Source organism: Aegilops tauschii, chromosome 2 (genome assembly GCF_002575655.3).
Source record: "Aegilops tauschii subsp. strangulata cultivar AL8/78 chromosome 2, Aet v6.0, whole genome shotgun sequence".
In the NCBI taxonomy this organism is placed as follows: domain Eukaryota; kingdom Viridiplantae; phylum Streptophyta; class Magnoliopsida; order Poales; family Poaceae; genus Aegilops; species Aegilops tauschii.
In genome coordinates, this window is record NC_053036.3 from 426246457 (window position 1) to 426316842 (window position 70386).

Here is a 70386-nt window from a genome sequence, read left to right on the forward strand (position 1 = left end):
GGTTCTACCGACGTGCTTCGCACACAGGTGGTTGGCGGGTGTCTGTTTCTCCAACTTTAGTTGAATCGAGTTTGACTACGCCAGATCCTTGTTGAAGGTTAAAACAGCACACTTGACGAAAAATCGTTGTGGTTTCGATGCGTAATTAAGAATGGTTCTTGCTAGAAGCCCGTAGCAGCCACATAAAACTTGCAATAACATAGTAGAGGACGTCTAACTTGTTTTTGCAGGGCTGTGATGTGATATGGTCAAGACGTGATGAGATATAAATTGTTGTATGAGATGATCATGTTTTGTAGAAGTTATCGGCAACTGGCAGGAGCCTTATGGTTGTCGCTTTATTGTATGCAATGCAATCGCCATGTAATTGCTTTACTTTATCACTAAGCGATAGCGATAGTCATAGAAGCAATAGTTGACGAGACGACAACGATGATTCGATGGAGATCAAGGTGTCAAGCCGGTGACGATGGTGATCATGACGGTGCTTTGGAGATGGAGATCAAAGGCACAAGATGATGACGGCCATATCATATCACTTATTTTGATTGCATGTGATGTTTATCCTTTATGCATCTTATTTTGCTTAGTACGGCGGTAACATTATAAGATGATCTCTCACTAAATTTCAAGGTACAAGTGTTCTCCCTGAGTATGCACCGTTGCTACAGTTCGTCGTTCCGAGACACCACGTGATGATCGGGTGTGATAAGCTCTACGTTCACATACAACGGGTGCAAGCCAGTTTTGCACAAGAAGATTACTCAGGTTAAACTTGACGAGCCTAGCATATGCAGATATGGCCTCGGAACATTGAGACCGAAAGGTCGAGCGTGAATCATATAGTAGATATGATCAACATAGTGATGTTCACCATTGAAAACTACTCCATCTCACGTGATGATCGGACATGGTTTAGTTGATTTGGATCACGTGATCATTTAGATGACTAGAGGGATGTCTATCTAAGTGGGAGTTCTTAAGTAATATGATTAATTGAACTTTAATTTATCATGAACTTAGTATCTGATAGTATTTTGCATGTCTATGTTGTTGTAGATCAATGGCCCGTGCTACCGTTCCTTTGAATTTTAATGCATTCCTAGAGAAAGCTAAGTTGAAAGATGATGGTAGCAACTACACGGACTAGGTCTGTAACTTGAGGATTATCCTCATTGCTGCACAGAAGAATTACGTCCTGGAAGCACCGCTAGGTGCAAGACCCGCTGCAGGACAAACTCCAGATGTTATGAACGTTTGGCAGAGCAAAGCTGATGACTACTCGATAGTTCAGTGTGCCATGCTTTACGGCTTAGAACCGGGACTTCAACGACATTTTGAACGTCATGGAGCATATGAGATGTTCCAGGAGTTGAAGGTAATATTTCAAGCAAATGCCCGGATTGAGAGATATGAAGTCTCCAATAAGTTCTACAGCTGCAAAATGGAGGAGTATAGTTCTGTCAGTGAACACATACTCAGAATGTCTGGGTACCACAACCACTTGACTCAACTGGGAGTTAATCTTCCTGTTGATAGTGTCATTGACAGAGTTCTTCAATCACTGCCACCAAGCTACAAAAGCTTTATGATGAACTATAATATGCAAGGGATGGATAAGACAATTCCCGATCTCTTCGCAATGCTAAAGGCTGAGGAGGTAGAAACCAAGAAGGAGCATCAAGTGTTGATGGTTAACAAGACCACTAGTTTCAAGAAAATGGGCAAAGGGAAGAAGGGGAACTTCAAAAGAAAGGCAAGCAAGTTACTGCTCAAGTGAAGAAGCCCAAGTCTGGACCTAAACCTGAGACTGAGTGCTTCTACTGCAAAGGGACTGGTCATTGGAAGCGGAACTGCCCCAAGTATTTGGCAGATAAGAAGGATGGCAAAGTGAAAGGTATATTTGATATACATGTTATTGATGTGTACCTTACTAATGCTCGCAGTAGCGCCTGGGTATTTGATGCTGGTTCTGTTGCTCATATTTGCAACTCGAAACAGGGGCTACGGATTAAGCGAAGATTGGCTAAGGACGAGGTGACGATGCGCGTGGGAAATGGTTCCAAAGTCGATGTGATCGCCGTCGGCATGCTACCTCTACATCTACCTTCGGATTAGTTTTAGACCTGAATGATTTTTATTTGGTGCCAGCGTTAAGCATGAACATTATATCTGGATTTTGTTTGATGCGAGACGGTTATTCATTTAAATCAGAGAATAATGGTCGTTCTATTTATATGAGTAATATCTTTTATGGTCATGCACCCTTGATGAGTGGTCTATTTTTGTTGAATCTCGATAGTAGTGATACACATATTCATAGTATTGAAGCCAAAAGATATAAGTTTAATAATGATAGTGCAACTTATTTGTGGCACTGTCGTTTAGGTCATATTGGTGTAAAGCGCATGGAGAAACTCCATGCCGATGGGCTTTTGGAATCACTTGATTATGAATCACTTGATGCTTGCGAACCATGCCTCATGGGCAAGATGACTAAGACTCCATTCTCCGGAACAATGGAGCGAGCAACAGACTTGTTGGAAATAATACATACTGATGTATGCGGTCCGACGAGTGTTGAGGACCGCGGTGGGTATCGTTATTTTCTGACCTTCACAGATGATTTGAGCAGATATGGGTATATCTACTTGATGAAACATAAGTCTGAAACATTTGAAAAGTTCAAAGAATATCAGAGTAGAGTGGAAAATCATCGTAACAAGAAAATAAAGTTTCTACGATCTGATCGTGGAGGTGAATATTTGAGTTATGAGTTTGGTCTTCATTTGAAACAGTGTGGAATAGTTTCACAGCTCACGCCACCTGGAACAGCACAGCGAAATGGTGTGTCCGAACGTCGTAACCGTACTTTATTAGATATGGTGCGATCTATGATGTCTCTTACTGATTTACTGCTATCGTTTTGGAGTTATGCTTTAGAGATGGCTGCATTCACGTTAAATAGGGCACCATCTAAATCCGTTGAGACAACACCATATGAATTGTGGTTTGGCAAGAAACCGAAGTTGCCATCTCTTAAAGTTTGGGGTTGCGATACTTATGTGAAAAAGCTTCAACCTGATAAGCTCGAACCCAAATTGGAGAAATGTGTCTTCATAGGATACCCAAAGGAGACTGTTGGGTACACCTTCTATCACAGATCCGAAGGCAAGATATTCATTGCTAAGAATGGATCCTTTTTAGAGAAGGAGTTTCTCTCGAAAGAAGTGAGTGGGAGGAAAGTAGAACTTGATGAGGTAATTGTACCTGCTCCCTTATTGGAAAGTAGTTCATCACAGAAATCAGTTCCAGTGATTCCTACACCAATTAGTGAAGAAGCTAATGATAATGATCATGAAGCTTCTGATCAAGTTACTACTGAACCTCGTAGGTCAACCAGAGCAAGATCTGCACCAGAGTGGTACGGTAATCCTGTTCTGGAGGTCATGTTATTTGACCATGACGAACCTACGAACTATGAGGAAGCGATGATGAGCCCAAATTCCGTGAAATGGCTTGAGGCCATGAAATCTGAGATGGGATCCATGTATGAGAACAAAGTGTGCACTTTGGTTGACTTGCCTGATGATTGGCAAGCAATAGAGAATAAATGGATCTTCAAGAAGAAGACTGACGCTGACGGTAATATTAATGTCTACAAAGCTCGACTTGTTGCAAAAGGTTTTCGACAAGTTCAAGGAGTTGACTACGATGAGACCTTCTCACCCGTAGCGATGCTTAAGTCTGTCCGAATCATGTTAGCAATTGCTGCATTTTATAATTATGAGATTTGGCAAATGGATGTCAAAACTGCATTCCTTAATGGATGTCTTAAAGAAGAGTTGTATATGATGCAACCAAAAGGTTTTGTTGATCCAAAAGGTGCTAACAAAGTGTGCAAGTGATAACCCCCAAGTATAGGGGATCAATTGTAGCCTCTTTCGATTAGTAAGAGTGTCGAACCCAATGAGGAGCTAAAGGTAAAACAAATATTCCCTCAAGTTCTATCGACCACCGATACAACTCTACGCACGCTTAACGGTCGCTTTACCTAAAACAAGTATGAAACTAGAAGTACTTTGTAGGTGTTTTCGGATAGGCTTGCAAGAAAATGAAGAGCACGTAAATAAAAACTAGGGGCTGTTTAGATAAAGACACAATAAAGTAAATATAGCGAGTGTGGAAAAGTGGTGGTAGGAGTTGTGAAATTGTCCTTAAGCAATTGACTACTTTACTAGACCGATAGCAAGTATTATGTGGGAGAGGCCACTGCTAGCATGTCATCCCTTACTTGGAATTCTATGCACTTATGATTGGAACTATTAGCAAGCATCCGCAACTACTAACGTTCATTAAGGTAAAACCCAACCATAGCATTAAGATATATTGGTCTCCCTTCAATCCCGTATGCATCAATTTCTATGCTAGGTTGAAGCTTCTGTCACTCTTGCCCTCCAATACATAGTCCTATCAACATACAACTAACCCTATGGTGTGATCCACGCGTGCGCTCATATGATGGGCACCAAAGGACGGCAACATAACCACAAGCAAATTAAATCAAGCATAGCAATTCATCAACCACCGATAGGACAACGAAAATCTACTCAGACATCATAGGATGGCAACACATCATTGGATAATAATATGAAGCATAAAGCACCATGTTCAAGTAGAGGGTACAGCGGGTTGCGGGAGAGTGGACCGTTGTAGATAGAAGGGGGAAGGTGATGGAGATGTTGGTGAAGATGGCGGAGGTGTTGGTGAAGATCACGGTGATGATGATGGTGGCCACGGCAGCGTTCCGGCGCCACCGGAGGAGAGGGGGAGAGGGGCCCCCTTCTTCCTCTTCTTCCTTGACCTCCTCCCTAGATGGGAGAAGGGTTTCCCCTCTGGTCCTTGGCCTCCATGGCACGGGAGGGGCGAGAGCCCCTCCGAGATTGGATCTGTCTCTCTGTCTCTCTCTGTTTCTGTGTTCTGTTCTGCTGCCCTTTCACCGTTTCTTTTATATCCGAAGATCCGTAACTCCGATTGGGTTGGATCTTTCGCCAAGATTTTTCTCATAAAATTAGCTTTCTTGCGGCAAAAGAAGAGCGTCAACCGCCTTACGGGTGGCCCACAAGGGTCAGGGGCGCCCCCCTGCCTCGTGGCCACCTCGGGCACCGTCTCGCGTTGATTCTTCTTCCAGAATTTTCCAAATATTCCAAAAATATTCTCCGTCCGTTTTTATCCTGTTTGGATTCCGTTTGATATGGATATTCTGTGAAACATAAAACATGCAACAAACAGGAACTCGCACTGGGCACTGGATCAATATGTTAGTCCCAAAAATAATATAAAAAGTTGCCAAAAATATATGAAAATTGAATAATATTGGCATGGAACAATCAAAAATTATAGATACGACGGAGACGTATCAGCAAGCTCCAGCGATCCATTTATGGACTGGTGCAAGCCTCTCGGAGTTGGAATATACGCTTTGATAGTGTGATCAAAGCATATGGTTTTATACAGACTTTTGGAGAAGCCTGTGTTTACAAGAAAGTAAGTGGGAGCTCTGTAGCATTTCTGATATTATATGTGGATGACATATTGTTGATCGGAAATGATACTGAATTTCTGAATAGCATAAAAGGATACTTGAATAAGAATTTTTCAATGAAAGACCTCGGTGAATCTGCTTATATATTTGGCATCAAGATCTATAGAGATAGATCAAGATGCTTAATTGGACTTTCACAAAGCACATACCTTGATAAAGTTTTGAAGAATTTCAAAATGGATCAGTCAAAGAAATGGTTCTTGCCTGTGTTACAAGGTGTGAAGTTGAGTCAGACTCAATGCCCGACCACTTCAGAAGATAGAGAGAAAATGAAAGTCATTCCCTATGCCTCAGCCATAGGTTCTATCATGTATGCAATGTTGTGTACCAGACCTGATGTGTGCCTTGCTATTAGTTTAGCAGGGAGGTACCAAAGTAATCCAGGAGTGGACCAACGGACAGCGGTCAAGAACATCCTGAAATACCTGAAAAGGACTAAGGATATGTTTCTCGTTTATGGAGGTGACAAAGAGCTCGTCGTAAATGGTTGCGTCGATGCAAGCTTTGACTCTGATCCGGATGACTCTAAGTCACAAACCGGAGACGTATTTATATTGAATGGTGGAGCTATCAGTTGGTGTAGTTCCAAACAGAGCGTCGTGGCGGGATCTACATGTGAAGCGGAATACATAGCTGCTTCGGAAGCAGCAAATGAAGGAGTCTGGATGAAGGAGTTCATATCCGATCTAGGTTAATACCTAGTGCATCGGGTCCAATGAAAATCTTTTGTGACAATACTGGAGCAATAGCCTTGGCGAAAGAATCCAGATTTCACAAGAGAACCAAGCACATCAAGAGATGCTTCAATTCCATCCGCGATCTAGTCAAGGAGGGAGACATAGAAGTTTGCAAAATACACACGGATCTGAATGTTTCAGACCCGTTGACTAAGCCTCTTCCACGAGCAAAACATGATCAGCACCAAGACTCCATGGGTGTTAGAATCATTACTATGTAATCTAGATTATTGACTCTAGTGCAAGTGGGAGACTCAACGAAATATGCCCTAGAGGCAATAATAAAGTTGTTATTTATATTTCCTTATATCATGATAAATGTTTATTATTCATGCTAGAATTGTATTAACCAAAAACTTAGTACATGTGTGAATACATAGACAAACAGAGTGTCCCTAGTATGCCTCTACTTGACTAGCTCGTTAATCAAAGATGGTTAAGTTTCCTAGCCATGGACATGCGTTGTCATTTGATGAACGGGATCACATCATTAGAGAATGATGTGATGGACAAGACCCATACGTTAGCTTAGCATATCTATCATTTAGTTTTATTGCTATTGCTTTCTTCATGACTTATACATGTTCCTCTGACTATGAGATTATGCAACTCCCGAATACCGGAGTAACACCTTGTGTGCTATCAAACGTCACAACGTAAATGGGTGATTACAAAGATGCTCTACATGTGTCTCCTATGGTGCTTTTTGAGTTGGCATAGATCGAGATTAGGATTTGTCATTCCGTGTTTCGGAGAGGTATCTCTGGGCCCTCTCGGTAATGCTCATCACTATAATCCTTGCAAGCAATGTGACTAATGAGTTAGTTGCGGGATGATGCATTATGGAACGAGTAAAGAGACTTGCTGGCAACGAGATTGAACTAGGTATGATGATACCGACGATCGAATCTCGGGCAAGTAACATACCAATGACAAAGGGAACAACATATGTTGTTATGCAGTTTGACCGATAAAGATCTTCGTAGAATATGTAGGAGCCAATATGAGCATCCAGGTTCCGCTATTGGTTATTGACCGGAGATGTGTCTCGGTCATGTCTACATAGTTCTCGAACCCGTAGGGTCCGCACGCTTAACATTCGATGACGATTTGTATTATGAGTTATGTGATTTGATGACCGAAGATTGTTCGGAGTCCCGGATGAGATCACGTACATGACGAGGAGTCTCGAAATGGTCAAGACATAAAGATTCATATATTGGAAGGTTACATTCGGACACCGGAATGGTTCGGGTTGTTTTAGATGAGTTTCTGAGTACCGGGGGTTACCGGAACCCCCCCCCCCCTCCCCCCGGGAAGTTCATGGGCCTTAGTGGAAAGGAGAGGAGGGCCACATGGGAGGGGCCCCCCATGGCTAGTCCGAATTGGACTAGGGAGGGGGCGGCTCCCCCTCTTTCCTTCTCCCCTCTTCCTCCTTCCCTCTCTCTCCCTCTTGGAAAAGGAAGGGGACTCCAACTAGGATTGGGAATCCTAGTTGGACTCCCCTATGGCGCGCCTCCTCCCTGGCTGTCGGCCTCCTCCTCCCTCCTTTATATATGGGGGCAGGGGGCACCCCAAAGACACACAAGTTTCTCTTAACCGTGTGCAGTGCCCCCCTCCACAGTTACACACCTCGGTCATACCGTCGTAGTGCTTAGGCGAAGCCCTGTGCCGGTAACTTCATCATCACCGTCACCACGCCGTCGTGCTAATGGAACTCTCCCTCGTCCTCAACTGGATCAAGAGATTGAGGGACGTCATCGAGCTGAACGTGTGCTGAACGCGGAGGTACCGTACGTTCGGTACTTGGATCGGTTGGATCGCGAAGACGTTCGACTACATCAACCGCGTTACTAAACGCTTCCGCTTTCGGTCTACGAGGGTACGTGGACACACTCTCCCCGCTCGTTGCTATGCTTCTCCTAGATAGATCTTGCGTGATCGTAGGAATTTTTTTGAAATACTACGTTCCCCAACAGAAATAAACTGCAGTTGCCTTATGGAAACAATCAATACAAAAAAATGTGAAAAAAATGCTTTCTTTGCCATCGTTGATTTTAATACGTTTGCTATGTTGTGCCCTACCTCAAAAAAAGTTGCTAAAAAATAATACGAGAATTTAACGAGCACAAAACATGCAGATTCCAGGAAGAAATAAAGCTGTCCAGCATGTACGCAGCTTACCAGGTTGACGAACGTACCTTCAAGGTGTGTACTCTCAGGGGCATGTCCGATTCAGAACCTGAAGACCCGGACAAGGGAAGAAACTACTTTGTGAGGGCCTCGATAAACGAAGGTGAATACTACTGCGAATGCTGCAAATACGAACGAGACCGGATTGTGTGTTGCCACATACTCAAAATAATGGAGATGCATGTGGTCACGCGATTGCCCCGACATTTCATATGACGGCGATGGACTTGGGACGCTGATGATGCACTGGGGCCACAAACATCAAATGCAGTTTTGGCTGTACATGATGACAGACCAAAGGAAACCATGGACTCCGGGGGTGGATTAATGAGTAGCTCGGCTCGTTAAGCTCGTACTCGTTAAGCTCGTGCTCGTTAAGGCTCGGCTCGTTAAGCTCGTTAAGATTAACGAGCAGAAAACCCTGCTCAGCTCGGCTCGTATGAAACTCGTTAAGCTCGTGAGCGCTCGTTAACATATTATAATGTGTTACAATATACAAGATGAATGTGTGGGTATGGTTTTCAAGATGAAATATGGTGACTACAAAAAGAAATGCAGTAGTTTGTTGCCTCATATGTCGATTAGATTGAATAGATGGGCTGAGGTGCTACAAAAAGTTTGTCATGTCAGATGAAAATATGTGTCGTGAAACTCGTTAGCTCGCTCGTTAAGCTCGTTAGGCTTAACGAGCTGAAATCTATGATTGGCTTTGTTCATTAAGAAGCAAGCTATGAGCTTAATGAGCCGAACTATCGAGCACTCGTTAAGCTCGCGAGCTACGAGCTTTTGGTCCAGCCCTAGACTCCGTGAGGAACATTGTGTTGACCCAGAACTATGCTGAACTAATAGATGAAGCATGCAAGAGTGATAAGACAACATGGGTGCAGAAAAGCACAGGAAGGCCCTAAAAAGAGAGCTTGATGAGATCAAGAAGAGGAAGGCTGAAGAATCCTTACACAGATTCCCTGTAACGCCCCGGATTCGATGCGCCAGGTGTCTTCCAGTTATTCGCCTTCGTTGCCATGTCATTTGCTTGCGTGTTGCATTTTGCCATGTCATCATCTGCATTGCATCCTCATATTTACAAAACTTGCATCCGTCCCAGTCTTCCCGCTCCTTCCGTTGTCCGTTCCGAGCCTAGACACACTCGCACGCGCCCGCGGCACCTCCGAAATATTATTTTATAAGTGGCCCAAAAATGTTCTCAGAATGGGTCGAAACATGGCGTGCGATCTTATTATAGTGTAGACAGAGTGCCTGTCAAGTTTCGTCGCATTCGGAGCCCGTTTGATAGCCCAATCGTTAAACTTATAGCGGTGTCGTTGCCGGTCAAACGTCGGACGTTTTCGGTCTCCGAAAACCGTTGTCGGGCTGCACTTCTCTTCTCTCTTCTCAGCCCACACCCCCTCTACACAGCCCACTAACACCCCCTAGGCCCAGCCTACCCCCCCCCCCCTCGACTGGAGCCGTCCGATGACGATCGGAGGGCCCGAAAACCCCTAACCCTAGACCCCTGCCAATTTAAGAAGCCCCCCTTGCCATTTTTGGGCACCCCTAGCCCTCCACCTACCTCTAGCCGCCGCCCCTCATCGTTTTCCGTGCCAGCCCGCTCATCCGCCGCCACTTGGCGAGCCACCAACGGTCGCGCCGCCACCTGAGCCCCCCTGCGCCGCCGCTCCTGGCCACCCGCGCTGCGCCACGTCGCCCCGCAGCCCTCCTCTCCACCGCGGCCCGCGAAGCCCACGGGAGGCCCGCCCGAGCCCATCTGCTGCCCGTACGCCGCCGCTCCCGCAGGAGCATCCCCGACCTCCCGCAGCGCTCGATCCCCCTGGATCGAGGCAACTGCCTCCACCCGAGGGCCTTGCTCGACCTGCCTCGCGACCTCCCCGGCTCAGCCCCGCCACCGATGACCGGACCTCGCCGGAGATGAGTGCCTTGCCTTCTCGTGCCTCTCCTCCTCCCGTCTGTTCTTGCTCTCCCTCACGCATTTCTTTCTCTCTCTGTCTCCCTCACAGGAGCACCATGGCTGCCTCGATCTCCGCATCCGCGCCTCCCCAGGCCACCTCGTCGCCGGGAATGGACTTTCCACGTTCGGATCCGCGCCTCCCCGCCATCTCCCCGCATCGCCGGAGCCCGAGCATCGCTGTACGCCATGGTCTTCTTCAACCTTCGACCTGGATCCCTCCATCCACTCCCGTCCCAGATCCCGCAAGGCAAACAACATCAGGAACAGTGCTGTCCCGTTTTCGCGCGGGGTAATTTTCACACCGTCCCTGAGATTTCACATCATTCATGCATCTTGTGGAGTGTGTAAATTTGTGCATGTTTGTCCTATGATGTTGTATGATATATCAGAATGTTCATTGTGAGATTCTCTACATTTTGTTCCATTGTGACATGCTTGTTTGAGTTCATCTTGATTCCCTAATCATCGTTGCAAGAGTGCTATATGATGTTAACCTGCTCAGACTGTTATAACTTGTTGTGTTTGTCTTTTTCGTTGCATTTTGTGTGTGCATCCGTTGAGCATTATGTCTACATGTTTTACGAGCATATTCCTGACATCTTTACAGTGGTGCAACCCATGTATTTTTGTATGCCTTGTGGTGAGTGCATCAAGCTCATGAAGTGGGCTACTTGCTGTTAATGTTCTGTCAATGCTAAAACTGTTATATCATGTTGCTATCTTTGCTTGATGCTACCAATTAATCCATGCATTTTATGGAGATGTTCTCTAAGGATGTTTTCTTATACATGTGATGCTCTATCAATCCATTCCTTTGGTTGCATTTATAGCCGGCTGTAGCTTGTTGTAATCTTGCTCTTAAATTGCTAAATAATGTTGCTGTCAGCCTGTTAACATTAAGTTCAGTTTTGCCATGTGTTTTTCTAGTGATCCATGCACCCTATGATTAGCTATTGCCATGCTTAGCTTCATGAACATGTCTTATTACTGTGAGTTACCTTCACATGCAATGAGATACTTTGTGATGAGTGATTTGAGCTCGCAAAGATGCCTTCATAATTCTTTTTATACCATGCTCAGTTTTTCTGCTGTCTGAATCTGTTTATGAAACTTGCTATGTTTACATGGGTGCCATCATATCTTCTGTGCCTTTTTGGCTCGTGATCATTAAGGGACTTTTGTTTTCTGCAATTAGTAGATTCCTGCCATGCCTTTGTTTGCTATGATCTGTTCCTGTAGCATGTTGTTTGATAGCTCTAAACTTTGCAACCTGATGTTATCTCTGCCATGTCCAGTGATTTCTGCTGTCTGTGAAACTGTTATTATTTGCAATCTTGCCATGTCCTTTGGAGCATGTTCTAGTGATTTCTGGAGATAGCTCAATGTTCATGTTTTGTTATGCTTTACCTTTACTTCATGTCCATGCATTTTTTTTCATGTTGACGTGCTGTAGCATGTTGTTTTGATGCTTGCTAGATGCCTATTTGCTGTTTTGGACAGCTTGTCCTTTAAACTTGTTTCATGTGTATGTGTTGAACCGTTGCTCCGTTTTGAGTGTGCTCTATATAAAACTTGCTTAGTTTTGCATGTAGTTTCATATTACCTTGTTGGATCCATGTTTTGCATGTGTTTTCTTGATGTTTGAATGCATTATGCATCAATGCCATGTTTAACTTGTTTTGCTCATATCTTCTAGGCCGTAGCTCCAAATTAAATGAACTTTATATGTAACTTGACTAGAATTTCGTGTAGATCATCTTGGTGCATCTTAACTTGCTGTTTAACAACTTGAACATAAAGTTTATTCAGATCTGGGCTAATTTCGAAATTTGCATATGAGGACTTACCGGAATTGTTATATGTTGTTTCCGGCCTCATTTAAACTTGCTTTGATGTGTGTTCTTGTATGCATCATCTCTTACCATGAGTAGCTTCATGTAGCCTTGTCATGCATCATACTTGGTTGAGCATCATGTCTTGTTTATGTGTTGCGTGTTTACCATGTTGTTTGCTTCTTTCCGGTTGTGCTTCTTCTCGATAGTTCCTGTTTCGTTGCGATCGTGAGGATTCACTACGCTTGGTTCGTCTTCATGGCTTCATCTTCTTCATGGAATTCGTTCTTCTTCCTAGCAGGATTTCAGGCAAGATGACCGTCACCTTGGATCTCATTACTATCATTGCTATGCTAGTTGCCTCGATGCTATCGTTATGCCGCGTTACCTACCACTTGCTTATCAAGCCTCCCAAATTGCCATGAACCTCTAACCTCTGTCATCCTTCCTAGCAAACCGTTGTTTGGCTATGTTACCGCTTTTGCTCAACCCCTCTTATAGCGTTGCTAGTTGCAGGTGAAGATGAAGATTGCTCCTTGTTGGATTATGTTTATGTTGGGATATCACAATATCTCTTATATTATTAATGCATCTATATACTTGGTAAATGGTGGAAGGCTCGGCCTTATGCCTGGTGTTTTGTTCCACTCTTGCCGCCCTAATTTCCGTCATATCGGTATTATGTTCCCGGATTTTGCGTCCCTAACGCGGTTGGAGTTATGGGAACCCCTTGACAGTTCGCTTTGAATAAAACTCTTCCAGCAAGGCCCAACATCGGTTTTACATTTGCCTAACAACCTAAGCCTTTTTCCCTTGGGTTTCCGGAGCCCGAGGGTCATCTTTATTTTAGCCCCCCCTGGCCAGTGCTCCTCTGAGTGCTGGTCCAAACCGAGTGATGTCCGGCGCCCCCTGGGCAACCAGGGTCTATGCCAACCCGACGTCTTGCTCATCCGATGTGCCCTGAGAACGAGATATGTGCAGCTCCTATCGGGATTTGTCGGCACATCGGGCGGCTTTGCTGGTCTTGTTTTACCATTGTCGAAATGTCTTGTAACCGGGATTCCGAGACTGATCGGGTCTTCCCGGGAGAAGGAATATCCTTCGTTGATCATGAGAGCTTATCATGGGCTAAGTTGGGACACCCCTGCAGGGTATAAACTTTCGAGAGCCGTGCCCGCGGTTATGTGGCAGATGGGAATTTGTTAATATCCGGTTGTAGTAAACTTGAAGTAAACTCTTCTAAAATACACCAACCGCGTGTGTAACCGTGATTGTCTCTTTTAGGGGTTGTTCGAGAGGAGAACACGGTTTTTGGGTTATGTTTGACATAAGTAGGAGTTCTGGATCACTTCTTGATCATTACTAGTTGACGACCGCTTGTTAGGCTCCTCTTCTCGCTCTTGTTTCGTAAGTTAGCCACCATACTTTGCTTAGCCGCTGCTGCAACCTCACCACTTTACCCCTTCCTTACCCATTAAGCTTTGCTAGTCTTGATACCCATGGTAATGGGATTGCTGAGTCCTCGTGGCTCACAGATTACTACAACAACAGTTACAAGTACAGGTTATGCGATGATCATGACGCGAGAGCGATGTTTACTTGTGTTGGAGTTCTCCTTCTTCTTCTTCGTCGATCTTGGGTTAGGTTCCTGGTCGGCAGCCTGGGCTAGCAGGGTGGATGTCATTTGAGTTTCTGTTTGTGTTCATCCGTAGTCGGATGTTGATCTTATGTATGATGTGTTGATGTATTCTAGCGGCATTTGTATGCCTTGTATGTATCCCCATCTATTATGTAATGTTGATGTAATGATATCCACCTTGCAAAAGCGTCTTCAAAATGCGATTCTATCCTTGGTGGGACCTTCGAGTTCCTTTAGGATAGGGTCGCATCTTGGGTGTGACATTCTCCGGCACTTCAAGTGTGCCTTCATCCACGGGCCCGTCCTCTAAAAACTCGGAGGTAGGGTCTGGAACAGCAAGCACACAAACTCAGGTCAGGAACCCGCCCCGTTCCATCACAAAAGGGCGTCCAAAAGAGGTGAGATACAAATCAGGGTTGGAAATTCAAGCAAAGCAGAAGAAACGAAAGAAAGGAACTAGCAATCCATAAGCATCTATGGAGGATTCTAACTTTGATGTTGGTGAAAATTTTGTAACGTAGATGATGAAGGTTTAAAAATGCGAGAATGACTATTGGTGGACAACAGAAACTGAAGAAAATGCCATGTATGCAGTACTAAATATGCCATGTAGTTGCTACTGAAAAATGCCATGCAGCTGCTACTGAATCTGCCATGTACTAGCTACTAAATCTGCCATTGCGTAGCTTTCTGTTTTCAGTCCACGCATTTTTGGAGATAGTAAAAAATAGTTGCCACACATATTGTATTGTATACACACTATGCGGAAACTAATTGAATTGATCACGTGTGAATCACGAGAAAGAACAGCTGCCATCTAAGTTGTATTGAAATTGACGTGTGATAGGTGCCACATATGCGAACCTATGAACTACTATGCTAACCAATACAGTTCGCACTACAAAATCCCAAAGAAATGAAATGATTAGTTGCACTAACCGTGCGTGATCAACTATATTTTCCGTGTATCAGGCATCATAAACGCCATGTCAGGGAAACTAAGGTTGCCACAAGGGAAAAATAGCAAAAGTATCAAACTATATATTCCCCGGTAGAAAATAACTACACATACTGGGCTATCCGCAGTTTTACACATTCTGAATGTAGTTAAGATGACAAATGAAAACACAAAATTATTTTAAAAAAAAAGAGTTTCAAACCATCTGCCACGTCCCCTCAGAAAGAAAAAAAGAAAAAAACATAAGACAAGAATCAAGCATATGACAGGAGAATTTCAAAACCACATTTCAGACAAGCGCACAAACTCCCATTCAAACTGTCAATTCGTTCACAAACACATAATAATAGTGAACATAAAAGTAGTTCTTGTCACACCTAAACAAATTCAGGTCCACACTTATATTACAAAGCTTAGGCGGCACATACACGCCACCACTATATACTACAGCTACGGGGAGTGAAGTCATAACCTAGCACACGAACATAGTTTCAAAGAGCGAGGTGATACCTTACATTCATCAGCCACACAATGCAAGGTAGGCATGTGTATGAAGCACCACGTGATCACTTGTACTTCTTGTTCGCGGTTTTGACAGCTCCCTCTATGAATTCTCGTGCTGAAGCCCGCGTGTTGAAATCTTCATTCATCAACCAGTTCCATGTATAGATTTTATAGAGCTCGACGACCATTGTAGCTGTGATCACAGGGACGACCTTCCCACTTTGCAAGGCATTCCAACATGTAAAACCCGCAGTCATGCCTAGAACAAAACAAATAGGTGAACTCATGCTAACAGAAACATGATAAACTTTGAGGAAGAGATGAAAAATGTCAAAATTGAGGTAGAAAACACATGAAAAGATGGTAATTACCCGTTTTCTTGCTTCTCAGTCATGACATACTCGATTGGAAAGTGACTGATCTGGACCTTCGAGTTTTCGTAATGACGGTTCCAGATCTCTTTCAGGTTGTTGATAAAGAACTCAGCATGAGTAGTAAGGTCGTCGTCATCTCCTGAACGGATTGAATCAAGCACCTCAAAACGTTGGTTCTTTAGGTCAAGGCAAATGGCGTAGTGGTGACCACACTTGTCATGTGGGTTATCTGGTGCAAGCAGCTGGAACATGGGGAACATGATCTGCAGGTAAAAAAGAGAAAAGAAAAAAAAAGAGTTGACATCAAAACAGAATGATGCAGTTGCAAATATGATATATAGTAATATTGCCATTTGCAATAATGGATATATGAAAGCAAGCATCAAATGGCCAAGTGGACACATGGAAAAAAGGGTTCAGTTGCCATGTGTAATTGTCAAAAGTTGCCATACATGTTTAAAGAAAGTTGCCCCAATATTTTCAGTTAAGTTGCCACATGAGTTCCATTAAATTGACACTTCCTTACCATGGCAACTGTTGCCACAGGAAATAGTTGCCATGAAAAGTATGTAACCCACATATCGAATATAACTATGGACAAACATAGCATGGAAAAAAAACATCTACAACGAGAAGAAACACTCACTTATTTTTTCAGTGTGAGCTTGAAATCATCATGCGCGGCAAAATGTTTCCTCAGGATGCGATGGTGGAAGTCACCATCCCATATTTTGCTGGTGACGCTGTAGTGCATGATCTTCTTGTCGGGACAAATTTCCACATGCCTGTTGATGTAGTCAATCGCACACGCAACTACATTCTGCGACATTTTACCGGTAGGCCTCACAGACTCGGCTAGATCACCCAGGTCGACGTATGTCACATCGCATTGTATGATTTTGGTTCTGTCCAAACATGATCTGTATGAAAATGATATAACATGAAAGAATCATATCTACTAAGAAAATAAAAAAAACACATGGCAAAAATATCGGGATAAAGCAAGTAAGGGGTTATGTGGTGTGGACATTACTTTTTCAGCTCCTTCATGTGTTGTTGTTCGACCTCGCATTTCCGAAACGCTTGACAATATCATAGAGAAGGGAATGCTCCTTTGTAGCCTTAATATCAGACTCATAGTCATCCACTGGAGGTGGGTGAACTACCCTCGTCTGCCTCACAGAACTAGGGGTGGCACTGCTGACAATATCCTTAGATACTAGCTCAGCAGGCACATCAGAACTTGATTGGACCTGATTCCGTGATGACCTCCTGTTTAATGCTTCCTGCTCAATCCTGCAGTAAGCTTCATCGAGGGACGGCAAAATCTCCTCAAGGGTTGCTGAACTGTAGTGCTGATAGAAAAATGTTGATTTCAAATGCCAATTCAAACACAAAGTTTGCCATGTGCGATGCACTGCAGTTGCCATGTACAATGCACTACAGTTTCCATGTGACAACAACTGTAGTTTCCATATGCAATGCACTTCAGTTGCCGTATGACAACAACTACAGTTGCCATGTGCAATGCACTACAGTTGCCATGCGACAACATCTACAGAAAACATATGTGATCGAAAGAGTTTTGGCCGTGCCAAGTTAAACAATGGTTGTCATGTCATAATAAATATCAGTTGCCATGTTATATGAAACAGCAACTGCCAAATTAGGTCAGCTGCAAATGCCATCTACATGTGCATCACATAAGATTTGCCATCACAAATTCAAAACCTAAGCTTGCGACGAAGATCAAAAAATATGTAGAACGAATGAGAAACAAAAAAAGTTTACCTTGCACTATAGGCTCTGCAAACTTCACAGCCTTCCTACCATCAGCCATGGGTTGCGCCATCATCGGTAACGTACCTGCTAGGAAAGCAAAAGCAACAGGCATAGTATCGATGACTGGTTCATCCTGAGTGCGATCAATCCCAAGGCTGCAGCTTGGTGGGGTGAAAGCCATGGGGTGCCTCTCCTGCTGATCAGCCGGGTTGCGAACAAATTGTTTAGCAGAATCTAGAGGTGGCAGATCAACAAACATGTCAGTCTCGTCTGCTGCAGAATCATCACGTTTATTAGTAGGGCGGGGCGTGCTGTCAGCGATCTCAATCACAGCCTACTGGCCTATCTTCTTGTTTGGGCTGTGCGGGACACCGATGTTGACAAGGAGCTTAGAAGTGCGCAGATTTAAACTGGTGGTCTCCACAGCAGTAAAGGACGACGTCTGCTCTGAACGTCCCCCTCCTTCGGTGGTACACTGCTTACCACCTGCATCTGTTGTATTGCAGACTTCCATCTTCTCGATTGCATTGCTATTGGCAGAAGGTGGAAAAAGTGTGGAAGCAGGCACATAACCGGAGTCACCTCTGCTGCTCTTAAGTACCTCTGGTGTATTGGATAATTGTGCAGGATTCTTGTGGGGGCTACGCCTAGGTGGTAGGCCAGCTCGCAAACTAGTTGCAGTAGCAGCCTGTGCACCAGCAGCCGCTGAAGCTGTTGTGCGGTGAGAGTCATCTGTGGATGTCCTGTCATACTGAAATGTGGCCGCATCCCCTTCTTCTCTAGACACATAAGTGCCATCGGCCGCACGCTTGGAATCCGTATCAGATGAGCGGGAATCTTCCTTGTTTAGGTTCAGCTCAGGAGCGTCCACTTCAACACTTGCTGATCGGGTGGCATGGGTCACAACGGCATCTCTCATTGCCATTAGGGTAGGCACTATCTCAGCAGTCCTGGCAGATACTGACTCGTCGCTGCCAGATGTACGGATGCCTGCGGTTGTAGTTTGCACAGCTGCAACCGGCGGAGATGGGCGGCCACGTGCATCAGAACTAGCGGCAACAGTGCACGGTGCAGTAGCAGATTTGTCAACTGACGGCTCAAGAATGTCTGCATTATTGGATGTCAACAACTTCAAGTGAATGCGTTCAAGTGGGTCTTTAGTAGTGCGATTGGTCAAGCGTGCAGTAGTCTTCTTTACCCTACAAAAAATGTGTCGAATGATAAGACAACCATTCAAGAAAGCACATGAAGAGAAAAAAGGTGAGGGGCATGAACAAGTAATTGCCATGTTAGTCATCATAAAATGCCATGTGTGATATGCTAGAGTTGCCATTTGAAAACACATGTTGTACAAGTGGTTGCCATGAGTGAAAGCTACCAGTTTCCATGGGAGGGAGACAAGAGTTGCCATGTGGTCTAGTAAGCAGTTGCCATACCGAAGAAGCAAGAGTTGCCATGTATCAAATTTAGCAGTTGCCATGTGGGACAGATAAGAGTTGCCATGTGGCAAGTTCAGCAGTTGCCATGAGGGGCAGACAATAGTTGCCACGTTGGGTACAGTAAAAGTTGCATATGATTGAGGATTGCATCAAACAAATTTAGCGTTAGGACTATGAATAACTTGTCATACTCATCATGCTGCAATTGCCATGAAAAATTTCAAAGAGAATGCATTTCCATATCACGACACAATGAAAATAGCTCAGTCACAAAAAAATTAGAAATAACTAAGGGGAGAACCCACCTCTTGCTTGTTTTCCTCAAGTCTTCTAGCACAACAGGATCCCCGGTGTTGGATGTCGATGTGCGAGGAGACGACCGAGTGGAAGTGGTGGCAGCAGCAGTGGTTGCCCCCTTGTTCAGTCGGGCAGAAGCGTGAGATGGCGTGGGTGCTTGTTTCTGCTTAACTGATCGTCCACCAGCTGTCGCCTCACTGCACACAATAAAAAATGGGAAAAGAGCAAAAATGCAAAAAAAAACAAGTGTGAGACACAAAATCATGGCGTACGTAGCACGGACAAAGCCGGGTGTTAAAAATAAGAACGAATAAAACGATAAGTAAACATAGAACCTCCTCCTCGCAGTAACGTGATGGGTCCTACACCTCTTGCCAACAGAGCCCTGGGCAGCATCCTCTGGAGCCCTACCCCTCTTTGATAGAGGAACCTCCGTGTCTCTCGCAACAGTTGGAGCAATGCCTCCCTCTGGTGGAGGAACATTCGGTGCAGCCTTGTCGCTGTTACCTCCTACACGAACTTCCCGATGTTCGTCAAGGTCAGTGTCATGTCACACATTCTCCATGTCATCGTCACCATCCTTGTCGAGACCAGCATCCACGCCACTGAAACCATCCCCGACTAGCTCCTCTTGCGTGTCAGGGGGCTCCTGAGAACTGTCGTAGTCGTACCGGCCACGGCAGCTAGTTGGACGATGTGTCCGTTCTCTGACAAAAGATGTGAACTGCCTCGCAACCACATCGCTATCAGAAGCATTCAATGTTGTCCAACCCTCGACCAACTTCCCAAGCAAGCTGGTCATGCCGGAAGCAAACTTCCCAACTAGGTGCTCAACGGGTGCCCTGGCCTGATCAGAAAACAAAAAGTAAAAAATTTCAAACACATTAGAACATGTGCATAAGAAAAGAAGGCAAAAAAACGTAAAAGAAGTCAAATGCAAGAAAGTATCATTCAAAAAACAAAAAACATGCTTGATTACCTCGGCGGAACAAGATGGAGCTGAATGCACATCCATCCACTTGCCGAAATTATGTGGCCCACCAAACACACTATAGTCAATGGCATGCTTGGCCATCAGCTGAAAAAATAGCAACAAAGAGGGGTCAAAAAGAAGAAACAGTGACTATGGTCATGGATTGCAAGGAAAATGAATTTGAGGGGGAACGGCTGAGTTTCCATATGGAGACAACCATAGTTGCCATGTGCAGACAACCATGGTTGCCAAGTTCTTTATAGTTTGTTAGCCGTAATGAAAGCGTTGAGGTGGTTGAATGGAATGCGCAGACAAAGTTGAGTGCACAAATTGGAATATGGATGCCATGTAAAGTGTTGTGCATTTGCCACACAGAACCGAACGTATTTGCCATGTTGTATACGCTATATATTCCCTTCTTTAAAAAGAAAAAACTATGAACAACCAATATGGATCAGTTTTGGTTTTTGCATATTCTTTCCAACAGTGAACTTCAAAAATGTTGTGCAAGAAAGAAGACAAAACTAACCTGCAGTTTGTCATATTTTGTATCAGATATCCTGTCAACGGCAAACACAGCCTTGGCAGCATCATAACTCTAGGCAGAGACAGCAAAATTATGTGGAGGCGGTGAACCTCCTATGTCAGTAAAGTTGACAGTAGACAAATCAAGACGATCGACATAAATGAGATGGTTTACACAAAGCAGCGAGTAAGTAAATCAGAATATGTCAGTGATCAGTATTGTGCAAAAAAGAAAAAAAAAGACAAATGCGGGGAAAAAGAAAAGGGAAATAACTACGGTTTAAACGTGTTGGCAATACAGTCTCCCTTGAGTCAAGAGTTCAAAATAGAAGAAAGATTTGCCATGGGCGTGAACGTATGTTTGCCATGTATCACTAATTAAAACGAACGAAAAAAATAGAGGAAGTGAACACTATGTGTGTTGTAGAATATGTAGTTTCCATGTAGACATCAACTACAATTGCCATGTATCAACAACTTCACTTTGACATGTAAAAACACAAAAATGAAAGTTGTCGTACACGATCAACTATGGTTGCCATCAAAAAAGCATAATCAATTAAAGCTCTGTCAAACTAGGGTTGACAGAGTATGGCCAAACAGAGATGCCACGTGCAAAACAATTTGGTTGCCACTTATGAACAACTGTAATGTGATTGAGGAACGAATGAATCGTGGTAAGAGCATTTGCAGAACAGTGAGAAAATACCATTAGGTGCAGGCGGCAGCCCTTCTGGTACATCTTATTTGAGAATGCATCATGCAGGAAGTCGGCAATGAATTTACACCAATTCATGTTTTTAACATCTTTCATTTTCGCTTGCACAAAGATTTGAGAACAAAAGACACCACGTCGACAGTCAATAAAAACGTCAACTGGCAGTGACTAGCTTCTATGTGACATAAAAAACAGAAGATTGTAGGAAAAAGAATAGAGAGAGAGCATTCACCAAGATGGGGAAGCACTTGTTGCTTGGGCGCAGCGACGTGGTAGGCACAAAGACAGACGAGATCAAGTACATCAGCAGCTTCATCTTAAATACCTCGCCATGGGTTGTCATGCCCTCCAGCGAAGTTGCCAGCACAGTCATATTAGGCATGGATGCCATTCCAGGAAACAATCGGGGGAACAAAACTTCCTCAATCTCATTGTTCACCTCATACAGAACTTTGATTTTTCCACGGGGGACACCCAAAGTGCAAAATGCAGATTCCTCATCCAAAGGGAGTCTTCCACGTCCCAGGATGACGAATTCCCTAGACAGGGGGTCGTATATCTCACCGAGCCAATCACACAAAGGGTTCACTAGATTCGTGCATCGAACATCCATCAATTAATGCCTGCATCCCCATCTCACCGGCAGCTCCCTTCTAATCATCAGTGAAACCCTTGGTCAATATAGTCAAGCGTTCTTGCGAAGCCCTATTGCGCTGACGTTTCTTCTTCTACAGAACACAAAAGGGTCATTATTGCCATGTTCAATATACTAAAAATTAGTTCCGACAGATGAATGTAAACTCAGTATCACAATAAACAGAGGGGAAAAATGACCTCGTCGCCGTCTTTCATATGACCGGTCGCACGATTCCGTGGCGGTACCTCCATGAAGTCGTCATCATCGTCTTGCTGGTCACCACAAGCCATGGTGCTATGGTAAGAACAAAAACACGTTAGTACAAATGAAAACACAGTCGACAGTTGCAGAAAGAGATGCACGAAGTAACGAGGCAGTGGAGATCATAGACAACAAAATGAAAACTGCCATGTTCACCCTAAAACAAATGTGTACGATGTGTCATAAGAGGGAGTTGCCACCTGCAAATCTGAAAAATGCATGGCATGTGCTCCTAAGCAAAACTAAGCAGCTGACAAAAAAAGTACTTAAGAAAAAGGCATGCAAAATAATGCCATGCTGCGTATATGTAGTTTGCCACCTCCCTGAACGCAAATTAGCAAAAATTGAGACGCGGATGACTGCATAAACAAGCTAACTGACAAAATTTGGGTTCAATCTGAAGTTGCCATGTACTAAAAAGATTTACGTTGTCATGTTTGCGCAATAACAAATATGTCAACTGAAGTCTTAGTGTGTGAAATGAGGTAATTGTCGTCTGCTAAACATGCACAGTAGGCGAAAAATGGCCACTGAAACAAGTGCAAAAACATGGCAACTGGCAGAGGTGCTTCAGAAAAGGCAGTTGCCATCTAGTAGATTCAAGTTGCCATGTTAGCAATAAACAATGTGGCAACTAAGGCAGTACAGTGGAACACCCAACTACCATTATCCAACATATAATGTGGCAACTGACACATTGGCTTCATAAAAGGGAGTTGCCATCTAATAGATTCAAGTTGTCGTGTTATCACAAAACAGCGTGGCAACTAAGTGAGTACGTGGAACACCCAAGCTGCCATTATCCTACATAGAACATGGCAACTGGCGGAGTTGCTTCAGAAAAGGCAGTTGCCATCTAGTAGATTCAAGTTGCCATGTTAGCAGTAAACAATGTGACAACTAAGGTAGTACAGTGGAACACCCAACTGTCATTATCCAACATATAATATGGCAACTAACACATTGGCTTCATAAAAGGGAGTTGCCATCTAATAGATTCAAGTTGTCATGTTATCGTAAAACAGTGTGGCAACTAAGTGAGTACGTGGAACACCCAAACTGCCATTATCCTACATAGAACATGGCAACTGACAAATTTGCTTCAGAAAATTAGTTGCCATCTAGTAGGAAAGTTGTAGATAAACAAGTGCATTGAAATTGCCATGTCTGCACAGAACATAATAGCAAATTAAAACAGTTCCAAATGAAACCCAAACTGCCATTATCCTACAAATGAAATGCACCTAACTAGATCTGGGGTTCATACCCAACTATCAGTCCCTGAGTTCGACTACAACATCACCCCTAAAATAGTGATAATCGCAGCCTACAAGACCATCAAAACTAACAAAAACACAGTAGAAATCGTTGCCACATAGAATTGCAGACATCAAATCTCTCAAAACAGAGAGATAGTTGCCGAACGGGCGAGCCTCGCTGGCTTGACTACCACCGCGACGGCGACGGAACTACGCAATGCCGGCCTAAATGGCACACATGCGACTCCCCTGCCAACGGGGACACTCAAGTGCCGCGAATCCACCTGAATCTCGAAAGGGCTCGAGAAGGATGTGACCAGAGAGGAAGGGAGACAGATTGGACCAGTAGAAAGCTTCGAAAGCCTTACCTACTCGCGGTGGCTGCTCCGGCGACGACGCTCCAGTCCGGTGAACACCAGCGACGGCCGCGAATACCCGCGACTCTTCCGCTGCCGCCGCCTCCGCCCCCTCTCGACTGCAACCGCTATCAAATGGAACTGCTGGTGTGGGCGAGGGAATGGGAAGAAATGAAGGGGGTGGGGGAGAAACTGCAGCGCCGAGGAGGGGAAAAGGGGCAGACGTGGGAGACGATGAATACGAGTCGTGCGCGGCGTGCGGGCGCGATGGTAGTTCCACCGCACGTCCGACTCGTAACTGCGGCCTCTCCGTGCGAGAAACCAGCATGCGAGCGAACTGCCAAACGCCCACACACCAGCCTCGTCCTACGTGGCACGCGAAAACTGCCTCAGTGTGTCAAGATTCGTGCAAACTTAACTGGACGGTGATCCACGCGTGTGGGCGAGTTGCAAGATAGCCACATGTGTGGGCGTTAGTATTTTCGTAAATTTATGTATTATTCTTACTTGAACAAAATACACACCTATGATTATAACCTCCATGCAAGCTTCTAGAAATACAAGAGAATAATTAAGATAACATATAACAATAACATTAAACTTTGGGGTTCCCCATTAATCCTTATCACCTTATGCAATAACTCCACAAACTCAGGATATGGTAATATCTGTCACTCCACAGGCGCCTCCGTCGGGGAGGCGTTGTCTTTTGGCGATGGGCAGCGATATCCTCTAGTCAGTGAGACCTCGAGCAACTGATCAGTGTTTTCTACAAAAGATTAGATCAAGAATCAGTGTTTTTTGTCCCAAATTCGTAAGAGTGTTTTCTGCAAACTTACGCTTTAATGTGGTGGTTTTCTGCAATTCACTCTCTCAGCATCCGTGCTCCAGTCCAGTAGGTGACGAGCTCAGCCGTAGAACATACATCAACACAACATTCAAAAAAAAAAGAACATACATCAACAGACAGACAGATTCACAGATCATCCTTTACGCACACTCGTCAACTTTATCATCTAGAGTTCTGCTTCTTTTTCGTCTTCTTTTTTCTGGGGCATTATTGCTTTGTACGTGCTTGAGCGTTCGACAATAGATTAGCACCTCTCTTCTATTAGCCTACGAGCGTTGCTATGCACACGATGCATATTGGACGATTTGTGCCCGACACAACATCTCAGTGCGTCCATGCTAATCGTGATAGTGGAGCAGACGGCTGGATTAGCATCGTGCAGCCAGTTTATCGTCCGCAGAGCAGTTTCGTTAGCTTATTATGCGAAGTTTATTACTGTTAAGCACCACGGCAACAAAATGTGTAGAGAGTATATCTTGAGGAGAGCCACCTCAACTGCTAGCTGCCCAATGGCCACTTCCCTGCTTCCAATTCCAATCCAAGTCAAATGGCAAAACAGAATTTGCGGCAGGGCTCTAGCTTCCACAAATCATGTTTATACTTCTCCCTGGCATAACAGCATCTGCACCGTTTTTTTTAAGAGACCCAGCAAAATTGCTGGTGTTTCATTGATTTAGCAGGGAGAGGGCGACAAAAAGTGGTTGATCAAGCGATCGATGGATGTTTCAGAGAAAAATAAAAAAGGAAAAGAGGGCAGCTACAGCGCCAATTCCTCAGCCCAAAGCTGGCTAGGGTAATGGCCTATCAATGATACAGCAGAAATTCATCAACCCAAAGACACAACCACCCTGCCAACACTCTTCATCGGTTCGGATGAACTGGTCAAGTGCATACACTTGCAACCAAGAAGAGGTTCAGGGTTCAAAACCCAATAAATGCCTCAGCTTCCGCTGCCCACATCATAACTCTAAGGGCATCTCCAACAGTTGTAAGATAGGTGTTGGTAAATTTGCCACCTAGGACATAGTGATGATGTGGCATCTAATAAATGTGGAGAGAGAGCAAAGTTGTATGTAGATTAACCAACAACCTTTGCACAAGCTCCAAGGTGAAATAGAGAGCAATCACATTTATTTGCTCACCATCTATTGGATACCTTAGATACAACCTATTGGAGTTGATGTCATGGACATTTTATCAACGAGACTAACATACAACCTGTTGGAGATGCCCTAAAAAGGAAGTGTTGGTGAACTGGTTAGTTGCATGCAACTTGCAACCAAGAGGTTCATGGTTCAAAACCACATCCTACAATGGACGATGCTGTCACTACAACAGTTAACAACAGTTTTCCAAATATATTCTTGGAGTTAAACACAACACAGAATCATTCAGGCCAAACGTAGGACCACTATCTTCGAACGGTTACCCGAGTTAAGTACCATATAAGTTATATTTAAAAATGGCGTGCAAAAGATAATATGTCCGGTTATGTCTATGTCTCAACTAATTCCTTCGTAGTAAGTTGACGCTACTGAGTAAGCCTTGTGTCCGCAGCAACTCCTGGTAGAGCAGAAGTGGCCGAACAGGGGCGCAAAAGGCTGGTAATAGTATGCCTGCAGATATGAATGAGCAAAGTCAGCATATTTGAACAACTATACAAGATCATTTCACATTTACAAAACACACATTCGTAACTATAGAATCAATCAATTATGTACGTAACTCGTGTTCTGATCAAATTGAGCACGCAAGAAATTAGTAACTGAAATCATCTGTTTACAAATGGAAATTAGTTATGTGTGACTTGATGCTTTGGCACCGATTGTTTTAGTAAAAAACCATCATCTCCACTGTAATTACTACAAATATACATTCCCTTCATTTCATCGTCCTCTCCCTATCAAACGTTTTTGCGGCAATGAAGCAACCTTGCCTCACAACTCCCAGGAAATAGCTTAAAGGTGGCTCAAAAAGGATAAAAACACATCTTCCAATTCTAATTTTCAGTTTCAGGAATCTACACACAAGAAATTAGCAGTTTATTCCCAGTACCTTGAATGGGAGCAGATAACAAGCGGCAATTAATATGAAAAGAGCAGCTTCTACAAAACAAGTTGATAACAAAGTTTTATTACGTACTCCCTCCGTCCCAAAATAAGTGTCTCAACTTTGTACTAAAGTTGAGACACTTATTTTGAGACGCAGGGAGTAGCAATTAGCATAATAACTACTAGGATCTTGAAAAGCTGGTCATGGATAACTTGCTTAAGCCAATTAGATGTAGAGTGCTTTTCTGCTATTCTTGGAATGCATAGCACTTGTGCTGATTCAAGATGCAGAAAGCATATGATTTGGAAATACTTAAGAAAAAACTATTCAGTTTACTGGCAGAAATGTTGAATGTGATTTATAAGCTATAATTTGATGAAACAGTTGTGCGGCCAGATACCAGTGTCTCAGTTGGGTTGAGGAGAGACATTGAGGTATGAAAGCTTAGTTCAGGCGCGCCGCATGGCAACACCATATGGACATGGTCAGCAGATGCATGGATGAGCATAGGGCAAGTTAGCATTTATCTCAAATTGGTTCCTATGCAGAACAACATGACCCAAAATGCTGATTGATGGTATACGAGATAGTACATATCAGACGCCCATTTTGTTTCTACTCCTTGTTTGCTCACAATTACTCCCTTAAATTGGACAATGCAGCATTCGATCGACACAGGTGTTAAAAGGTACTCCCTCCGTTCCATAAAGTGTCGTCGTTTTAGTTCATATTTGAACTAAAACCACAACACTTATTATTGAACGGAGGGAGTAGCAGAAATTACTGTGGCAAAAAAAAGAATGGTAATGAGTATTATCTACTACAGAATTTGCCCTACTGTTATAATTCTTGACACATAACCTTCAAGGATAATGCTAACAATTAGCAAATTTACATGTTTCAGTAACAGGCGCACTAGGAAGTCCTAAACATCAACACAACTAGCTGTAACCAAAGCTAAATTGGATTAGCACATAGATAAGAGTTAACAAATAACAAACAACAAGACCACGGTAAATGTCATAAATACGCCATTTTAGACGCCCTGCAACAGAGCCAAGATAGCTGTACCAATTCGCTATGGTAACAAAAACTGTGACTTCAAGTTCACTGAAAATAAATTCCTAATGAATAAGCATGTCTTTGTTCACTCGAAATACACCCTGGAAAATATGAAACGCATTCCTTCTCTAAAAAAAATTAAATTCAACATTGAATGCTTACACTGATCTATTCAACACAATTTGAAGACAAAATGTGTCCAATCTGACTCCCTATTCTAGAAAATTGACAAAAAAAACACAACTGGGTGCATGAGTAATGCATCATACTGATTAAACATAGTGATGAAATATGCATCTATCTCATATTCCATAACGTGTTGGGACTGGCACAAATTTTCGATCTACTTTTCATACACCATTGTAAAACATGGCGCAGAAGGGTATCATCCTGTCTGTTGGTACATTACAACATGAAGTGTCTATGTATGTTTACAAACTAATATGGACTCACTGGCAGAGCTCCATTCATAGTTGTATGATATAGGCTGGGAAAGCTGGTCAACCAAATTAAACTAGAAATATAGTATAACTACAAGCCAGAACACAATGGATGGTTGCGCAAAAAATATGCTGAGGAGAAACAATCTTTGTGAGACAACTTCACAGGATATGCTAGTCACAGGAGAAAGTATAAAAGTTAGAAAATTCTATGTGCCCTGGAATTTCAATTACCATTTAGCCGGCAGGTGGCGCAAAATCAGCGCCGCCTTCTCGGATGATCATCATCATCATCACTGTCCCTTGACTGGCTCCTTGACCTGAGCCGCCCTCGCCGCTCCCAGTCATCGTGCTCAGTGTACTGCGGGTACCTCTTTTGTTCACCACCACCGTGCTGATCCTTGTCATTCCAGTTCCTCTCACGGCCCCTTTCCCTCTCCGGCACATACTCCTGATGCCGGTCCCTCTCCCTGGGCCGTTCGCCGCCGCCCCGGCCATACTGCCTTCTATCTGGGTTGCCCCTCGCATTGCCAATGTCCCTGTCCTGATTCCTACCACCTGGTCTTTCCTGCCCATTGCCACGCAGTTTCACATAGCCCCCGTTCCCACCCCGGTACTGCTGCTGCGCCTGGCGGTGGTGCTGCTGCTGCCATGACATGTCACAGCCTCCAAAATTCCATGGCTGAAGCCCACCCCATAAGCCCCCAGCCATCCCCTGATTAGGCCACATCCCTGTGCCAGGGCCACCCATTGCCATTCTGCTGGCTGCCAAGTATGCCGGGTTCACACGCGGCGGCACCACAGGAGGCATCGCATCAGTACCCATCCCCGCATTGTACTGCCCAATCGACGACGGGAACCCGCCGCCGCCTCCGATCATCGCAGCGAACTGGCGCGGCCGGGGAGCCATGGGTCCCACACCCGACCCATCGCCCAAAGACCCCACCTTGCCCCGGGCTGCTGTCACGCTGCTCGCGCTCCCGCCGCGGCCTTGGGTGGGGTTCGGGCCTGGGGCCGGGGCCGGAGCCGAGGCGTCGGAGTCGGCACCGAAGCGGCGGAGCTCGGGCGGACAGGAGAGCGAGGCGACGCAGTGGTGCCCGTCGAAGACGCGCCCGTGGAGCGCGGCCGCCGCCGAGGCGGCCGCGGCCGGGTGGAGGAAGTCGGCGCGGCAGGAACCGCGCGACCTGCCAGAGCACTTGTCGGCGTAGAAGTAGAGGCCGTCGAGCGCGCCGTGCGGCGCGAGCGCGGCCTCCACCTCCGCGTCCGTCGTCCACCAGGGTAGGTCGCCGATGTAGAGCGCCGTGGTGGGCGGCGACGACGACGTAGAGCCCCCCGACGCGCACCGCGGCGGCTGGTGCCGGAAGGTGGGTGCTTTTGGCTGTCGCGGGCTGGGCGGTTTTTGCAGAGGAAGCGGCGGCTGGTGCTGCGGGGTGGGGTCTTTTGGGGGCTCGGGCACGGGCTCGGGCTGCGGGTTGGGGGACGGATTGCGGCGCGGCGGTGGAGACGGGGACGGGGACGGGATGGAGAGGCCGGGGGAGGGGGTCTTGGGAGGGGAGGAAGGGGAAGGGGAGAGCGGCGGGAGGGGGAGGAAGCTGAGGTTGACGTCGCCGTAGAGGTCGTCGCAGTCGTCGTCGAAGGTGGCGCCGGGGGAGGGGGCGTACTGGACGGCCCCGATCGGCTCCGCGACGGCCGCATTGAGCTCGCCGCCGGCGTCCATGGAGGCGCTAGCGACGAGGAGGGGGGGTTTAGCGTGCGTGCTTTGGTTGGTTGGTTGGTTGGGGTTAAACTCTGCGGACGGCGACTCTGGTTTGGTTGAGCTCAAAGAACAAGAAGAAACCAAAGGACCTCTTCACCACATGGTCAAATAAAAGGACCTACAGTGTGTAAACTCTTCATTCTGGACTCATCACACGAAACCAAACGCATTCTGGTAGTACACAAGGTTGAATGTCCATGATCTGCAAGAATCATCGTACCAAACCGAACACATGGTAAACATTTCAAGGAGACGCTGCAAGTATGGTATTTTTGTGGACCTGCTATTTTTTTCTCCTAAGCCAACCAAGTTGCACATTGCGGAATTGAGTTACGCAGCAAGCACCAACCTGTGATTGGATGATTAGGATGCTAGTGGTACCCCCAATCCACCAGGGACCAAATCCTAGGCTTGATACACTGGTGTCTCATAAAGGTGGGATAGTCTTCAGTGGGAGGCGTGGTTCCTATTGATAGTGAGGTTGTGAGCGTTTGCGTCTATATTGTGTTTCTCAAAAAAAAAACATAAGGCCCAACTTTAGGTGCCAAAATATTTGAAGTTCACACTTTTGAAAATAGTATAATCGCCTACAACCGGACACCCCATACCCGCCCCAAACGTCCGGACGGGCTGACCGGTCAGTGTCCGGACAGAAAAAACACACCCACCGAGGTCACCATACTCAGACTAAACACCCGGACTGACCAGCAACCCCCATATCCGGCCCATATATGGGGCGGATATCGGGAGGTCCGGACACGCTCGCCACGTCGAACTGAGCACTAGGGCTCACGCGGTCACACACATTGACCGACGGTCCGACGGGCGCCTCCATCGGTTCTCGGTGCAGATGCATTCATGGTGCCGCATGGCGCCGCTCCGACGTGCCGCCTGAGGGAGCAAGCATGTCTATTTAAGCCGGACAGCGGCAGCGAAACCCTAGCCCGTCCGCTTCCCTCTCCCTCCCATCGCGCCGCCAGCTTCCCTCTTCCTCCCATTGTCCCGTAACCATGGCCAAGCAGAGGATCCCCACCTATGCAATGTTGACGCCGGAACGCTGGTTGCAGATCGAGGAGGAGATCCAGGCTAGGTGCGCCGCTCGTGCCGATGTCGGTCTGCCTATGGATTCGTCTAAGCCGGAGGAGGCAGGCGGAGCAGGACCCCCAGCCCATGGAGGAGGAGGATCCAGAAGTGGATGACACGGCAGAGCCGGAGGAGGAGCAGCCGGTTGCGGGCTTCGGCATGGAGAATGCCCTGGTGGAGTTCGAGGTCACCTAGGCGGCGGAGATGGCGGAGCAGACCGCCATCCTCGAATCCATCCAAGATGATGCATATGTGGAGTCCAACCAGCGCTTCATCCGGCAGGAGAGGGCGGAGATCGACGAGCTCTTCGCCTCTAGTTCATTTGGGTAAAACCCAAAGAAACGACATGTATGACTTAAAAATAAGGGCTTTTTAGACTACTTAGGAATTTACGCTCCATTCGTTTATTCCAATCAAAAGAAATTTTAAACGCCATAGGGTTCAAAGGAACTGTTACATTATTGCACTTGATCATCAACTTCAGCCAAAATATGTTTCTTTAAACAAAACTAATTTCTATCCAAATATGTTATTTAAAATAAAGTTCAACATACATTATGAAACAATTTCATGATATCTCTCAAAATTATATTTCATGCTAGATTTAGCCATATCAATGTAGTGTTATATTACATCCTTTCATAAATAAGTGACGTGGTTTTATTTCAAACTTTGAAATGGTCTGACTAACTCACGCTATAATTGCAGTTTTATTCATATAAGCCAAAACTGAATGAAAAAAAAAACTACTTTGGTCCCTATATATCTTTAAAAAGAAAATATCTGTTTTGGGCCCTATTCTGTTGTGCTTGGTCTGGTTTGAACCATGAACTTCTATATTAAACCTTCAAATTTCTAAAACCATTTAAAATGAACCCTACACTAGATTTTAAAAAATGTTTTGTATTCCAGGCCTTTTCAAATACGTGAGACATTCATGTTTGTATATATGACCACTTATGTTCTACAGAACAATAGCAAGAGAAACTCAATTATCTTTTGTGTTTATTTCAATCAAACACATAATCATGTCATAGGGTTCTCCACACTGATCATGAAATCAACTTCTTTTAAATATCGGAAGACCTGTGAAAGGAAACAAATAATGAGTGTGGGCGTTGGTGTAGATCACGAGAGTGCAAAAATTAAACCAAAACAGTAAGCTGGTTAGTCTTCTGTACAAAAATATACAAGAGGAACTGATTTACATCTAGACGATTTTCACATGACGCAAATTCTCAAATTCTTTCATGGAATTGGAGACAAGAGCAATGTATGCCACCCCACCAATATACACAAACGGAAACACACCGATGTCCTCTGACAAATGGGGCCAAAAAAAAAAGGTGAAGAAGCAAACCCAAACGAACAACACCCCACAGTGCAACATTCCAATCAAAATTTGGCTAGCCAATATTTTTGGTTAAGGTTTTGGCTGCACATATTTTGGCCAATGTTGGTAAGAGAAGTGAATTGTAGTTGGCTAGAACTTTGGCTTTGAAAAAAAATATTTGGCATGGTCTGTTTTAGTCACCATCCAAACATTAGCAATTTTGTAGCAAAACTTTAACATAATGGAAGCTTCTTACACTTCCCTCCACTATGAGAAGGTGTACTAATCTGGGTTGTGTCAGTTTTTAACCCATGAACTTCAGAAGCAGAGCAAATGCTCTCCAGTGAGTGAACAGAGGATGGCATATGAAACAATCACACTTGTAACTGAGATCAGAAAAAAAATAAGTCATTGCTGCGTCAGTACAAGGTTATTCTTTACTGCACAGTTACAGTGGTGGAGTAGCATCAAAAAATACATCGACAAAACAAATGCTCTTTGAAACAATAGTTATTCAGAGCAGTCAGGCCACAGCAAAGTATACCATACTCGGAGAGTAATCCATGTTAGTCATGTCCGCCTGGTTTGTTTACCAAATAAAGTTTTACCATCTTGAAGCGCATCCAAGATGTCTTGGCATGAAATATCAGTAGCATCTTGCTTCTTGGAACAATGCTTGGTTCCTTCTGCATGCTTTACCAAGGTATGCGCAGTTTCATCAAGAACGCTATTTGTTCCCAGTGCATCACCGGCATCTACGTTCTCACCTCTGAGCTCAGTATCTGAAGCCGAACAGACCGCATTAGCTTGATCAGCAAAGAAATACTTCGTTACAGATGAGCTGCAGATGTCTCTGTAGGTATCATAGTTTGCAGCTCGTGTTTGGCCTCCTTCTAATATAGTTGACAGAGGGTGCAAGAGTGAAATAGCACTATCTTGCTTCTCCAACGTAGCCTTCAGATCCATGAAATCATTTACAGACTCTTGTTTACTGAACTGAATGAGAACAGCAGTGGAATCGATCGAGAAGACGGTCGTTACTGAAGCTGGGCCAAACACTTTGCAGATGCAGCCCTTCATATCTTTTGCGCTCAGCCCAGATTGGAATCCCCAGATGAGAACAATGTTATCATGCACAGCAGCAGGATATCTAAGCTTATAACATGCATCTGCTCTCTCCATTCCAGTACGCAAATCAAGTACTGTTCCGCTGTTAAAGCTAGGGGGCAGAAGATTGATATATTTCTTCATCTTCTTATTCATCTCTAGGTTCTCCTTAGGTGTGAAGTCTTCAAATTTGACGCCAATATGGGCACACAACTGCGCAAAAACACATCCAGTCATGAATGCATCATACCCTGCCTCATGCTTAGCACCTGAAGCAAAGCATGATAACCTGCAGGGTTAGGGAAACAAATAAGAGAAAAGATCAGAAATAATACCATTTGACTAAACCAAGTAACTGTACTGAAGATGGAAAGCTAACAGCGATATTCTACATGCAAAAGCAATTTGTGCATAAGCATGTATACTAAAAATGATTGTGAGTACATCAAAACATCACTGGTCAGGAACATATCATACATTGTTTCATAAGCAAGTAAACTGTTGTAAAGAAGCACGTAAAATATGAAGAACCCAGGACAAACCATACGTTGTTTCATCTGCCTCGACTTCTATTCTCACAGGAGCCGGGATAGATGCTTCCCCAGCAGTTGAATGAAATGCAGGGCACAATAATGAGAAGGCTGAAGAAAGTGCTTTGCTTTTCTGCCTCATCAGATGCTGAACCGCATCGCTGGCAGACATAAGATGCCTAGTATCTACAACATGTGGGAAAATTCTGTTGATAGCCAAGGCAAATTCCTTAATGGATGAGGGAAGAGGCCCAATAAATTTGGAGTAGACTTGTGCAATATCTGTTTTGCAAAATAGAGATAGTTAGAAGAAAGCAACCAACAACTCAGTCGGCCATCTACTGGCTGAAACTCCCAAAACATCTGGAAGGTAACTTCCATGATCGGAAAACATCATCTCAGTATATAGGGGAACCTCATCAGGAATGACAACTGCAATGTCACTTATCATAGAAGTATTTGTAGGCAAAAAATAGTATACCTAGGAAACAACTGTGACCAACAATCAATTTTCTTTCTGAGGCAATAAGATCAATGACATGGCGGATTCCTATTGCTGATTCCACTTTTGCTTTTCTTCTTCTGAATAGATCTTCTTGCACATCTTTCTGTATTAAAATAAAATCAGAGTGATTAGTTACTGACCGAAAACTAATATCTCCCACAGAGATCACTATGTATTGTTCACGGTACTGGAGTAATGATTATACACATCATGATTATCTGTTGTTTATTCTTATTTTATTAATTGAAGAAAAACATATGAGCAAGTTTCACAAGCAACAATGCATCATTCAATCTACAAGTGAATCCAGCAGATAGAAGCAGTCAGGAGCAAAATTAGATTTATAATGGACAGAAAGCAACAATGCAACATTCAATCTAAAGTAAAGCATGTGCAATTTTTAATAAGGAAGCAAGAAAATTGTCTTACCATCAATAATATACTGTCTTCGTTGTTGTCTGTATAAACTACTCTCCTTTCTGATGTTTCATCCTCGCCAAATGTACAAACATACATGAGGTCTCTAAAGTTTTTTCTCAAAACCTGCACAGGAAATATATCATCTGATCATAAAAGAAATAGTGCATGCCAAGAAGCGTCATCTAAGATCATTAGACACTGATACGTTGAAGAATATGCAACAGAAAACATCAATCCGTATCCACATCCACATACATCATTCTAAACTGAATTATCGTTGGCTGTATTTTCACAAGGCACGTTTACTACGGAACTGTACACACATGAAACAGACAGAAACTAGCTGTCCAGCTACCACTGTATTTCAAGCATTGGATATGTCAGGACTTACCTGTTGAATTAACTTTAATTGATGTGATGTAAACCCATCAAGCATAATAGCTGGGCGCATTTTGAAGAAAACTGTCTGAAATTGGTCTGTGGTGAATTTATTGCTTCCTAACTTATGGTTATCCACCCTGGGGTTGGCGCTTATCGCATCACGCCACTCATTAAATCTGATCTTCATTCTCTCTGAGAAAAGAAGATCAGCAGTACTCTTTAACTGCACATCTTCTTCCTGTTTAGAAGTATTTGGAAATGCAGATATTCCATCATGATGCAGTACATTTAGTTTCTGAAGAGCCTCTTCTTCTTGTGCTCTGGATAAATAAGATATTCCTGAGATTAAAGAAATATCATAAATAAACAAACAATCTAGGGTTTATATGCATGATTTTTATGCACAGGCTCATTAGTAACAAAAATATATTTAGTGCATGACTAAGATCGATCCTGCATGATTTGGATCAAATAGGCTAGTAGATTCAGAGACATGCATATAGATTAACAAAGTGTTACAGGTAAATGATGTCACCTTCATGGAAGCACGTGTTGAAATCAAACTGGTGTTTTGCTAGGAAGTCAAGTGAAGTGGTCTGACAGAGAAATTCGTGAGATGAACTGTCATATGGAAGCTCCTTGCGAGGGAAGATAAAAAAGTTATGCCTGCCCAGAAGAAGAAAAATTATGTCATGACAATACCGGTTGCAATTTGAGCTATACCAATTCTATCCTGGTGGGGTGCATTATAATTTTGCATAAAATAAGTATGAAACGCATTCCTTGTAAGTCATTCTACATCAGTTGTTCTTGAATGTTCAGATTAACTGCACTCAGGTGTCGTGTCACCATCTCAGTCAATGAGATCAATCTGCGATCTATGCAGCTACCGGTCTTTTATTAGATAACAAGGGATTGGCAGCCCAAAACAAGGTCTTATAAGTGCTAACTCTCTGCTAAATATCATAGAAGTTTTATATATGAATGGTCTAAAAGAGCAAGAGATCACTGGAAGCTAATGCCAAAGGCATTGCGCCATCAGATCCTAACAAGGTACACGGCATCAATACACGGCCGTAGTGGATGTCTAGGACCAATGAACAAAGCTAGTACAATATAGTAAACGGGGGCGTATTCTTAGGTAGTGGTGGAGAGGACGGAAGAAGAAAAGTGCGGGCACGCACGGATGGGCAACGAAGGCGGATTTGGCGGGGTCCCAGCGGAAGGGGCAGACGCCGAGCTGCAACACGGCGAAGCGCTTGGCGGAGTCGCGGAGCTTGAGGTACCGGACGTCGGCGCGGTCGAGCTCGAAGGTGTCCCGCCACGGTGCACTGGTGACGCCGCTCATCTCCAGGTCAATCCCGACGAACGCGGCGTCGCGCACCCGCGCCCGCAGCTCCTCCAGCGCCTCCGCCAGGTTCCCCCGCGTCACCTGCTTCACCGCCACCCCGGCGACGCTGCCGTCCCCGGCTTCATCCCCGCCGCCCCTAGAGGGCGGCGGGGAGGAGGGGGAGGAGGAGGAGACGAGGCGGGAGAGGAGAAGGGGGAGGAGGGTTTTGGGCGACGGCGCGCGGAGGAGGGGGGCGAGGCGGCGGCGGCACTGCATGGCCACCGTCGCTGGAGGGGGGAGGCGGGCAGTGGGTTCGCACTTGGGCTCGATTTGTTTGCCGTGTGAAAATGTGACAGAAAAATGCCGTGAAGCCCTGAAGGTCCGAGTCGACAAATGGCCCGTATGAGAGGATTCATTGAACGGGCCTAAATCTCGGCCGCGCATCGGAGGCCAACTCCGCACGCTCCGAGCCCCTAAAAAAATGTTCCTCAAAAAAAAAAATCTTCTTTCTTAGGAATGTTTACCTGGAACTATACGTGGCCATGGGCAGCCCGGCCCGAAAAAGCCCGACCTGGCCTGACCCGACCTTGCCGACAGGCCGACCTAGGCCTAGATTTTGAGCCCGATGGTCGGGCCAGGCTCAGGCCCATCGTATTTGCACTTTAAGGAAGAGGTCCAGACCATGGCCCAAGGCCCAACAGACATTTTGACTGGTGGGCCGAGCTTGGGCCTGAATTTTAGGCCCGACGGCCGGGACAGGCTCAGGCCTAGGTTTTTGCGTCGAGCTTTGGTAGGCCCGGCCTGAAGCCCGATGGATGGCCAGCTATACCTGTAACTCCTAAAGAAAAGGAACTTTTACATGGACTAAAAAAATGGGATGTTCCCTCCAATTTCTAATTTGCATAGTAAGAGGCATGATGACTAAAGAGATGCTTAGAGCAAGTATAATAAGGTGGCATAAACGGATTGTAAGTCTTTAGATAACATATTTTGCTTGAAAAGAGAAGAGAAGCGGGCTACAAAGCACGTAATACATCTAAAGATTTTATGAGAGAGTGAGTCGGTCCATGTATTAATAAACTATAGTATATATTTTATATCTAACTATTATACTTGCCAACTATAAACTTGACTATAGATGACATGACAATATCATACAGCCAATACTATTAACCATGCTCTCGGTAAAATAAACCAAAATTTTCTTAAGCACCATTGAGGGGTGCCTAGAGAGATACTTAGTAACATAAACCAAGTTTTTTAAAAACATCAGTGCTTATCCATGTAAGAGAAATGATAGCCTACCTTCTACAAATAAGCACCGGTGCTTAAAAAAACAATTTATTTCTCTAAGGCCTTGTGCAATGTAAGGTGCTTATAGTAACAAAACGAGTTTTTCTTAAACACCAATGCTTATCTCTACAGAAGGGATGTCTAATTAAGTGTCTACCACGACTTATTTGTAGAGGATTGATGCTTACCTAGACATTCATTTTGTAGAGATAAGCATTGAAGCTTACGAAAAACTTTATTTTTTTTCTCTCTAAGCAACTTGCATCGTACAAGGTCTAAGCACCCCCCCCCCCCACACACACACACACACACACCCCACAAAGCACCTTGCATTGTATCCTTGAGTTTGTTCGGAATGCATGGTAGGAAAAACATAATAATAAGAAGAAGAAAAATAAGATCCAGATGTCATGTCTTCTGAAATTATATAGGAATCTAAAACACGTAAATTATAGCTGTTTGGATGCCTCACATGAATTTTGCAAGAGACATCTCTTGAAGAGAGAGAAAGATACATGTTGCGTTGTATTTTTAAAGGAAGTGGAAACGTAAGGTTTGAGAAAATACTTAGAACCTTTCAAAAAGTGGAAATGAAGGATTCCTATATAAATCCAAATGACCCCATAGGAAAAAAAATCCTTGCAGATTCCACTCCTATAAAAAAATTTGTTCCAAACAACAGGACCTTAGTTTGCTACCATAAGACCACACTTTGCTGAATTTTATTTTTTGATATATTATTAAGTTTTTTGCCAGATATATATTATAAAGTCGTTCTATAAATAGATGTAAAAAAACAAGCTAAATAAACAAAACAAATAGGATTATCATAATCTTTTGTAAAGTGATGGTGTTATCAGCTTCCCTGAAAATACTGCAAACCAATCTTACAAGGTAAATTGCATGTGCCGTGGAAGTGGAACGCGATATACCTTGGGGTCCTTTAAGCAGCTAGACTAATAAGAACACATTAGAGAATCTGGTACTCCCTCCGTCCGAAAATACTTGTAATCAAAATGAATAAAAAAATGTATCTAGAACTAAAATACATCTAGATACATCCCTTTTTATCCATTTTGATGACAAATATTTCCGGACGGAGGAGTAGTACATATAGGATGCGGATGTTTTGCAGCGGTCTATCATCCGATCTGTACAATGGTAGCCTGTGTGTGCGGTTTAGGTCCTATTTCCTCCGTCCCAAACTGTAAGACCATTTTTGACACTATCCTCCTCCCAAAATGCATTGAGTAATTTTTTTGTGCTCCCCAGTACTGAAACTCTGAGACCAAACCATACCTGGGAGTAGCTTTATTGCAGTATCACCAGCCTCAGAGTCTGTCACTTGTCAGCATGGTCAAGATTCCCTCTGTCCCAGCTTGCAAAACGATCTTATATTATATTATGAGACGGGGGGAGTACGAACTTAGATACAGCAGCGAAGAGAGCTGAAATATAAGGCAAGTAAACTCAAACTGCTAACAACTACACCCAGCTTATTCGATCATATCTCTTCGCATTGCATCCTTTGAACAAAGAGGCCGGTTACAACTTACAGGAAATGGCAGCAAGGGAAGAACACCTATACTGGCCAGATAAACAAAATTGCTGACAAAAACTCTCCAAAAGCGCATGTCGCTCTGTTCATCTATACAAAATATGAGAGGCCCAGCATTTCATAATTCCTTACCCTTTATCCTATTTACACAGCACTGCTCACAGGTGAGATATCTTTGCCAAAAAGCCCGGCGATTGCTTTCCCAGGGTCCTCCTGTTTGATGAGGGACTCCCCGACAAGAATCTGCAGCAAGGCGTCAAGTCAGGGTAACAAAAAGCAAGAATAACTAGACTTTGGAATCACTGTAGTGTTCATTTACACGTGTCTCATGGCTCACTTACCGCTTTGACCCCGGCATCCTGAACGAACGAAACATGGTCAGGCGTGAACAGTCCAGATTCGCCTACGACCTGAAACAGGTCAAAAGTAAACATGAATACTGTATGCCAAGGAGTCATGTACGTAATCCAACACGGAGGAATTTTGTACTGAGAACTTCTGGATAGCAATATGAGCAGTGACAATAGAGCATAGCATAGATGAACTACAATTCAACGATAATTTTCTCATCGTCTGATAAAGAGACTGTTTTGATAGAGGCCTTAACTGCACATAACTAATTTATGTTACAGTGTACCAAGAGCTAACCTGCCTTATATGGGCTGATAAGAGTATTATTACCAGTGGTCTCCCTTCAGTTATCGAGTTAAAATTCATGGACAGTTACACCATTAATAAAAGATACATATGCCTGATTCACGGCATAGTACAACCTAAATGCCAGTAATGGGGTTACAAGAGATGTTGATAATTTAAACTGAAAAAAAGACTAATGCAAGTAGCAGATGACAAAATTTACAAAATATAAAATACTAAAATATTTGTCTTGCCAGATTACAGTGTAGAATATTTGGATAGTGCTTCGTTATCAAATACTGCAACAGTCTGACTGTCCAAAGTCCAAAAACAATTTTATAAACTTTATAATCAGTAGAAATAGCTGACTTTTTGGGTCTTGTAGACCTTCTAAGGGCCTCACTCCTAGGCTCATTCTGTGCCTCAACTTCCAGCACACCTTCTAAAAGTGGCTGCTGCCCCTCATGCTCAACAACGGGTTCAATCGGCTTCTGACGGGCAGGTTCCAGATCTTCTCCCATAGTTGTCATGGGTATAGTTACAACAGGTGCTTGCACCGCAACCTCAGGTACAACAGGTAGTGAGAAAAATGGCTCCTGAATCATCGGATTAGGTGCATGCACCCTCTTCTCCTCAAGATCAATTTTCCAAGCTACCATGCTCCCCCTCATCATTTTGTCCTCTAAGAAGATTGCATGTCTTGTTTCTACAAACTTTGTGTATCTCTCTGGATAGTAGAAACGAAAACCTTTTGATCTATCAAGATAGCCAATGAAGTGGCAACTAACTGTTTTGGGATCTAACTTTGCAATATTTGGATTAAACACTTTGGCCTCAGCTGGGCTCCCCCACACCCTTAAGTGTTGTAGGGAGGGCACTCTTCCTGTTCACAACTCGTACGGTATTTTGGGCACCGACTTGCTTGGTACTCTATTGAGAATGTGAATGGCGGTTTTAAGCGCCTCCATCCATTATACCAATGGCAAGGTGGAGTAACTCATCATGCTGCGCACCATATCCATAAGTGTACGGTTACGCCTTTCAGCTACTCCATTTTGCTGAGGCTTGCCCGGCATTGAATACTGGGCCACTATGCCAGTCTCCTGTAAGAACCTTGCAAAAGGTCCAGGGACTTGGCCATATGGAGTGTGCCGACCATAGTACTCCACCCCATGGTCAGATCTTACTATCAATGGTTTCAGAGCCTGCTAGGTGTAGATTTTTCGGTAGAAATAAAAGCAAATGAGATCTACACTTCCTAGATCAATTACTGTAAAAGAAGATCAACCTTTTCCCTTTTACCGTGTTCGGATCGATTGGATCACAAAAAAAAAGCCCCCGCAGGGGCAAAGGGCACCGCCGCTGTGCCGCTTGACAGCGGCGCGCTCTCCTTCGTAAGCTCGCACACGCCGGCAAGGGGTCAACAGGGGCGCCGCCACTCCATCCAATAGAACGTTGTTGAATAAGGGAGCAGAGGGGGCGCAGCCGCGTCTCTCTCTCTCTGCCATAGTGGAGGGTGAGGATGGAGGAAGAAGGGGAAGTGGGCTCGCGCGGCGCGGTGGACTTCGACGCCGTCGCCGGCGGCCGGGCGTTACGCCGTCTGCGGGGCAGAGACGAGAGACGAGGAGGAGAGAAAGAAAATGGGGCTAGGGTTTTCGGTCGGGGGGCTCTCTCTCCTGGTTTTCAAGCGAAAAGTGAGGTGGACCGTCCGATCAAATGGACGGCCACGATGCAAACCACGCGCACTCGTTGCGGGCCTCTGGGCCGAAAGAGGCGCAGCCGAGGCCGGCTGTGCTGCCGTTTTTTATTATTATTTGTCTGTCATCTTTTCAGAAGCAGGTTTCATTTGTTTTTTTTGTCCAGTTTTTGGGCAAATTTCTTAAAAAAATTCTTTTCTATTCAAACTGATCAAACGAAATGTTTGTTTAGAAAATAGAAAAGTAAAAGAAATGCTTCTGAAAAGCATAAAGTTCATGGATTTTTTATTCATGTTTTCCGTTGTAAAATAAATAAAAGTGTTTTTTTAAAAGGTAAATGGAATTAAAGTGATTATTGAAACAATTATGATCCTGTTATTTTTATGACCAACGTTGGTAATAACATAATCATGATTTATTGTTGTTATATGTGCATTTATTTCTATTTTCTGCCCAACGGTGATATAGTTTAAATTGCACAAACAGTTGTATGTTTTAATTTTGACCAACATTGGATTAATGCATGCAATTGTTGTTATGATCTCACTTCATTGTGGTTTTCAGGAGGGTACTACTTGATGAGCTGCATCAAGGATGTTCCAACCATCAGAGATGACAACCACACTGAATGAAGAAAGAAGGTCGACTTGGCTTTTGTTTGTGCCGAGGTGGACTGGGTTGTGGACACTCCACAGCCAGTCAAACCAACAGAGCCAGTCAGAGGTGCAAAAGATGATGATGCTGCTTGGGAGAAAAAAGAAAAGGGATCATGCTCCAGTGGAGATGTCATATACCCTCAAAAACCAAAAGTGGCTCACCGCCAATAAAAAGTGCATGGCTTTCATAAAGAACACAATTGTAGGCTCAATTGCAGAGTGTACTTCCGTAAGGGAGTTTCTTGAAAAGATAAAGAGCCAGTTCACTGGTTCTTCAAAGATATATGCTACCCGGTTGCTAAAGCAGCTGGTGACAGAATCCTGAGGATGTGCTCTCTTATGCCATGTCCACTGCCTGTGTAATTTTCGGTCACTAGCTGCTAGCATATATCTTTGAAGAACCAGTGAACTGGCTCTTTATATTTTCAAGAAACTCCCCTACAAAAGTACACTCTGCAATTGAGCCCACAATAGCATTCTCAATTGTGTTCTTTATGAAAGCCATGCATTTTTTATTGGCGGTGAGCCATTTTTGGTTTTCGAGGGTATATGACATCTCCACTGGAGCATGATCCCTCTTCTTTTTCTCCCAAGCAGCATATCATCTTTTGCACCTCTGACTGGCCTGTTGGTTTGACCGGTTGTGGAGTGTCCACAACCCAATCCACCTCAGCACAAACAAAAACCAAGTCGACCTTCTTTCTCTATTCAGTGTAGTTGTCACCTCTGAGGGTTGGAACATCCTTGATGCAGCTCATCAAGTAGTACCCTCTTTAAAACCACAATGAAGTGAGATCATAACAACAATCGCATGCATTAATTCAATGTTGGTCAAAATTAAAACATACAACTATTCGTGCAATTTAAACTATATCAACATTGGGCAGAAAATAGAAATAAATGCACATATAACAACAATAAATCATGATTATGTTATTAACAACGTTGGTCATAAAAATAACAGGATCATAATTGTTTCAATAATCACTTTAATTCCATTTACCTTTTAAAAAGCACTTTTATTTATTTTGCAGCGGAAAACATGAATAAAAAATCCATGAACTGCTTTTCAGAAGCATTTCTTTTACTTTTCTATTTTCTAAAGAGAATGTTGAGGATAACTGCGTTTATGCAAAGTTTAAAAATGGGAAATATATTTTCCTAATCTTGTATGTGGATGATATTTTGCTTGCTAGCAATGATGTTAGTCTGCTACAAAAAACAAAGAAGTTCTTGTCCTCAAAGTTTGATATAATAGATCTTGGTGAAGCATCATATGTTTTGGGCATAGAAATTCACCGAGATAGGAAAAATGGAGTTTTAGGACTATCGCAGAAGGCATATTTAGAAAAGGTTCTTAAAAAGTATAACATGCATGCTAGTAAAGCCACACCTGCTCCTATAGTCAAGGGCGACAGTTTTGGGAAATTCCAATGTCCCAATAACCAGTACGAGATCGATCAAATGAAAGCAGTACCATATGCTTCGGCTGTTGGAAGTTTACAGTATGCACAAGTGCACACTCGCCCTGACTTAGCTTTTATCACCGGGGTACTCGGTAGATATCAAGAGAATCAAGGCACAGAGCACTGGAAGATAGTAAAGAAAGCATTGCGTTATGCGCAAGACACGAAGGACCTCATGCTAACATACAGGAGATCTGATTCCCTAGAGATAAGAGGGTATTCAGACGCAGATTTTGCGGGAGACAAAGATGATAGAAAATCCACGTCAGGATACGTGTTCACTCTCGCTGGAGGGGCTATTTCGTGGAGAAGCTCCAAACAGTCAATAGTTGCATCGTCCACGATGTATGCAGAATTTATAGCATGTTTTGAGGCCACGGGGCAGGCGATGTGGTTAAAGAAATTTATACCCGACTTGAAAGTGGTAGATTGTATTGACAAACCACTAAAGATGTACTGTGACAACCGGCCCGCAGTATTCTATGCTCACAACAACAAGTCGAGTAATGCTGCCAAAACAATAGAGATAAAGTATCATGTTGTGAAAGATAAAATCCGGGACCACACTATAAGTCTCGAGCATATAAAGACAAAGGACATGCTTGCGGATCCGCTTACGAAAGGCTTACCACCCATTGTGTTCAAGGAACACTTAGCCGGCATGGGTTTAAGGGAAAGCCTATGATTCCTGAATCATGAGAGGCCCAAAAGGAACAAAATTTGTTTCAAAACAGAGGTATGTTGTAGTTGTCTGATTCTATCGGCAATTGAGCTGTGACGATGAAACATGTTATATGTATCGATCTGTGATGAAACGAGTAAAGTAAAAAGTATATGGTTAAAAGTAAAGCTGAGATCAAGGGGGAGAATGTTAGGATGATCTCCTCCCGAGTGGGCCCAACATGCCCTTAGATCCGCGCCCTAATCGAGGGCGCCCAACCCACTATGGTTGACGGGCCCCTATCACCTGCACAATATAAAGAGGTGGGGGCCGGCGGCACGCAACACGAGGTTCGTCGCAAGCCATACACCCCACCGACACACCTACCGATCTAGGTCTGCGCAGTAGTGACGGGAAGCACCGCCGCCACTGCCCACTCACCATCGCCGCGGGCGCCCTCCACCATGGCCACCTCGTCAGGCTCATCAAGCCAAGGAGAAGGTACTCCTCTTCCTCCCCATCTCTTTCTGTTTCTCTCTATCGAATGCATAGACAGATCAATGAATAGAGCTAGCTACCGAACTAATCTAGCCTAGGTGATCTTAGAGATTCTATCAGTACGTAATCCAACACAGAGGAATTTTGTACTGAGAACTTCTGGATAGCAATATGAGCAATGATAATAGAGCATAGCATAGATGAACTACAGTTCAACGATAATTTTCTCATCGTCTGATAAAGAGACTGTTTTGATAGATGAGCCTTAACTGCACATAACTAATTTATGTTACAGTGTACCAAGAGCTACCCTGCCTTATATGGGCTGATAAGAGTATTATTACCAGTGGTCTCCCTTCAGTTATCGAGTTAAAATTCATGGACAGTTACATCATTAATAAAAGATACATATGCCTGATTCACGGCATAGTACAACCTAAATGCCAGTAATGGGGTTACAAGAGATGCCGATAATTTAAACTGAAAAAAATGACTAATGCAAGTAGCAGATGACAAAATTTACAAAATATAAAATACTAAAATATTTGTTTTGCCAGATTACAGTGTAGAATATTTGGATAGTGCTTCGTTATCAAATACTGCAACAGTCTGACTGTCCAAAGTCCAAAAACAATTTTATATTACAGCTGCATGAGCAATAGGGAACCGTGAAGTGCACAAAATTGGTAGCAAGAGACATGGGGTTACTTACAATTATGTCCTTCTGGGCTATAAGTTGTCCCCGTTCACCCTCCAGAAGATTTTTCGTGTTTGAAATGTCAACTTCGAAAGTTTCTGCAATAATTATGTGTCCTGTGAATTATGGATCCTAGAACATAATATGAAGCACCACAAGATTAACATCTTTAATCATCTACTTTCAATAATGAACGCATTACCATGTTTTACGTCCTTAAGGTTGGATATCAAGATCTAAAGTGTACCTCTAGCTTACATTTTAAGAATCAAATAATCTGGATTATACATAATTAACCACCAAAAGGGAGCACATCCTTGATCCTTCCCACGGGCACGCTTGTGCATGTGTTGTCTGCACACGTGGCAACTCCTTGGAAATTCAAAAAAAATATACCATGTAACAGAAGCTCCATAGTATATGATTTATGATGGCAAATAGAAATAAATAATCCATTGGTTTGTATGAAGCAGCAAGCATCCAGGTGATAAAATAACTGCAATGACTTGTAAAGAACATATGTGACATAGATAGGGATGTTCAAATATGGTTTCTTCAAACCGTTCAAAGATTGTCATGCATGTGTACATTACTTGCTGAGTAACATGGTGTCATTTTTGTTTTTGTACTGGACAGATTTTGCTCGCAACAAACACCCCCAGATTGTTATAATATGTGCCAACGAAACTTATAACTAAACCAAAAGAACAATGTCATACCAAGATTACGGTTATTGATGCCAATAAGCTGAATGCCATCTATCCCTATAACACGGTCGATTTCCCTTTCATCATGCACCTTCAACAACACAATTAACATGTTAATTCCATCAGACTTCGAATGCTGAAGGTGCATTTGATTTATTCTGCAGCAGCAAGTAGAATTACTCCAGCGCAGCAAGCGAGGAGAGTCAAAAGCCTTCAACATACAAAATATGTTGCAAAAATAATTCACAGACCTCAACTAAAGCTGCCATCCCGAGTATTTTGCATATTTTCAGCATATAACTGATATCGCGATCAGGTAAGATGGCAGCAATCAGAAGAACAGCATCTGCTCCCTTAGACCGTGCATAGTAAAGCTGCCAAGCATCAATGATGAACTCTTTGCACAGCAGAGGACACTGCGTTCAGAAGATCAGATCATGAGCCATTCATGCATTCGAACTACCACATATGAAATCATTGACTTCTGCAAGTAGTATAACATATGGCCAAATATATAGCACCTTTACTCCAGCATTGCGTATGGCCTCCAAGTAGTCAAAACTTCCCTGGTTGCATATCAAAGGAAGCCAAGTATCTTCAGTATAGATAACTCCACAACATATGAACATAAGGATCCAAATCTCCTAGATAAGAAACTACTAACCTGAAAGAATTTTGAATCTGTAAGAACACTCAAGCATGCTGCTCCATTTTTCTCGTATGCTTGAGCGATCTCGACCTGTTTATGTCCCAACAAACATTAGTTAGTTTATTAGGTGCATCTGCACTTCTTAGTTGGTGTTACAAATGAAGATCAACAGCTCGGTCTCCTTCGAGAAAAGAAAAAACAGTGTATATTTGTGCTAGTGAATGTCAACAATGGAAGTCCCACTAACTGGGAACAGGCAATTCAAGTGAATAGTAAGTAGTGACATAAATAAAAGGGCAAGCACAGTTTGATATCTCTGCCTACAGTTGTATGACCCATTCGTATCAATGCCTCACTGTCAATAACCAGTTTTGAAACAACATAACAAGTTTAACTAAAATAAGTTCATATACAAGATAGTATTGTCGAAATGGTAGTTTACACATCAAATATAAATCACATTCAGTGAGCAGGTGAACTCCGAAAAGGCGATAATATAAATGGCCAAGAGACTGTACAGGCTGCTTGCACCTAATTTTAGCATCACTAGTCAACCCACACACTCACCGGGTCGAAATTCTCCCTGAGAACCCCCCGGCTTGGCGAAGCCTTCTTAACCTCCGCAATCAGAGCGGGCAGAGCAGTCCGATCATACGACGCTTTCAGCGCAGCAACAAAGTCCCTGGCCGGAGGTGCATTGTCCAGCGGCCCTTTCAGCCTGTACAGGGGCATTTTCTCCTTCATCTGGCGAACACAAAATCAGCCAGGGCACGAATTTGGCATCACATGAATGAAACATCACTTTGCGCAGGGCTCCACAATGCTCCGGAAGTCCAGAACATGATCATACCTGCCAAATCTCAACGTCCTTGTTCCAGACAATCTTCTCGAGGATGTTGCGCGGCGTGTTGCCCTCGTTCTCGAGGCGGAACTGGAAGGGGCCCACGTGGTGCACGGACGGGCCCGTCACCGGGCGCCTCCGGATCTTTATCCCGTCGAGCCCCTCGATGCTGGCGGCGGGGGCGTCCGCCGCTGGGGCCCCGTTGTTGCCCTGCTCGGTGGCTTCGACCGCCGCCGCCGCTGTCTCAGTCTGGTCCGAGGCCGTCGCCACCGCATCCTGCAGCATCCACACAAACAAACCGTTACGAACTCCGCCTTCCACGGGGGGTCGCGGGAGCAAGTTGGCGACTCACCGTCTCGGCGGGAGTGCAGCGAAGAGGTGCGGCGCGGGCGCCGTCCATGTGAAGGGCGGCGATGACGCGGCGAGGTAGCTTGGAGGTGGCTAGGGCTTTGGGGCGGCGGAGATGAGAGCGGCGGGTCGGGGGTGGGAGGCCTGGACGTGACGGCGCGGGTGCGGTAGCGAGCGCCTCCATTAGAGGAGGTGTTGGGATTTATGGAGGGAAGGGGAAAGATGGACTGAGAGAAGATGGAGGTGGGGGCACGGGCGGCTGCTTTCCTGGCGGGGGCGCGGGGCCTCAGCCTCGCTATCCTATCACTTTCGAAATTATTTAAAAATCCAGCTTTATCCTAAATAAACTAAATTAATTAGGTTAAGTTTATACTCCCTCCGTCTCATAATACATTAGTGTCAAAAACGCTCTTATATTATGGGACAAGGGAGTACATACGATGAAAAATTGTTCTATCAACTTTTTGCTAAATCAGATGTATGTTGACACATTTTAGTGTATTCGTTTATTTATTTCAGTTCATGTGTAGTCTATATTGAAATATCCAAACATTTTATAATAGTGAACGGAGAAAGTAAGTATATCAACATCTAGAAAACAAGCCTACTATCATAAAAAAATTATAAAATATGCTTTTGTAGTATATATATTTGATGTTTTAGAGTTAGATTATTTTGCTGACATAAATAAGTTTGACTTAGAATAAACCAAAAACTTCAGTTGTTCATTTAAAAGAGAGATAGTGCAATTTAACGTAAACCTACAATATAGAAGGCATTTGGTAGCATGCATGGATTTTAAGCAATTTGCATATGTTTCCCGACTGAGCCAGTTTGATTGAATACAAACAAAAGTATCATGTACATAGTTTGTCTGCATCCCCTCCAGCTTGACTAAGTAGAAACAGAAGCATTGATGTCTGGTTGCAAGCCTGTCCTATGGAAATGCAAAGTGTTGTTGTTTGGTTACAAACAAGACAATGTGATTCGGTAACCACTCGTTTGAGCAGTGAGGTTACCAGCACACACAAATGCACATTATAGTGATAGGCAACTAATAACAGGCACAACATAGTCATAAGCAACTAATAACAAGCATGACATAAACCAGAGTCTTAAATAGTACTCACAACCAGTTAAACTTACAAACACTTGTGGCAAAGTCTTAAGCTAATCGTCCAACACAAAAGTCTTAAACTAACAGGCGCAGAGATAACACATAACGGTCCATGGCAAATGCCTTCTCATGCTACTTGTACTTTGTCACCACCTCAACGCTATCGTCCTCGTTGAAAACAATCACCTTCAAGGTGTTGGGTGTCACCAGCTTGAAGGTGACGAGGTACCCGATCTTGATCTGGTGAGCAACAAGGAAGAGGGCCAACCCTTATCAAGGATGAGCATGTTTGTTCATCGTCCGGACCTTGCCCTTCCAAACGTAGCCGGTGTTCGGCCTCAACATGAATTCCGGTGGGACGATGGTCAAGTACTTGATGAAGTTGAGGGCTGATCATCGGCAGGCACTCTAACTTGGGTGCAAAGATGACCTCGTGAAAGTGAGTTGGGTCGGCGTCATCATGAAAATGGTCGTAGTTATTAGGCCTCTTTGGATGTTAGCTATTCTCCTAATAGAGGAATGAGTTGAACATAGGGTGATCTGCACGCAAAGTTCAGGGCTCCTTTGATTGAAAGGATTTGAAATCCTTGGGAAATTTTCCAGCGTTGGTCCTTTGATTCATAGGATTAGATCCCATAGAAATTTTTCCTATGAAATCTTTTGTATTATTTTTTATAGGAAATCTAACGTCCACTCCAACTTTTTTTTTTACAATTTTTTTGTTTTTTCTGTGGCATCAAACACTCTTTGTTAATCGTATAGGATTGAAGTGAGCATAACACTCCAAACCTATACTTTTTCTATTCCCGCATTTTCAAAATCCTACGAATCAAACAAGCCCCGAGTAGGTATCCAGCATCATCACACGGAACTCAACCGCATTGACGGTGTGAAACTCGGACGATCGACTAGCTTTGATTTCCTTTGCCTGCACGCTAAGAAAGCAAGTGACCGGACCGTCAACACCACGACCTGGCCGTCAACGCCGTGCCGTGCCGTGCGGCGAAACCCAACGCCTCCGGCGGGGAACTGCAACGCGCTTTCATCTAGTAGGAAACTCCTCGCGTCTCTTCCCTACGACACAGACTAAGCTAGTGCCATCGACTTCGCGACTTTGGGAGGAGCACAAATCATACAGGATTCACACTAGTGACTAAGTACTGACTAGTGCCATCATGCCATTCGACTGCACAAAAACTGCACTAATCCAGTAACACCAACAGAGTGGCTCCTCTAGTCTAAGGAACAGACAGCAGCAACGGGATGACTAGTAGTGCCAATTCAGGCAGACCTCTCTGTACACAGCGCCGTCTCCGAGGCGGTTCACCACGTCGTCGCGGATCGATGGATCGCCTTCCGCCTATCTCAGTCCCTGATCTCTGTGCCGAAGATCCGATACCGCCTGCTGCCCCAGGGGTCGTACTTGTCCAGGCGGTACGACTTCAGGCAGCACCATATCCAGGGAGGGTTCCTGCCGCCGGCCATGCCTTCCTCGGCATCATCTTCTGGCTCTGGGACGCCCAGCAGCCTGTTCATCTTTCTGGTCAGCGCGGCCAGTGTGAGGAAACCGCCGAAAAAGCTCACCTGACATTCATAAGATGAACACAGGTTTCAGAAAAGGCAAGCATTTTCTCAGGCACTTGTGGCTTCCTTTTTACCACAAAATGTAGTTTCTATGACTTCTGAGAATGGACACTGGAGGGGAGGTGCATGGTAAACCGCGAGGCTGGCTCGTTAACATCTTACCGCATTGTCCTTGTGGACGTATGCATGGATCCTCGCCGTAGGATCCTCGAGAGTCAGCCGAAGGCAATAATCACCCGTCAATAGTGAATGCAGCTCTTTGCCTTGACAAGGGTATGCCGCCACCACACGGACCAGGGTTTTGAATTTGTGCGTCACCTGGCACAAAAGATGCAGAGGTATCGGTGCCGGCATTAGTTTTCACTTTTCAGAACACTTCTAGGTTAGTGTTGATTACGAAAAGCAGCATTGGAAGAGACACCATCACTGTGATCCTATTGAAGTGAACATTTCTCACGATGAGGATAGAGTTCGGTTCTTGAAAATTTTAAGGGATAAACTAAAACTAATGCGGCTAGTGAAGCTGATGAACAATTGACAAAAATGTTGCAATTGGGAAATGAGTATTACCTGTCCATGGGTGAGCGACTCCATTAATGTCGTGTAACCTGCTCTCTTGAACTCCACATCTGATAGAATTGGCAAATATCACATGGCAGGTCTTAGCATACAACAGATGGCAGCAAATCTGCATCACGGTAATTATCCGGTTATGATTCATACCAGTAATATCAGAGGCCGTGTGGAGGCTAGCCATTGGCTCTCGATGAACTTGGGTGGCAAAACGACCATTGAATGTCCTGGAGTTATTAATGCACTTGATAAACATTTTTCCTAAAGGAAATTTAAGATGCACTATCCATCCATGAGAAAAGAGAAGATTACTTCAAACGTTCAATGACACTGCCATCTTCACTAGATAAAAGACGGATTCTACTAGAAGGCAGCAAAGAGCCTTTCCACATGCCAAACTCCTGTTTGCAAGTAATATTGCAGAACCGGGCCCAGTAAATATCCTTTTGCAAGTGTAGTATTTCCTTGGAAAATCTGTTTGAGAATACCCTCAGGACAGTTCCAACACAAGGCAGTGTGCATAGAACCTCCCTGGGTAGCGGCGCTTCTTCAGGATGCAGAGGGGTTGGTGTAACTGCTTCCGTGTCCAAACTACAAGGTCGCCAAGAGAAATAACAGAGGCGCACAATTTAGGTCAAAAATTGAACAGTGAGATTAGCATATGCTTTATGAGAAATCAAGTCTATTTGCTCCTATACCCAAAGTTAAAACAATGTTATATTCCCTTCAAAACAACCAAACGAAGGCCCTGATAAATATATCAAAAGCACTATTGCCATCCTACATTTTTTTAGACAGACTTTATTTGCTATCGCATGTTGGTGAAATAGAACTTAAACAATAATTAGAGATTCTAACCCTACAGTGTCTGAAGCTCAGTTGCAGGAGTATCAGTTCCATCCCAAACATAAAAAATCCATTCGCCACTGGGACCTTCACAGACATGAAGTACCTATAAAGAAAAACTAGATATTTCCTCAGTTGACATAAGTATCAAAATTAATTTGATTGAATATAAGGAACTAACCTTGCATACAAGATCAAAAGTAGAATCAGACTTTATATTCCGTAGCTGCAATTCAAGATCTTTCAAACCTATGGTACAAAAAACTATTACAAACAGCAAGAAATATCACAAAAGATAATCACACTGAATATACGCATACACATAAATCACTAGACAATTTTGTATAAGCACTTACACAATGCAGCATCATGCTAGGATAAGCACTTACACAATGCAGCATCATGGCAAGAAGGAGATAAAACCAACAAAAAAGGGACCATTTGTGCATATAAAGACTTAAGTGGCACTATATTAGAATGAAGTCCATACAAAGACAGCCTTACCTATGATGGTAAATGCGAGAATGCAAGTAGAAATACGAGAATAATTAATCAGATGGATCATTGTATACGAATGGGGCCTAGATCAGATCGTGCATAGACATTAACTGGCCGGAGCAAAAGTTTGAAAACAGTGATAGCAAGATCCCATCAAGTCTGGTGGACAAAAGCAGAGTTTCCGTCTCAGTTGGAAGCTCATAATCCTGTTTGCTTCCATGGTACGAGACAGATGTGCAAAATTTGAAAGAACACGATTGTAACACTGCACAACATGTAATGTATATGCGTGAACCAAAGAAATGAACAACAGTAGTGTTCAAATTAGGAGTCACCTGGAGGATGATACACAAGCCACATTCTCATCTGGGTTAAAATTTGGTTGTCATGTTTGGTTCCTTGATGTTTCATAGAAATCTGGTAAGGCCTGAACTCTGTAGATACCATCCCTCCAAATAGTGCAAACGAAGAAAACCTTTTCTCAATAGTTACAAAGAATTCTCCATGAAGCACTTTTATCTGCAGATAAAAGTAGACATGATCTAGTCACCACAAATACTTAATAAAAACAAGGGAAGAAAATTGCACATACAAGCATACAAAAGGAACAATGTAAGTGCAAAGTTGTATTCTCAGAAATGCCATAGAATGTGGCACTACGATAAGTGGACGCTTGAAGAGTATTCAGCTATACCACAACATTATGGAGACTGATGATATCGCCGCTTGACCTAACACATGGCAGTAGTGCAGTGTTGTTAGCAAAGAAAGTCACGGAGATACCAGATGTACGTGATTGATCAGCTATCCTCAATGTAAGAGTGAAATCTGCAAAAACATTAGCCATGACTGAGTGGCATCGCATTGATTTCATCAATAAGCAGAATGGAACAAAAAAAAAGTGAAAATCACTAGGCCATGTAAAGACAAGATTACCATAAACATCAACCACCTTGTTTCAAACATATATGCATTAACCTGCTAGAAACTTACTTCCATGCCTTCAAGGATGTGGGATAGGGGGGCCATTATCCCGCCTTGCTTTTTAGTATTATTATAGCTGTTGGTGTGGCCATTTTAGTCAATAAAAAGAGTGCAGAAAGGATTAATAAAGGATATTGTTTCTCATTTCAAGGAAGACGGTTGTGTGATGTGTCTATTCTCAAAGATGCAGATGACACCATTCTGTTTGTAGAAAATTTACAGCAGGCAAGAAATTTGAAGCTTATCCTACGCTTAAACATCTTTGAGGTTTGAAGAGAAATTTGAAGTGAGCTCTATTACTTAGGAATGAGGTCGAGAGATGAGAAATTTTCCATTTTGTGGAAGACTACAGAGGAAAAAGTAGAATGGAGTTGGCTAGGTGGCAAGATAAAATATTATCTTATGCGGAAGGGTTTACTCCCAATAATTCTTGTTTAAGCAGCATCGCCTTCCTACATGTTGTACTTCTTTAGGATTCCAAGGGAAGTTCTCAAGAAGTTAACAACTTCAGGACAACGTTGTCATGCCATTTGGTTAGCTAGCCAGCAGTATTTACAAGGGGCACTCTTTCTCAGGTGGAAGTTAGATCCCGTGAGTTGCATTTCTAGCAGAGTTTAATGCAGAATAAGCCACTGTTGTTTGCATTCTGTCACAAGAAAGTGGAGGATGATAACTCCACTTGTTCCTGGGAGGAGTGGAAGGGAACACAAAATGTAGCTTCCAAATTTCTTTGATTTTATTACCCAGCATTCGGTAAGAATGTGACTGGCACATGTGTTTAATGAAGGACAGGGTATGTAGGGTTTATGAGAATTTTGTAGAGAGCTTCTGGGTATGTGGATGCAGCACCAGCTTCAGCAAGAATCTGATGTCCCTTAGCTGAGGAACCGGATAGATCAGTGTGGAAGTTGGGTGCAAAAGGAGAATATATTGTGCATTCTTTTTATGTACTATAGATCTTAGAACAGAACCTGATTGCTATCCATTTAGCTTTAGCATTTTCATATGTTCATTGTCAGGAACCCATGAGTTAAACACACTCACTATCTCATGGTTTCAAGCAAAAGTCATCACTAATGGGAAGTCACCAAAGAGTTGATTTAGGGATGATCATTGTGTGAGATGCTAAAGCTTGAGTTTTTCTCGTGCTAAAGCCACCAGATTTATTAACCAGCACGACTTCACAAATTAAAGCAAAGGTAGTAGTACTATAATTACAAAATATCACCTCAGAACTTCCTGTTTCCACAGAATTTGCAGAGCAGGACCTGAGAACAGTTGGTCAATCGAAGATAGAGAAGGACGAAGCATGACGCTGAGCTCAACGCATCAAGCGGTTACAGTAAAAACGAAACACTCCTGACGACATTCTACATCAACTGACTCGCAATCCACTACAACCCTGACCAGTGCGACAGAGGTCGCCTGAGCATAATACCTGGCTAATTTCAAGGCATACGAAGCAACGGCAGAACACCAAACCTAAGCCCCAATGCACCCGAGCAGCGCAATCGGCACGGTGATAAGAACCCTGGGGGAGCGCGCGCATGGCAGGTGCGCAGGGGAGGCGGGGGGGGGGGGGGGGGGGGGGGGGGGGGGGGGGGTGTGTGACTCACCGGTTCCGCGGCTGCGGAAGGCGGCGCCGATCTCGATGACGGCGGCGAAGAGGCAGACCCGGAAGCCGGGGGTCTTGAGGGCGTCGGCGATAGGCAGGTACACGTACTCCGCCTCCCCGCCCGCCATCGATGGAACCGCGCCTCCCTCGCGCTGTCGCTTCCGCTCGCGCACCGCCGCCTCTGACGACGACGCCTCTATAGTGTGTTTTGTGCGTTGCCGAGTGACGGAACGGACACGTAGCGACTATGACTTGCCATTTGTAACCCGAAATTTCAATACTCTTTCCTGTTAGAGCAACTCCAACGGAGCGATCCAGATTATTTTATCCGTTTTTTATCCATTTTTTATCCGTTTATGTCGACTGCCCGTCCGGCGTCTGCCCTGCTTTAGATATGGGTCGGCAGCGCGCCCAACACGCCGACCCATATGTGCCAGTGTGGCCGGCTGGCCGCCCTATTTCAACAAATAGCTCATTTTTGCATTGAATTTGCATTTAAACATATAGTCAAATAACATAGTTTGAACCGAATAAAATAACATAGTTTTACAAGCCGAATAAAAAAAAATGTCTCCCATGGTTTTGCAAGCCGAATAAAAGAAGATACATCTATTGGTTGCCAACATGAGCCCACGTATACTCAACCAAATCATTTTGCAGTTGCACGTGAGTTTCCCAATCACGCATGTTATGATGAAATTGGGTGAACTGTTCAAACGTTGCCGCTCCTCCATGCTCAGGCACAACATTCTCACCCTGAAACTGAAACCCTTGATCGTACAGACGTTCCGGGCGCTCGTCTTCTACGATCATATTGTGCATGATCACACAAGCAGTCATCACCTCCCGCAGCTTCTGCGTGCTCCAGGTATTAGCAGGATACCGAACGATGCCCCATCGAGATTGCAAAACACCAAAGGCACGCTCGACATCCTTCCTAGCACTCTCTTGCTCTTGGGCAAATCTTTTCCTCTTCTCTTCGACAAGGTTGGGGATTATCTTGACAATAGTGATCCACTGAGGATAGATATTGTCACCCAAGTAATATCATTTGTCGTAGTTGTGGCCGTTGATAGTAAAGTTCACCGGTGGGCTGTTGTCTTCGGCAAGCCTACTAAACACCGGCGAGCGCTGAAGCATGTTAATATCATTGTGTGATCCAGCCATGCCAAAGAAAGAGTGACAAATCCAGAGATCTTGAGACGCCACGGCCTCTAGTATGACAGTGCAAGCGCTGACATGGCCCTTATACTGCCCTTGCCAAGCAGAAGGGCAGTTCTTTCACTCCCAGTGCATCCAGTCTATGCTGCCATGCATCCCTGGGAAGCCCCTGCTGGCATTCATCGCCAACAAACGGGCTGTATCTTCAGGAGTCGGCTCTCTCAAGTACTCAGGGCCAAACACAGCAATAACAACCTTGCAGAACTTATACAGGGACTCTAGGCATGTAGACTCACTCATACGGACGTACTCATCAATGAGATCACCGGGCACTCCGTATGCAAGCATTTAGATGGCGGCAGTGCATTTCTGATAAGAGGAGAAACCAATCTTGCCAACGGCATCCTCTTTGCACTCGAAATAGTCATCATAGCCGACCACCCCCTCTCTAATATGGTTGAAAAGATGCGTACTCATACGAAAACGGCAGCGGGATTTTTTATGTTTGAACAACGGATTTGTTGTATCAAAGTAGTTGAAAGAACATGCGGTGCCCCCATGTTTGGTTTTGGTAATTGATGACAATCTCTATGGACTAATGGTTGCCTTGAGTTATATTTGAAGGATTTGTCCATAGGCATTTCTTGAAGTCCATGTGTTGGTTTCAAGGAGTTTATGTGGTGACCAAGGTGTTATTAAGGAATTATCCAAAGATTGGTCATGTGAGAGTAGAACTTATTGCAAGCATGTCTTGAAGAAGAAGATTGTGTGATCATTCATGTTTACCTTCAAGACATCATCTAAATGAAGAGAATTGGAAAGAGTCAAGGTTGATCAAGACTAAGTCAAGAGTGAATCAAGTTGATCAACACACAAAGCGCACAAGATGTACCGAGAGGGATCAAGCGATCCCATGGTGTGGTAAGCATTGTCAATTACGCTTTGTGTACTAACCCATGATCTTCGTGAGAGTTCTTTGTGGGGTTAGGTTGCGGTGTGCAAGTTCAAGTGAAGCATCATGAAGAGATCAAATGCTTGAAGCTCGCCGTCCATTGTGGCGACAATGGACTTGTCAAGATGTTGCGGTGTGCAAGTTCAAGTGAAGTATCATGAAGAGATCAAATGCTTGAAGCTTGCCGTCCATTGTGGTGACAATGGACTTGTGAAGATGTGCGGAAGAGTGGCTCACCCATAGTGGAGTATGGGGAGCAATCAACTAGTCTTCATCGAGCCAACACAACCAAGAAAGGTGGTCCAACTTGAGGGAGTCAAGATCGTCATCATCTAGCTCAAGTGGACCATGTGCAAGGCAAAGGTTTGCTCTTGATAGGTTTTCTATTTTACCGGTCTCATGATGGTAGTTGGGAGACCGGGTTATAGGATCGATTGTCGTACTATCAAGGGGGGCTCTCGATGAGTAGCTTGATCGTATCGTTCATAGAGAGCTCAAACCATTGCATCCTTGCATCATCTTTGTTGGTTCTTGTTGGTCATCTTGATGACAAGCTCGAGTTCATCGAAAACGGAGTTCACTCGCATCTTCTATGATGTTTTCGATGTTGGAGGTTATGCCGGTTCTTCTCGGTTGGAGGTTTCACTCCTCTATTTGTTAGCATACCTCCCCTGCCTCTTCTTACTATAACCAGTCGCTGTTTTGATGCTACTCATCGTCTTGTATCCAACAAGCTTGAGTTTGGTCAATTCGGATCTCATATGAAGAAGTTATGGCAGTTCTGGTTTTCTCCCTGCGGTAGTACCGCGGCCAGAGCGGCAGTACCGCTTATCGCCCCAAGCGGTAGTACCGCTGTCCAAAGCAGTAGTACCGCCTATGGCCATAAGCGGTAGTACGGCTACGGTTCCGCGCTGGTACCGCCTCGATTTTGGGTCTTGCATTTTTCGTGTCGAGTTTTGCAGTAGTTGCACGGCAGTAAGGCACGGCAGTTCCGCCTATAAGCGGTAGTACCGCCCCGATGGGCAGTAGTACCGCCTGTAAGCGGTAGTACCGCTCCGGTCGGGCGGTAGTACCGCCACTGCATTTTTGGTCCCGTGTTCTGCTCCTCCAGCGGTAGTACCGCTGGGGTGCGCGGTAGTACCGCTTATAAGCGGTACTACCGCCCCAAGGTTCATGTTTGGTTGCTCCTTTTCCCTGCTTCTTCCGCCAGAGCGGTAGTACCGCTCGTGTGCGGGCTGAGCACATAACGGTTGGATTTTTCCCCTTCTATAAAAGGGGGTCTTCTTCCCCATTGAACCTTATCCTTCGAGCTCGTGTTCTTCCCCCATTGTTGACCTTCTTCGAGCTTGCTAACTCTCAATCCCTCCATGGATTCTTGCTAGTTTTCGAGGGAAAAGAGAGAGGAGATCTAGATCCACATTTCCACCAATCACTTTCTCCTCTATGTGAGGGGAACCCATTGGATCTAGATCTTGGAGTTCTTGGTGTTCTCCTTCTTGTTCTTCCTCTCATTTTCCTCCCTAACATTAGTTGCTTCGGTGGGATTTGAGAGAGAAGGACTTGGGCACTCCGTGTGCCCTTGCCATTGCATTTGGTGCATCGGTTTGAGTTCTCCACGGTGATACGTGGAAGTTACAAGTTGAGAAGCTTATTACTCTTGGGTGCTTGGTGCCCTTGAGCTTGTTCCTCTTGGGTGCTTGGGCACCCTAGATGGTTGGTGGTGTTCGGAGCTCAATCATTGTGGTGTAAAGCTCCGGGCAAGCGTCGGGGTCTCCAATTAGGTTGTGGAGATCGCCCCGAGCAATTTGACGGGTTCCGGTGACCGCCCCCAAGGGTTGCCAAGGTGTACGGGTTCGGTGACCGCCCCCAAGGGTTGCCATTTGTACGGGTTCGGTGACCGCCCTCAAGGGTCCCTTAGTGGAATCACGGCATCTTGCATTGTGCGAGGGCGTGAGGAGATTACGGTGGCCCTAGTGGCTTCTTGGGGAGCATTGTGCCTCCACACCGCTCCAAACGGAGATTAGCATCCGCAAGGGTGTGAACTTCGGGATACATCGTCGTCTCCGCGTGTCTCGGTTATCTCTTACCCGAACCCTTTACTTATGCACTTTACTTTGTGATAGCCATATTGTTTCTTGTCATATATCTTGCTATCACTTAGTTGTTTATCTTGCTTAGCATAAGTTGTTGGTGCACATAGGTGAGCCTAGTTGTTGTAGGTTTTGTGCTTGTCAAATTAACCGCTAGGTTTATTCCGCATTTGTTCAAGCCTAAACCGTAATTATTTTAAAGCGCCTATTCACCCCCCTCTAGGCGACATCCACGATCTTTCAGTAGTCCTTCCGAAGAAGGAAATGCCTGCTCTCTTGGTTGCGATTCAACGCCGGAAGGTGGCCCAGAATGGAGCCACGGAACAACGGCCGCTGGCTGTTGAGGTGGTGATGGACCAACACGGCAGCCAATATCTCCTCCTCGTCATCGGATGACGAATCGCCGGAGTCGCAAAGGAAATTGTGAAAAAAGAACTCGTCGGCGGAGTCCATTTTGTACCTTGGCAAACTGTCGAACAGCTTGTGGGCGTCGAAGAAGGAGACGGCCGGCGAAGGGAGTCGCGGCGCACACAGACCAGCTAGCTGCCCTGCCGGCGTCCGACGAGTGGGCCGGCGTCCGACGAGCGTGCCGCTAAGGATCTGGCCGGGGCGGCGAGGCGGCTTCTGAAGGAAATATGCCATGGAGGCAATAATAAAGTTGTTATTTATATTTCCTTATATCATGATAAATGTTTATTATTCATGCTAGAATTGTATTAACCGGAAACTTAGTACATGTGTGAATACATAGACAAACAAAGTGTCCCTAGTATGCCTCTACTTGACTAGCTCGTTAATCGAAGATGGTTAAGTTTCCTAGCCATAGACATGTGTTGTCATTTGATCAAATGGGATCACATCATTAGAGAATGATGTGATGGACAAGACCCATCCGTTAGCTTAGCACTATGATCGTCTAGTTTATTGCTATTGCTTTCTTCATGACTTATACATGTTCCTCTGACTATGAGATTATGCAACTCCCGAATACCGGGGGAACACCTTATGTGCTATCAAACGTCACAATGTAACTGGGTGCTTATAAAGATGCTCTACAGGTGTCTCCGAAGGTGTTTGTTGGGTTGGCATAGATCGAGATTAGGATTTGTAACTCCGTGTATCGGAGAGGTATCTCTGGGCCCTCTCGGTAATGCACATCACTATAAGCCTTGCAAGCAATGTGACTAATGAGTTAGTTGCCGGATGATGCATTATGGAACGAGTAAAGAGACTTGCCGGTAACGGGATTAAACCAGGTATGGTGATACCGACGATCGAATCTCGGGCAAGTAACATACCGATGACTAAGGGAACAACGTATGTTGTTATGCGGTTTGACCGATAAAGATCTTCGTAGAATATGTAGGAGCCAATATGAGCATCCAGGTTCCGCTATTGGTTATTGACCGGAGATGAGTCTCGGTCATGTCTACATAGTTCTCGAACCCGTAGGGTCCGCACGCTTAACGTTCGATGACGATATGTATTATGAGTTATGTGATTTGATGTACCGAAGGTAGTTCAGAGTCCGGGATGTGATCACAGACATGATGAGGAGTCTCGAAATGGTTGAGACATGAAGATTGATATATTGGAAGGTTATGTTTGGACACCGGAAAGGTTTCGGATAGGTTCGGGCATTTTCCGGAGTACCGGGGGGTTACCGGAACCCCCCGGAGGGTTAATGGGCCTTCATGGGCTTTAGTGGAAGAGAGGAGAAGGCGGCCAAGTGGAGGGGAGCGCCCCCAAGCCCAATCTGAATTGGGGAGGGGGGCCGGCCCCCTTTCCTTCTCTCCCTCTTCCCCTTCCTTCCCCCTCCTAGTTGGACTAGGAAAGGGGGGAAACCTACTCCTAGTAGGAGTAGGAATCCCCCCTTGGGGCACGCCCTAGGAGGCCGGCCGTCCCCCTCCTCCAGTCCTTTATATACGGGGGAGGGGGGCACCCCATAGACACACAAGTTGATTTTAGCCGTGTGCGGTGCCCCCTCCACAGATTTCCACCTCGGTCATATTGTCGTAGTGCTTAGGCGAAGTCCTGCGTCAGTAACTTCATCATCACCGTCACCACGCCGTCATGCTGAAGAAACTCTCCCTCGGCCTCAGCTGGATCTAGATTTCGAGGGACGTTACCGAGCTGAACGTGTGCAGATCGCGGAGGTGCCGTGCGTTCGGTACTTGATCGGTTGGATCGCGAAGACGTTCGACTAAATCAACCACGTTACTTAACGCTTCCGCTTTCGGTCTACGAGGGTACGTGGTCTCCCAGCTCATTGATGTGCATCTCCTAGATAGATCTTGCTTGATCGTAGGAAATTTTTGAAATACTACGTTCCCCAATAGTGGCATCCGAGCTAGGTTACTGCATAGATGTTATATGCACGAGTACAACACAAAGAGTTGCGGGCAATAATAGTCATACTGCTTACCAGCATGTCATACTTTGATTCGGTGGTATTGTTGGATGAAGCGGCTCAAACCGACATTACGCGTACGCTTACGCGAGACTGTTTCTACCGCCGTGCTTCGCACACAGGTGGCTAGTGGGTCTCTGTTTCTCCAACTTTAGTTGAATCGAGTGTGACTACGCCCGGTCCTTGTTGAAGGTTAAAACAACACACTTGATGAAAAATCGTTGTGGTTTTGATGCGTAGGTAAGAACGGTTCTTGCTAAGCCCGTAGCAGCCACGTAAAACTTGCAACAACAAAGTAGAGGACGTCTAACTTGTTTTTGCAGGGCATGTTGTAATGTGATATGGTCAAGACGTGATGTTATATAAATTATTGTATGATATGATCATGTTTTGTAAAAGTTATCGGCAACTGGCAGGAGCCTTATGGTTGTCGCTTTATTGTATGAAACGCAATCGCCATGTAATTGCTTTACTTTATCACTAAGTGGTAGCGATAGTCGTAGAAGCAATAGTTGGCGAGACAACAACGATGCTACGATGGAGATCAAGGTGTCACGCTGGTGACGATGGTGATCATGACGGTGCTTTGGAGATGGAGATCAAAGGCACAAGATGATGATGGCCATATCATATCACTTATATTGATTTCATGTGATGTTTATCCTTTATGCATCTTATTTTGCTTAGTTCGACGGTAGCATTATAAGATGATCTCTCACTAAATTTCAAGGTACAAGTGTTCTCCCTGAGTATGCACCGTTGCGACAGTTCTTCGTGCTGAGACACCATGTGATGATCGGGTGTGATAAGCTCTACGTTCATATATAACGGGTGCAAGCCAGTTTTGCACACGCAGAATACTTGGGTTAAACTTGACAAGCCTAGCATATGCAGATATGGCCTCAGAACACTGAGACCGAAAGGTCGAGCGTGAATCATATAGTAGATATGATCAACACAGTGATGTTCACCATTGAAAACTACTCCATCTCACGTGATGATCGGACATGGTTTAGTTGATTTGGATCACGTGACCACTTAGATGATTAGAGGGATGTCTATCTAAGTGGGAGTTCTTAAGTAATATGATTAATTAAACTTTAATTTATCATGAACTTAGTCCTGATAGTATTTGCATAACTATGTTGTAGATCAATAGCTCGCGATGTAGCTCCTCATTTATTTTTGATATGTTCCTAGAGAAAAATAAGTTGAAAGATGATAGTAGCAATGATGCGGACTTGGTCCGTGATATGAGGATTATCCTCATTACTGCACAGAAGAATTATGTCCTTGATGCACCGCTAGGTGACAGACCTATTGCAGAAGCAGATGCAGACGTTATGAACGTTTGACAAAGCTCGGTATGATGACTACATGATAGTTTAGTGCACCATGCTTTACGGCTTAGAACCGACATTTTCGTATAGAGAGAGAAGGAAAGAACAGAAGAAGAACAGAAGCTCTCACGTGGAGCGTGGAGGAAAGTGAGGATAAGGCCGTAGGGAGCCGGGCCAACCGCGCGCGAGGTGGGGCCGCATCCTGTCGGCCAGCAGCAGGCCGATCGGCCCGCGGTAGGCTGACAGGGGCGCGCCCGCGCCGACAGCTCCCTCACTCCCCCTCGCGACGTGGCCAGCCCAATGCGAGGCCGACCACGTGGCAGGCGGGCTAGCTGTCGGCCGGCTACTGGCCGACTGCGCTCACTCGGCCTGCTGCAGGCTGACTAGGCCCAGTCGGCCTGCTGCGGGCCGACGGTGTATTATTTTTGAAATTTATTTTTTCAGCGTAATATTTTTACAAATTAATAAAAAATGTATTATTTAAAAATAAATTAGCCGAATATCATAGCTAAAGGAAGGCTAACAAGGTGGCTCACAAAATCGCTAAGCTCCAAGAGACCGCATTTCCGCAATAAAATTCTGGTATTAGGGTAGTTGGCCAAAAAATGTGCTTCAATGGATTCCCTTTCCCTAATAAAATTTGGTATTCATAGTTGGCCAAAAAAGTGCTTCAATGGACTGCCTTTTCCTAACAAATTATTGGAGCGTCCCAATAAATCCCTCCATCTCTTCCAATATCCAGGAAAATTTTATCTCTCCTAATATCTCTTCCAATAAATCCTTTTCTCAAAAAATTATTGAAGCATCCCAATAAATCCCTCCATCTCTTCAATTTATGTGGAATTTGATCTCACTGCCCGCTCCTCGTGCCACCGCCAGGCGGAGAGAAGTCAGGTTGGGTACTCAGTGGAGAATTAGTGGGGATATGAGAAAGCACCACACCCCCAAACCTCAATAGAATTATTGGAAGAGCCCAAATAACCTTTTATTAGAGTTTTCTTTTCTGAAACTGGAGATGCTCTACTTTGTTATTGTGCTGCGTCTAATGGTTTTAACTTTATTCCTCTTAATGAATGTAAGTTTTTTAAAGATTAGGTGCACGCAACTCCGTTCAATGGTTGCCACCTTGAATGTATTTAGTAACTTTGGCACTGGACATTCTAAAAATGGGTACTATTGGATCGGGTGAAATAGAGAATAGGCATAGGTCCGTTGGCATTTCAGCCTTTTTTTTAGGGCCTATCTAAAAGAGCCTCTTGGTATCACAATAGGAACAAATGGGCCTCCGCAGACGTCTTTGCTTCTTTCGGAACAAGCACCGGTTTCAATTTCTGGTCGCCACTGCAACGAAATATAATGGCAATCACCATACTTTACATTGTACTCCTACAAAGGACGCACGCGAGATCTGTGGAGAACAAACCAATCAACAAACACGTGAACGAACGCAAGCAACGATGCGACGGATCCACATGCTTCTACCCAGCCGTAGAAGCCAACCTGCAGACCGGACGGCACGACACCGTCACAACAATCAAAGAATGGCTAAACAGACCCGCCAAGCTAGGTAGGCTCACACGGGCGCGAGCTTCCCGCGCGGCAGGGACATGCTGCGGCGCGTCTCCGGCAAGGGGACGTTGGTCCTCTCCGCGTACGGCGGTCTGTTCCGGCGATGCTTCCCTTCCGTCACGGCCTCCGCCTCCCGGACCGACGCCCTGACAACAACAACAACAACAAACACCCAAACAAAATGAAGTTACCGATGCATTGCCAAAGTGACACACAAGCGTGCGACCAGCTGAAGAATCGTTGGTGCGTACCTGAGATCGATGCTCTGGGACTGCCTGGTCGCCGGCGGCGGGAGCTTCTTGGCCGACTTCCGGCTGAGATGGAAGGTGGGCTCGCCGTTGGCCAGCTCGTTCTCCACCTCGGACCAGTTCTTCCTCACCCTGGCCTCCGACCTCGCCACCTTACTCCCGGAGTCCGCGCAGCCGTTCGCCGTCTGCTGCTCCTCCCTCCGCGCCTTGGTCGCGCTGTCAGGCCTGTTCTTGGTCACGCTCACGCTCTCTCTAACCGTCGGCTTCGCGCTCCGGTTCTCCTCCGAGTCCCGGAATTTCCGCAGGCTCTGCTCCGTCAGAATGGAGGCCGGCGTGTTGTTCCTGGACCGGCTGCCTTGCGATGCCTTCGCGGGCGGCTCAATCCTCGGCGTAGGCGTAGGCGTGCACTCAATGATGCTGTCGGCCTTCTCCACAGTTTTCGCCGCGGTGCCGCCGGATCTCTCGGCGGAGAACGAGCTTCTCACCGGAGGTGACGGGGTCTTGAACTTGCGCGAGCTGAAGTATAGCTCCCTGCTGATGACGGGTGACTTGTCGTCCACCTCTCGCACTGATAGTGGAGACCGGAACCTTCTCTGCTTCCCAGACGACGAGCTTCTGATCTGCAGAACAGAACAAGTCGTATATTTATTTAGGACAATTCCATTCCGTCTGCGAGAATGGAAATCCATGTTTGAAACAATTCAACTACCTCGCTTGTGCAAGTGTCGACGCTGGAATCCTGCCTAGCCTCAGGCTTGAAGCGCAAGCTGGTGGTAATTAGAGGTGACCTCGCCCTTGCAGCATTTCTTGTCTCGGATGATGTTATACGGTTTGTGGCATCTCTCAGCTGTGCTGCTTCACGCTCCTTATCTTCCAATGCCGATTTTAGTTTACCAATCTGACAAAGGCAGAAGTCGCATCATGAGTGATAAAAAACAAAGTTGTTCCAACTTCCAAGGCCTGCTATGTTTCACAACTCAACAACGCAATCACAATGCCGTACGTACCTCTTCCTTGAGGTCTTTGACCTGTGCACCTTCCTTGTTAACACGGGCCGCGCCAAGTTCTACGGTGGCCACGCGCTCGGCGAACTTGAGGGTGCTAATTGTTTCACCAAAAGAATCCGCTTCAGGGTTCACATGCACAAACATCAATGTCTTCGCCTGGCCGCCTGTATCCCAAGAAAAACAAATGATCAGCGACGTCGGCATTTTTTACCAAACAAGTTTAAAAATCTTACAAGAGGTTTTGTGTAGTACCTAAGGCGTCCTGCAGCACTTGTGTTAGCTTGCTGTTGCGGTATGGGACGTGTGAACTTTTCTGTGCTAGTGCCGCTATAACATCACCAAGTGCCGATAGTGATTTGTTGATGTGCTTGGCTTCAGTCAGTCTTTCTCCGGCGGCCTCAGATTTGTCCACCCTCTCACTTCCGGCGAGATCCACCAGGTGAAGGCATCCTCTTAAAGTTGAACCAGAAATTATCTCCTTCCCTTGCACATGAACTGTCAACACACTGAAAAAGGGCATTAAAATTACCACATGCAGTGATTATGGCTATGTCGCAGATGTTTGATGATATGGTCTATACAAATGATGCAAGGAGATTGTACTAGAGTACAACCTTATTATACGATAAAGAACATCAGACTAGTTTAATACAGTATAATTAATACCTGTGTGAGCGGCTACTTCGTTCATTAAGAGCAGTCGCTCCAACAGCCCGATTTCTGTGACCAAGTTTCATCAGGTCCAAAACATCCTTTGTGCACTTCACAGGCACTAAATTGGCATCAGGGATGTTGAGTCCATTCACATGAGAATTGTTACGGATCTCTAATGTGTGTACGGTTAAGAAAAAATCCAGAAGGAATTTTTATGAAGCCAAAGTTTTGACAGCGAAGCAAGGAAAGTAAGCATAAAGCGATATATTTGGTATGCACATTGCCAACATGGAAAAGGCATTTTTTGGGAAATCATGGAAGGATATCGTTTGTTTGCACCATCAGCCATCAATAGATCTCTCACTTGTTCATTGTATATTTCAATCATCTGAACCCTCACATCATATGTCGTGGTATCTGATCTGTTTTGAGAAATATCAAACAGATCATTTAGCGATCGGTAGTTTACGCCCAAGGTCTCCTCTGCTGTTTTGTCTGGACCACTCTGAGTAACATATGCAAAAAACAAATCCATTGTCATAAAAAAACAAATAACCTCCAATCGGACTGCTTCAGTATTAAAGATCTTTATCCCCTCGTTGTAGTTTTTATTAATGCAACTCCTTCCCTTATAGTATTGCACGTCGGTTGGACATGTCCCACAAATTTAATGGTGTGAACTCAAAAGCAAATAAATGTGAAAAATTACCATAGTGTAGGTTTTTCCCGATCCTGTTTGACCATATGCAAATATACAAACATTATAGCCATCCATCACTGATCTTATAAGTGGTTGTGTATCAACATAAACTTCAGCTGTTACAAAGAAAATGAAAGTGAGTAGACTGGTAGCATTAAGAGCATTAAGAGTTGCAATTAGAGTACACCATCTCCTACAAAATTACTCTATGGTTTCCCAAAATAACATATCATTCTTGTAATTATTGATCATGTAAGGCTTTATGCAAAATAAACAAGTAATTCTATCTTTGGAATAACTATATAATAACAAAAAAAATAGCATAACTTTCTTGTGAATCATCAACTATTCTTTAGGAAAGTACTGGAGGGAATGCGATTGATTTGCGGTACATGGGAAACAAAATGAGGAAGTTTGATGATGTACATTGTGAAACATTAGGTCCAAATATTTTGTTGAAAGAGAATATCTTCCGTCCATCCTTTCCTTCCTTTTCAGGGTTAGTAATCATGATCTCCCCGTTTTCCCCAATATGATCCACAGTAGATCGTTGATCAGGTTGGTACTTCGGTAAAGGTTTCACTCTACAGTAGACTCGAATGCTACCTAAGAAACATATTTGAAGTTGTCAGTAACTATTATTTTACTGCAAATAAAATGAATTGAATTCAATTTAGGTTTACCTCTAAGATCTTGGACTTGATTGTACAGCTTACGATTTTCCTCCAGTAACTTGTGGTAAGCATTATGGTTCTGAGCCTCAAAATAGCTTTCTGCAACATTAGAATAATGTTTAGAGACAGAAGAGGACGACAATTGACAAAATTCTAAAACCATTACTCACCTAGCCTCGTCAAGTCTTCCTCCCATTTAGCTCGAGTGGATTCAACTTCGGACTTCATCTCATTGAAGGACAGTTTTAACTTCTGAATATTTCATGTTTAGAAGAAAATTAATAATTAGCACAATCGATAATGTCCATAAAATAGATGTCCAAATTAATTCTGTATATTTTAACCCTGAACAGCATATTTTTCATTAGATAAGTAAAAAATGGGTAGGTAAATTTATTGTTTTTACTGTTATTTATGTTAAAAAAGGGAACTACACGGGATATGTGAACTTGCCACTAAATACTTAACATGCAGCTTGACAGTTCACCAGCTAGCAGTTTATATATTATAAGGGAAGAAAAACGGTGTTGATGTTCAAGTTAAGCAGTACAAAAATGCACAGCATTTCCTACCTTCAGCTCTTCTTGTTGGTGTTCAAGTCCTTCCCCGTCACCCAAGCGTTTGCGGCTACCACAGGGCAATTGCAAAGATTTTGAAATAGCTTCAATCAACTCCAATTTGGAGCAAACACCACTGTCATCTTTCATCATCTTCCTTAAAAGGGATCTGACCTGTTAGATGGTACACATGTTTAAAAAGTAAGTTTCAGTCATTTGTGCAGAGTCTTTAGTTTTCAGGACTGCTAATGGCAAATGGTCCCTGTTGCCTATTTGGTGGTGTACATCATTATAAGGAAAAGACACCGAGGAGTACAAATATGATACCGCACCTGATTCCGGTGGGACACAAGCAGAATGGTGAATTCTTTAGAGGCTTGCTCAAGTATTGTTTCAAGGACCTGAAAAATCCACCACAAGTTAGTCCACAGGTGTTCGGCATTGTTTGTTGAGGAGATCAGTTAAACTAGTACTTAAAGGGGATCAACAATACATAAGAATAAGCAGAACATACCTACCATATCATCTAAAGGCAAGTCATCAGCTTCACTCCATTCCAGAAGGAATGCCCGCACAACTCGAAGAACAAACTGCTGGAAAAGTGAATGCTGGGATTCTTCAACTCTGGTTTCCTCAAGGGAGACCTCGGAGAGAAGATGAACAAATTCCAGCATTTGTTGGTTCTGGTCAGCTGAGCCTCCAAACCTGGAAGAATGTGAAGGCAACCTCTTGCTTGGAGGCGCAATCTTAACAATAGCTCCATACCGCCATATACCGATTCCACCTGAAAGTTTCCACTCGTGGTATCCTTTGAGACAGAGTATGCAGTCCACAACTTTCATTGATGAACCTCCCTGTGAATGTTGTACACAGAAATCAGATGCCACATGTTCAAAATATCAAGCTAAATTCAAAACTAGCAGTATCACATAATTCTTATTAGCGAATTTTAAAATTGGGTAGCTTGACTGAAGATATTCTTTTGATGAAAATCTGTGGGAGAGGCCACGATATAAGGAATAGGAACCTAAATTTGATCCACGAGGGCTTGAACAATGTTTGAAGATAGTATTCCATAGTATCTGCTCCATTTGTTTCTCACCGAGATACTCATGAATATTTGGTCTTAGAAGTTAAAATGAGTACTAACAGAAGAGCCACAGCAATTTCCATTTTCCAATGATAAACTTTAACCC

The 70386-nt window shown here is 44.4% G+C and overlaps 5 protein-coding genes across 9 annotated transcripts in view; all 5 read right to left on the minus strand.

The window, feature by feature from the left end:
* Positions 1–26243: 26243 nt before the first annotated feature.
* Positions 26244–30289, minus strand: LOC109734238 (uncharacterized). The gene is made up of 2 exons (XM_020293452.4): positions 28694–30289; positions 26244–26521 (listed from the first exon to the last, which is right to left on the minus strand). Exon 1 carries the CDS (start codon positions 30174–30176, stop codon positions 28719–28721), a length of 1458 nt encoding a protein of 485 aa, XP_020149041.1. The 5' UTR covers positions 30177–30289; the 3' UTR covers positions 26244–26521; positions 28694–28718.
* Positions 30290–33018: 2729 nt separating this feature from the next.
* Positions 33019–37262, minus strand: LOC109734218 (poly(A)-specific ribonuclease PARN). 3 transcript variants are annotated; one of them, XM_040399276.2, is made up of 7 exons: positions 36759–37262; positions 36110–36240; positions 35585–35913; positions 35203–35316; positions 34750–34876; positions 34286–34454; positions 33019–34027 (listed from the first exon to the last, which is right to left on the minus strand). In XM_040399276.2, exons 1-7 carry the CDS (start codon positions 37178–37180, stop codon positions 33202–33204), a joined length of 2118 nt encoding a protein of 705 aa, XP_040255210.1. In that variant the 5' UTR covers positions 37181–37262; the 3' UTR covers positions 33019–33201. The 3 variants fall into 3 exon arrangements, with proteins under 3 accessions (XP_040255210.1, XP_020149017.1, XP_020149020.1); XM_020293428.3 differs by having other exon boundaries at positions 34286–34550; positions 36759–37259; XM_020293431.3 differs by lacking the exon at positions 36759–37262 and having other exon boundaries at positions 34286–34550; positions 35585–35894.
* A 2431-nt stretch (positions 37263–39693) lies between these two features.
* LOC109734219 (indole-3-glycerol phosphate synthase, chloroplastic) lies at positions 39694–48905 on the minus strand. Of its 2 annotated transcripts, none has more exons than XR_012202930.1 (10): positions 48616–48887; positions 48273–48539; positions 47990–48166; positions 47438–47512; positions 47295–47339; positions 47025–47189; positions 46786–46864; positions 46082–46438; positions 40097–40165; positions 39694–39998 (listed from the first exon to the last, which is right to left on the minus strand). XR_012202930.1 is itself a non-coding variant. In XM_020293432.4 (10 exons), the coding sequence occupies exons 1-10, from the start codon at positions 48793–48795 to the stop codon at positions 39900–39902; spliced, it is 1239 nt and encodes a 412-aa protein (XP_020149021.1). In that variant the 5' UTR covers positions 48796–48905; the 3' UTR covers positions 39694–39899. The 2 variants fall into 2 exon arrangements, 1 of the variants encoding a protein (XP_020149021.1); XM_020293432.4 differs by having other exon boundaries at positions 46082–46164; positions 48616–48905.
* Positions 48906–50861: 1956 nt separating this feature from the next.
* Positions 50862–56074, minus strand: LOC109734220 (protection of telomeres protein 1b). Its single transcript, XM_045233115.2, has 10 exons — positions 55830–56074; positions 53924–54057; positions 53565–53748; positions 52913–52980; positions 52749–52837; positions 52198–52476; positions 52036–52112; positions 51883–51941; positions 51475–51630; positions 50862–51312 (listed from the first exon to the last, which is right to left on the minus strand). Exons 1-10 carry the CDS (start codon positions 55954–55956, stop codon positions 51094–51096), a joined length of 1392 nt encoding a protein of 463 aa, XP_045089050.1. The 5' UTR covers positions 55957–56074; the 3' UTR covers positions 50862–51093.
* An 8865-nt stretch (positions 56075–64939) lies between these two features.
* Positions 64940–70386, minus strand: part of LOC109734221 (kinesin-like protein KIN-14F) — a 6932-nt gene continuing 1485 nt past the window's right edge. The window contains exons 4-19 of one of the 2 annotated variants that reach the window (XM_073508729.1): positions 69709–70044; positions 69523–69591; positions 69206–69364; positions 68804–68885; positions 68643–68732; positions 68386–68565; positions 67969–68075; positions 67586–67764; positions 67272–67436; positions 66858–67111; positions 66606–66769; positions 66308–66496; positions 65602–66218; positions 65361–65496; positions 65183–65281; positions 64940–65122 (exon numbers count right to left, since the gene is read on the minus strand). In XM_073508729.1, coding sequence (XP_073364830.1) covers positions 65021–65122; positions 65183–65281; positions 65361–65496; positions 65602–66218; positions 66308–66496; positions 66606–66769; positions 66858–67111; positions 67272–67436; positions 67586–67764; positions 67969–68075; positions 68386–68565; positions 68643–68732; positions 68804–68885; positions 69206–69364; positions 69523–69591; positions 69709–70044 — 2928 coding nt within the window. In that variant the 3' untranslated portion in view covers positions 64940–65020. Of the gene's footprint in view, positions 65497–65601; positions 66219–66307; positions 66497–66605; positions 66770–66857; positions 67112–67271; positions 67437–67585; positions 67765–67968; positions 68076–68385; positions 68566–68642; positions 68733–68803; positions 68886–69205; positions 69365–69522; positions 69592–69708; positions 70045–70386 lie in introns of both variants that reach the window. The other variant, XM_020293435.4, reaches the window with a different exon arrangement.

Bases quoted from the DNA above. Each gene is read 5' to 3' on its own strand.
- LOC109734238 (XM_020293452.4), bottom strand. From the start codon at position 30,176: ATGGACGCCGGCGGCGAGCTCAATGCGGCCGTCGCGGAGCCGATCGGG.
- LOC109734218 (XM_020293428.3), bottom strand. From the start codon at position 37,180: ATGCAGTGCCGCCGCCGCCTCGCCCCCCTCCTCCGCGCGCCGTCGCCC. The intron at 35,914-36,109 runs GTGACATCATTT...CTTTAATCTCAG, and splicing joins CAACACGTGCTTCCATGAAG to GAATATCTTATTTATCCAGA. The intron at 34,551-34,749 runs GTATACTATTTT...TTTGCAAAACAG, and splicing joins TGGTCACAGTTGTTTCCTAG to ATATTGCACAAGTCTACTCC.
- LOC109734219 (XM_020293432.4), bottom strand. From the start codon at position 48,795: ATGGAGGCGCTCGCTACCGCACCCGCGCCGTCACGTCCAGGCCTCCCA. The intron at 48,167-48,272 runs GTATGATCATGT...TGTGTTCGCCAG, and splicing joins AGGACGTTGAGATTTGGCAG to ATGAAGGAGAAAATGCCCCT. The intron at 39,999-40,096 runs GTAAGTGAGCCA...GCCTTGCTGCAG, and splicing joins AGGATGCCGGGGTCAAAGCG to ATTCTTGTCGGGGAGTCCCT.
- LOC109734220 (XM_045233115.2), bottom strand. From the start codon at position 55,956: ATGGCGGGCGGGGAGGCGGAGTACGTGTACCTGCCTATCGCCGACGCC. The intron at 53,749-53,923 runs GTATAGCTGAAT...TTTTATCTGCAG, and splicing joins TCAGTCTCCATAATGTTGTG to ATAAAAGTGCTTCATGGAGA. The intron at 52,838-52,912 runs GTTAGTTCCTTA...TTTTCTTTATAG, and splicing joins CTTTTGATCTTGTATGCAAG to GTACTTCATGTCTGTGAAGG.